General features: G+C 43.8%; 1 long non-coding RNA gene and 2 pseudogenes across 2 annotated transcripts; 1 reads left to right on the top strand and 2 right to left on the bottom strand.

The window, feature by feature from the left end:
* Positions 1-10,368: 10,368 nt before the first annotated feature.
* On the bottom strand, positions 10,369-31,694 carry LOC148393585 (uncharacterized). Of its 2 annotated transcripts, none has more exons than XR_015860276.1 (3): positions 31,168-31,694; positions 14,125-14,204; positions 10,369-11,940 (listed from the first exon to the last, which is right to left on the bottom strand). It is a non-coding gene; the product is annotated as an uncharacterized LOC148393585 (long non-coding RNA). The 2 variants fall into 2 exon arrangements; XR_015860277.1 differs by having other exon boundaries at positions 13,413-14,204.
* Positions 31,695-50,584: 18,890 nt separating this feature from the next.
* LOC148393586 (DNA (cytosine-5)-methyltransferase 3C pseudogene) lies at positions 50,585-53,540 on the bottom strand (annotated as a pseudogene).
* Positions 53,541-56,063: 2,523 nt separating this feature from the next.
* Positions 56,064-64,127, top strand: LOC148393587 (DNA (cytosine-5)-methyltransferase 3C-like; annotated as a pseudogene).
* The last annotated feature ends 7,962 nt before the right edge of the window (positions 64,128-72,089 follow it).

Consider the following 72,089-nt stretch of genomic DNA (forward strand, 5'->3'; position numbering starts at 1 on the left):
GTGACACGTATTTGTCTCACTTCGCCTCAGATATGGTGTGTCAGAACCGTTTTTGATTGGTTGGCTTTTGCCGGTGCAGCGAGCAGGGCTGAATCACCACACAAGCGCAAGGGGTTAAAAAAGTATCTTGCTTGCTTCTGATTTTTCTTCTTAACACGTCTTGACAAAAATGGGGGCAAAAACCTTAAGATGAACATGAAAACCTGAATAAAACTAAAACCTAAACACTAATACAAACTAAGCAACTTGCCCCGAATATTACCCTTTTGGCCCAAATATAAGACGATGTTTTTTGCATTGAAATAAGACTGAAAAAGTGGGGGTCATCTTATATTCGGGCCCTACACATTCACAACGCTAGAGGGCGCCAGATACCTTCAAAGACAAGAAAATAAATGAAGAGATAACAGAAAATGGAGAAACGTAGCGACAATCTGGAGAAAAGCGCGTTGAAGATCGGCCAGGTTAACCGGCAGCTGAGGAGAGGTTATGCCGTAAACTTCCAGATGATAGTGATAAATCACTATCTTCAAACAATTGCCAAGCGGCTGTGAAATATGGTGTCACAGAGTGCAATGTACGGAGATGGAGAGCTATAAAAGATCGCCTAAAAAATGCTCACAGTCAGAGAAAAGCTTTCCGTGGTCCTCAGAGTGGTCGCTTTCAAGAGTTCGACAGGATGCCCATCAGCAGAGCTGTCATTCAGCTCAAGGCCATGGAAATAGCCAAAGAGCTAAACATACCATACAAAAAATGTTCCATATCAAATGCCCTGGACGGCAGTGAGGATGACATGCTATGGGAGGAGCCAGCGGAGCCAGAGGATGGGAGTGAGGACTGACACTGAGCACAGCGAGGCAAAGGATGTTTGTGAGGAGTAATGTTCTGACATGACAGATCTCAGCTACTCTCAAGTTTAAACCAGTTTGCATTATTTTATTGCAATTTTTTAAAATTCAGATTGTAATTCATTTCAGATATACTGTAAATATTTTCAGTATAAAAATTAAATTTGGCGTTCAAAAAAAGTTTTTTTTTTCTCTCTCAAACTTCAGTCTTGAAAAAGGGGGGTCGTCTTTATAATCGGGGCCGTCTTACATTCGGGCCAATACGGTAATTAAATTTGTTACTATTAAAACCATAACTAAAAACAAAATTAACACCAAGTATAATGAAAACTACAAAACTATTATCATCCCGTGGCCAATTCGCTTAATTATCATCGATGCAAAAATTCATGAAGCCTCCTCAAATAGAAGGTGAAAACTTCACGGATCATTACTCATCTCCCCAACACACTCGGAATTCCCAATAGAAACTCTTTGGCAAGTGACTGAGCAGGCAAAAGGGTTCTCGCCAGTGTGGATTCTTGTATGAATTTTTAAGGTTCCCTTCGCTGAAAATCTTTGGCCACAAACTGAGCATGAAAAAGGTTTCTCGCCAGTGTGGATTCTTGTGTGCAATTTTAAACTTCCCCTCTGAGAGAATTTCTGGCCACAAACTGAGCATGAAAAAGGTTTTTCACCAGTGTGGGTTCTTGTGTGCCTTTTGAAGTTTCCTTTCACTGAAAATCGTTGGCCACAAACTGAGCCTGAAAAAGGTTTCTCACCAGTGTGGGTTCTTGTATGAAGTGTTAGAGTTCCCTTCTCGGAAATTTTTGGGCCACAAACTGAGCATAAAAAAGGTTTCTCGCCAGTGCGGATTCTTGTATGAATTTTTAAGTGTCCCTTATGAAAGAATTTTTGGTCACAAACTGAGCATGAAAAACATTTCTTACCAGTGTGGGTTCTTGTATGAATTTTTAAGGTTCCCTTACAACCAAATTTTTGGCCACAAACTGAGGATGAAAAAGGTTTCTCGCCAGTGTGGGTTCTCGTGTGCGTTTTTAAATGTCACCCCTCAGAGAATTTTTGGCCACAAACAGCATGAAATTGGTTTCTCGCTAGTGTGTATTCTTGTGCGTGTTTTTAAATGTCCCCTCTGAGAGAATTTATGGCCACAATGAGCATGAAAAAGGTTTTTCATCAGTGTGGATTCTTGTGTGCGTTTTTAATTGTCCTCTGTGAGAGAATTTTTGGCCACAATCTGAGCAGGAAAAGTTTTTCTTTCTTGTCTGCATTCTCATGTATTGTTTCAAACTACTGCTATGAGCAAAAAAAAATCCACACTGAGAACATTGCCTGTGTTTGTTTTGAGACTCATCATCATCATCAGCAGCAGCAGGAGAATGTGATGACACGTCATCACTATCTGATGGTGGAGCTGCTCGTGATCCTCCATTTCAGGCCTATTGCCTTGACTTCCCACCTGATGAAGACTATGGAGAGGATCATCCTGGGTCACCTGCGTTTACTGGTGGGAGCGCAGCTGGACAACCCTGCAGTTTGCTTACAGGCCTGGTGTTGAGGTTGACGATGCAGTGATTTATTTACTGCACAGATCACTGCTTCACCTGGAGGACATCGGGAGCACTAGGAGGATAACGTTCTTCGATTTCTCCAGGGCTTTTAACACCATCCAGCCGTCTCTGCTCAGGGTGAAGATGGAGAAGGCGGGAGTGGACCAACGCCTGGCTGCATGGACTACAGACTTCCTCACCAACAGGCCGCAGTATGTGAGGTTACATCGCTGTGAGTCTGGTGTGGTGCGCTGCAGCACAGGTGTCCCACAGGGTACGGTGCTCTCTCCTTTCCTTTTCACCCTGTACACTTCTGACTTTCCCCACGACACCGCACACTGCCACATCCAGAAGTCCTCTGACGACACGGCCATTGTTGGATATGTTTCGGACGGGAACGATCTGGAATACAGGACGGTCATCAAGGACTTTGTCAGCCGGTGCGAGTTCAACCAGCTTCAGCTGAACACCTGCAAGACGAAGGAAATGATTGTGAGCTTTGGGAGGACAGCACCCCACTTCACTTCGGTGAACATCCAGGGATCGGACATTGAGGTAGTGGAGAACTAAAAATTCCTGAGTGTTCGCCTTAACAACAAACTGGACTGGACTGATCACACCCACACCCTGTACATGAAGGGCCAGAGTCGCCTCCACCTGCCGAGGAGACTGAGGTCCTTCGGTGTGTGCAGGGCTCTCCTCAGGACCTTCTATGACTCGGTGGTGGCCTCAGCCATCTTCTACGCTGTGGTCTGCTGGGGTGAAGGCAGTACAGACTAGGACAGGGTGAGACTAAATAAGATGGTCAGGAGAGCGAGCTCTGTCCTGGGCTGTCTCCTGGACTCCATTGAGGTTGTGGGTTGTTAGAGATTTGCTCACTCCAACTTATTTTGCAAGAACCACACGGGAGACAAGCAAGTCCTTTTAGACACCTGCAGGTGGAGAGTTCACTCGCTCAAGGAATGAAGTCTGAAACTCTCCCAACTGCAATGACATATTTATTAAGAGAAAGAGTGGGGGCAAGAGTAGACTGAATAGGAAGCCCTTGTCCTCTAGTCTAAACATCTCAGGGGATGTTTTGCCACCTTGTGATAAGGAGGACAAGGTAAGGTATTTATTACCTGTTGCATTCCAACATAATCCTATGATAAAGATAACCTGGAAAACCCTAACATGGGTGAGAGGAGGACGTTAATTAAGCTGAAATCCCAATGATGGATGAGAACGGCAAATGAAAAAAAAAACACTGAAAAGTAGCCGAGGTCTGGGGGCTGCATGCTCCACTGGGGGGGCCTGTGGAGTGGGCTCTTGGGGGGAGGGGGGAACTCCCTGGAAACTCCTGGATTTTGGCAGTATAGCAACCCCAAAACCATTAATTTCATCACTCAATTTCAACAGTTTTATTAAAAAAAATATTCCTGCTTGGTGGGATACCAAGGTGAACATAATACAGTCAAGCCTCTGTTTTCGACCACAATCCGTTCCAGATGGCGGTTCGAGAAGCGAGTCGGTGGAATTCCGAATCTATTTTCCCATTACAAATAATGGAAAAATTTCAATCCGTTCCAAGACGTTAAGCATTTTTTTCATTTGCACATTTTTGTCCGATCGCGCAACTGCAGCGCCCCGCGGAACGCGCAACCGTAGCGCGTCGCCGACCGCGCAACTGCACCGCGCTGGTCGCATTATTGTGACAGAGCCGTCACTGAAATTTAGAAAATATTTTTAAACTCCTGATGTCCGTCCGTCCGTCCGTCCGTCCGTCCGTCCGTCCGTCCGTCCGTCCGTCCGTCCGTCCGTCCGTCCGTCCGTCCATCCATCCATCCATCCATCCATCCATCCATCCATCCATCCATCCATCCATCCATCCATCCATCCATCCATCCATCCATCCATCCATCCATCCATTTTCTGTACCGCTTAGTCTCCACGGGGATTGCGGGTGTGCTGGAACCTATCCCAGCCGTCATCGGGCGCTTTCCAAAATTCAAGTGGATCTAAGTGCGCAGGGAGCTTAATTTTGTCCAATCGCGCAACTGCAGCGCACCGCCGAACGCGCAAACGTAGCACGTCGCCGACCGTGCAACTGCACCGCGCTGATCGCATTATTGTGACAGCCCCGTCGCTGAAATTTAGAAAATATTTTTAAACTCCTGATGTCCGTCCGTCCGTCCGTCCATCCATCCATTTTCTGTACTGCTTAGTCCCCACGGGGGTTGCGGGTGTGCTGGAGCCTATCCGAGCCGTCATCGGGCGCTTTCCAAAATTCCTGTGGATCTAAGTGCGCAGGGAGCTTAATTTTGTCCGATCGCGCAACTGCATCGCACCACCGAACGCGCAAATGTAGCGCGTCGTCGACCGTGCAACTGCACCGCGCTGATCACATTATTGTGACAGCCCCGTCGCTGAAATTTAGGAAATATTTTTAAACTCCTGATGTACTATCCAAAATTGAAGTGGACCTCAGTGCGCAGGGAGCTTAATTTAGTCCGATTGCGCACCCAAAGCGCGCCGGGCGCTCACTGACGCATTGCTTTAAGAGCGTCTTTGTGTTCCGAGTTGTAAGATGACGCTGCTCTCGAGCCATGCCCATCTGAAGCAGTTCCTGATCCCGTTCGACTTGTCTATTTCCCTGGCACGATCCTCGTCTTTTTTCTCTAAAACTTTCGCCATGCTGGCTAAAACTTTTGCTAATTAGACAAATGAGTAGGCAAATGATGTGACGAAAGTAGCGCCAACATGCTGCCGAAAATAAGGCGGCTCTTGTCGCAACACTGCTGCCAGCCGCTCCCCCCATTATAAAAACAAATTTCTCAACGGATCTACACGATTCACGAAAAAGATACTCCTAACGGAAAAAAAACACGGAAATCCGCGGATGATTCTCATCCCTGCATCATGGACAACACCTCTCACCCACTCCATGACTTTGTGCGGTCCCTGGCCAGCTCCTTTAGCAGCAGATACCCACAGTGTAGGAAAAAAAGATTCCGCAGGTCGTTCTTTCCCACTGCTGTCAGACTCTACAACAGTGGTTCCCAAACTTTTTCAGACTAGCGCCCCCTTGGCTCCCCAGTGAATTCCCAAGCCGTTCCACTACGTGTCTGTTGTCATGGTTTCTGTTTGTGTGCTCGCCCCTCCCCTCCTGTGTGCCCATGATTGGTTTGATTATTCTCACCTGCTTCGTGTTACCTGTCGTGTATATAAATCCTGTCTGCCCCTCACGCCCCGTCGGATTGTTGTTGTTTTAATGTATTTTTGTTGCACATCGATTTAGGTCAGTCCTGTTATTGGTTTTGTTTGTTAAGTCATGTCAGTTCGCCGAGTCTGTTAGTTTGTGTTCTCCAATAAACCCTGGTCCATTTGGTCGGCCTGCTCCATTCCATTCCTTGACACTAGACGTCTATTCAACTTCAATACATTTAACCTGAGATCCTTACCTTTGTGTAGTTCCAGGATGTTTTGGAAAATATACAGTGTGTTTTTGGACTTCTAACTTTATTTCAGTAACACAGATGTGTATATATTGGTGCTAACTGCAAATCTAAATAAATGCATTTTTGAAAACATTATCAAACCATCAAAAACAAAATAACGTGCAAATATATTATTATTTAGACAGCGGCAAATAAGGACAAAATTCAAAAAATAAAATATTCAAAATATCGAAAAAAAAAATATTTTGGTTCATGTCCTCATATAGCCCCCACTACCACAACGCGCTGGCGTCTGTTTTAATTTCAGTGCTATAGATTTATACACCGATTCCTCCTTGGCCTCCAGGTATGATACCTAGTCTGCTTCTGCAAACACAGTCCGAGGATAAATGGTGAATTTGCGATATTAATATTAGATGAGGATGCATGAAATTTACTAGGCCGCAGAAAAACAATTCAAGGCATTTTGCGACCACCTTTTGATGTTTGGAAGGGTTTTATACCCATCCTGAATAGGCCTAAAAATAAAAAGCGCTTGAGTTTGTGTGGTTGATTGTGTGACTGGTAGGATAAATTGTCTAAATAGCAGTTCTAGCATTGATCCACGGCAGTAACACAGGCTAGTAATTTGTTGAAAGGTGAATTTAAACCTGCATTGAGGATCCTCAAATAAATAAATAAATAATAATGATAATAATAATATTTTTGAGAAAAATAAATTGTAAAAGCTAAAACTACTAAAATTAAGATGGGAAATAAAAACGGTAAATCTCTAGCTCTTGACGGAGATGAGAAGTACATGGCGAGTAGATTTCTTAATTGTATGCACTATATGCCAAAGTGGAAGAAAAAGTATGGAGTAGAAGGGAAGTTGAAAGTTGAAGTGTGGAAGATAGTGGTTGAAGTTTTGGAGGACAGTGTAGCAGTGTAGCTCAAGGTAGGACTGAAAAAGAAAGAAAAAGAGAGAGTTGAATTGTGCTAGAATGTGGTTGAAAGAAGTGGATATTGCAAGTGTGACAACAATTTTGCAATGGGCCAGACATGCTGAAAAAGTGATCAAAAAAGGCAAAAGTTCAGATGTATTTCATCTAGACAATGATGATGATGATGATGACCTAGGTGAAGATACAACGATCTTCTTCCAAAGTTCCCAAAGGGGCAGAGGAAGAGTCGGATACCAACAAGGTCGCAAGCCACCATTCAAATCAAAACCCCCATCAGATTCAGACAACTGTTGGAACTGTGGGAGACGAGGACACTTTGCACGAGAGTGTCGCTTTGCAAAACAATACCAATCAAAGGGTGGAGGTAGGGGCAGAGGAAAAGCCAAATTTTCAGCATGACTGGATCCCCCCCCCCTCTCCTGTGATCTCACAGAGAAAGAGATAGTGGATATCCATGCAGCATGGGACATTTTGAATGCATTAAAAGAAAAAACATGTTACCTTAAACATTGGAGGAAGTGAAGTAGAGTTTTTGTGTGATACCGAGGCTTGTAAAACAGTAATAGAATTATTAGAGCTCCTGTCTGTTAGAGATTTGCTCACTCCAACTTATTTTGCAAGAACCACACGGGAGACAAGTAAGTCCTTTTAGACACCTGCAGGTGGAGAGTCCATTCGTCGCTGTGCGTGCAGCGATGTTCGAATGGAGGTCTAAACTCTCCCAACTGCAAGGACATATTTATTAAGAGAAATAGAGCGGGGGGAAGAGCAGGCTGAATAGGAAGCCCTTGTGCTCTAGTCAAAACATATCAGGGGGTGTTTTACGACCTTGTGTAGGATGGGACAGCTATCTTATTTATTACCGGTTGCATTCCAACATAATCATACGATAAGGGTAATCTGAAAAACCCTAACACTGTCCATACAAGAAGTATGACAATGCTGTTTGTATGCCCAATGACAAATGACCAGAGATCAAATTGTGTGTGTACACTAAAGTTAAACTTTGCAAATCATGTGGTAAATGAATACAACTTGCTTCTAAAAAGATAAATAAAAAATTAGGATGTGCTGTCCTCATGTGCGTGGGAGGGACCAGCTCATGATCGACCACAGGAAATGGCCAGCCTGTGACAAATCATTGGTGCTGGAACCTACCTTCCGCGCGCGAGAGCTGTGCATGTGTGTGCGTGTATGTTAAACTGATGAACATTGGCTAAAGTTTTAGTATAAAGAAATTTGCTAGACTGTGGTCTATCCAATTTGCACCGCAGAACAGAAACAATTTGGAAAGATAAAAATATGAGAAAAAGAGAGAAAGCCGTTTGCGAGCAAAAACTGATCCACACTAGTGCATGTTAAGTGTCAAGCCCTCATGAGAAATTCGAGAAAAAAAAAAAAAACGACAGAACATGCTTTCAGGAATTGGAAGAAGCAAAATTGTGAATTTAAGACATTGTAATGCTACATTTAATAGGAATAATTGATTGGTTGTGTTCTAAGATTATACAAACTTCTATATGCGAGCTAAATCTGAGCAATTGAGTTCTTTGAATTTAAAAACAAAGAAAAATTCTGAATAATTTGCCAGCAGTTTTTTTTGTGTTGAGTTTTTTTTTGGATTGGTGGATTGTTCTATCAGGAATGTTGAGTTCAAAATGGTATATGAATGTTGTGTCGGGGGCTTGGATTAATTGGGACCAATGTGATAGACAGACTGTGTGTTAGGGTTTTTCAGATTATCCTTATCGTATGATTATGTTGGAATGCAACCGGTAATGAATAAGATAACTTGTCCCATTCTACACAAGGTCGTAAAACACCCCCTGATATGTTTTGACTAGAGCACAAGGGCTTCCTATTCAGTCTACTCTTGCCCCCACTCTTTCTCTTAATAAATATGCCCTTGCAGGAGGGAGAGTTAGACTTCATTCCTTGAACGAGTGAACTCTCCACCTGCAGGTGTCTAAAAGGACTTGCTTGTCTCCCGTGTGGTTCTTGCAAAATAAGTTAGAGTGAGCAAATCTCTAACACTGTGTGTGAGATGCAAATGAGCATTGATGAATAATTGCCTGAATGAAAAGAAAATACAGGTTGAATGGTTGAAGTTGTTGGAGACTACTATGGAAAATTAGTAGAGCGACTTTGAAGAAAGTGTGATTTTGAGTAAGTTGAATGCTAAGAGGAAAAAAAAAAGTTGCTTTTGGATTGACAATTAACTAGAGAAAAAACTGGAGAACCAGTAACACATGCAGAAGATGTGTGAACTGGGAAATTGAGAAGCGTTTTGGAGAGAAAGTCAAATTAAATGATGACAGAATCATATGTAGGAAAGAACACATTCTCCCAAAAGGTTTGTCAAGGTGTGAGGCATGGGCGTTGCCAAGCCTCAGAAGGAGGGGGGTAGTAGGACAGATAGTGAAAGATAGCAAAAATACGACACTTTATGACATATGGATTCTCTAATATATGTGGCGTCATACCATTAAGTTAAATTTTTCTCAAGCTTTTCAAAGTTTTGCTGTAAACAATTGGAAGATTATTGAAAAATGACTAAAGAAGCTATGAGGAAGTGGTGTATGTGTTTGGAAGGGCACGCGCTTATGCGCTTCCCTGACTAATCAACATTTGTTTGACTGATCAAAGGAACCGTTTGCTACAGGATTTAACATCCATTCCCCCAGCCCAAATCCGACCAAGACCAGAGAGTCTCCTTTAAAACAGGAGGCAATAAATGGGATAGCCCCTGTCTTTGGTTCGGAGGAATCATTAGGAAGAGCTGAAACTCTTCCTGCAAACACTCCTATCTGCCCATTTCAAAAAGGGCAATGAAATTGACTATAAGAGTTACAAAAGGCAGATGAAGAACAGTCCTTAGCAGATTACATGATCAGAACGCTTAGACTGACAAAGGTGTCAAATGCAAATTTACTGCCGCCTGATCTTTCATCCTCACAAGTCGACAACCCCATCAAGCCAGGAGACAGGGTCTACATCAAAGTCATCAAAAAAAAGAACTAGGCGAGTCCATGGTGGGAGGGACCATTTCAAGTGTTGCTATCTACATCGACCGCAATAAAGATTTCTCAACGGCCCAGCTGGATTCACCTCAGCCACTGCAAGTTGCAGAGAGTGCTGGACCCCTAATTCGGAGTGGTGGGGAAGGCTAACTACAAAGCTAACTACATCGTTTAGGGTGGGGCGTCTCAATGTTGGTGAAGAATCCATCGATCCCCACTCCGCTAGGCGAGGGGATGTCCCGGTGTCTCTGCCATCCTAGTAGCAACGGGGCTCCATATGCCAGATGGATCCTCTGCTGCGTTGTGGTTGGAGTTTTTAGCAGCATGGGCGATAATTAGAGGTATCAATGTTTTTTATTTATGTCATCACTAACACACACTGAGCGATTATTAGAATATGGGCGATAATTAGAAGAAATACGGTATCCCCTGTTAGAGTTGTGCAGACTCCAACTTATTTTGAAAGAACCAAACAGGAGACAAGTAAGTCCTCTTACGCACCTGCAGGTGGAGAGTCCATTCGTCGCTGTGTGTACAGCAATGATCGAATGCAGTCTGACTCAGGCCTCTTCCAAGAGCATTTTTATTGAGAGCTGGGGTGAGAGTGGGGGTCAGAGGAGACAAATGGGCCGAAGCCCCTGGCCCGCTGATGCAAGCACAGCAGGGGGTCTTTCACGATGTTGTGTGAACAAAACAACTTTAATTGCTTCCTCTGCAGCTAGTCAATCAGTACAAAAGATCTTAGCACTTTGTTCTACTACTTTTGTTAAGACAGGACAAGCGAGTTTAATTATTACAGGTTACATTCCAACATAAGCATAGGATCAAACTAATCTATCAACCCTAACATATCCCTCCTGTTTATCATATGATTATGTTAACCCCGATCAATCAAACACAATTAAGAAAATACAATGACAGCAATAATTGCCAGTGAAGATGAGTTTTTTGTTCCTCAATACTCCAGTCCAAATTTATTGTGTGAGTTAAAAACCTGCGGCCAGATAATTGCAGGAAACGCCTCACACGGTCCCTCTGCTTTAGGCGACCAGAATGTTATCAATAAAAAAAATAATAATAAGAAAAAGAAAAACACAGAAACAATACATCATTGTACCCATCACTTGCAAGGCATTTTCGATGGTCAAATCATCAAGTTTCCGTAAAATAATGCAGAGCTAAACAGCAACTCTGCAATCCACGTTTCGCAGCACATTATAGTCATCAGATCCGTCATGTCCTAGAAGTTGTATGTGCACTTGCGCTACGGTAAAAGACACAACCCTCGTCACAGCAGACTTCAAACATGGGATAACACAGGTCGTAAATAAGCACAACAATACCAGCACAGCAAGCACAGGAGTCACAAGTTTCAACAGCAACTGCCACCAAGCGCCAGAGAATAGCCATGAAAAGAAATCCCATTGATGTGGGATTTTATCCTCCGCCATGGCCTGCTGTAAATTCTTCAGTCCATGGCATCTTTGATGTGCGTGTTGTTATCTCCTGGAATGTATGTGCAACAGGAAGTCCCAATGATGTGGCACACACCATGTTGTGCTGCAGTCATCAAGTCCAGAACCATCCTGTTTTGCAAGACCATCAGCCTGATAGCCTGAATCTCTCTATTTTGTCCATCGTTGACTTGCAGGTTTCACAAAGGATTGAAAACGATAGTTCAGTGTCTCGATGAAGAGAGATTGTTTTCCAACTCCGATCCAAGGAAAAAGCGCATGAACAACTTTGTCTCCAGCGGACCATACTTTATGATCGTCTGGAACATTCGCACCCCAGACAGGGTCATGAGGGTCAAAGGTTGCAACAGCCCTGCGTCGACGTCCTGAAGAGTTGTGTGCTGTCGTCAGCTGATGATGTTGTATCCTGTAGGTGTGGTCCGTCACCCACACTGGTGCACATATTCCTGTCCAGTTGGCGGGCAGCATCGGATAAACCTTGTGACCACAAAGCCACCAGCTATTCTGTATGAAGTATGTTCCGTTTGATGGTGCAGCCATGTTGGTCGGAGAGCCCTCACCACCTGAAATGGCTCTCTTATCCTGACACTCAGCGGTGATGTGTCCAGAAAAGCTGATCACAGGTACCTTCCGCAACACGGACGCCTTTCTGTTGGGCCCGAGTCTCTGGGGAAGGGGGGGTGGATTGTGAAATTCAACAAAAGTATTGAAATACAAATTATTAATTTATTATTATAAATATAATACAAATATATATAATAATAATAAATATAATATTATATAAATGTATTATTATATTAAATGACGTATTGAAATTGAAATTACGTTCCCCTTGTCACCGTGGGATAGTGGGAACGTAATTTCGATCTCTTTGTGTGTCTTGGCATGTGAAGAAATTGACAATAAAGCAGACTTTGACATTCAAATAACAAATAAAATATCACTTTGCAAAGATAGAAAGATCTGCTTAGTTTCCGTGACTCAAGATGCCAAATCTTTCCTAAGACTACTTGACTGCACCTCTTCAGTTTGTGGTTGAACTTTTATTTTTATTTTTTTGGTATGTGAGTGGCAGCCTCCCAGCAGTGTTCTCTGTTTTCCTCTTTATTTTCTTCTTTTCTCCTTTTTCTTTCTTTCTTTCTATTTGTCCATTCGGCGATGCTGGTGCCTTCTACCGCACCTTGGCGTGTGCAGATCGGATCGGATCCGATATTTTTTTCCCCTGGGACCGGGATGGCTGCGCACATCGGTCGGGACCGGTGTGACTCTACGACGGCTTCCTGCTCATCCGGCCGGTGCTGACCGGGTCCCTCGCCTGGGCCTCGCAGCCGCGACCCCTGTGGGGAGTCCGCTCCCTCGTGCTCGTCGGAACCAACGACCTTCGCCGTGCCAGCCCCATGGTGACCATCTCCATGTGCCCCGACTGGGTGCCCTGGACGCTACTCACACGTTTGCCTGTTTTGTGATGTTTTACCGATTCACGACCACGGTCCATTGGGCGCTGATGAACTTGACTGCCCTTACACCTGTTTATGGACCCCGTCCTATTTTGTGTGTTTTGGGGTGTTTTTTGGTATTGAGGGGGGCTGGTTGGCCGCTGTTACTTTCTTTTTTCCTTTTTCTTGTTACTTTGCTTTGATGGCTTTTAACTTTCGCACTTACTGGCTTTCTTTGTGGCGCCATTGTGTGGCAGCCTTGTAAGAGCCTATTGAGTTGCGCTCATGCCATCTGTGTTTTTTATATACCCGCTCTGTGGTATGAATACTGCTGGGGCCTGAATTTCCCCACCACCGGGGATCAATAAATGTTCAATCAATCAATCAATCAATCAATCAATCAATCAATCAATCAATCAATCAATCAATCAATCAATCAATCAATCAATCAATCAATCAATCTGTGTCCTCATCACTTGTATCTGGATACTCTTGATATCCATAATCGTTCTGTCTATGCGGCTCATCATCTTCACTTGCAACGAAAGATAAACTTTCAAATGACTCTTCTAGAAAATGGCAAGATGCATTTGAAAATCCTTCCTTCAGTGTATCACCACAGGCCAGAGATGTGCTTGCCTCCCCCTGTGCACTCACTAAATCATGACTTGCACCAACTTCCCATTGTGTATGGTACAAGACCTGATGTAGAGGTTCAAGGTCTTCCTGTGGCAGTTCATCAGTGTCAAATTTTCCTAAAAAAGCCTCAGTTCGACGTCGTTTCTTCCTCCATTCTTTAACTCTGTCAGAGGACATAATTCTGCTTGTGGAAAGATTACAAGAATAATATAAATTTGTCAAATTATTTAAATTAATCAAGCAGTATAGAAAGTGGATGGAAATAACTAATAACATTTGTTACACTACAAGATAATCAATATTAAATATTCAAGAAAATATCAAAATTAGTAGCAGCTTGACCTGCTGATGTGCAAGCCACAAGTATAAAACATATAAAAAGATTTTAAAAAGTCTAAGAAGTAAGAGTGCAGGCATGCAGGGTAAATTATCGTCAACCATAAAATGTAATATTTAAATGTAGGCTACTCCCAGAGATGGTAACTTTTAAAAAGGGATTGGTTTTTTCAGTTAGCATTCTTGGAACACACAGAACCTCTCCCAAACTGTTCAAAATAAAACAATTTCGCCTCGGAAAGTAAATGTAGGCTACTCCCGGAGATGGTAACTTTTAAAAAGCCATTGTTTTTTACAGATAAAGTAAACAAAGAATCCTGCTACCGTGCGAAGAACGCCCCCCCCAACCACCACCACCCAATTGTTGCTTAAACAACACACTCCCTCTCACTCACTCACAAAAACATTCTTGAAACATAACAGAAAATTAATTACTCACCAAAATGCAGCCCTTCTTTGCCTTACAGAAAAGTTGGTTTGTTCTTTTTCTGGAGCATCTACTGCTGCTACTTGTATTTTCTAAAGGCAAACCGGAAGCGGAAATAAAATGATTACTTTTAACCCGAAACTCGAATTTCTGACCCCTCGTGGGGGGAGGTAAAATATTTGATGGATTTAATTTCGACGTCTATTCAAGCCCTAATTATTAACCTGATATCAGGTGTCGAGTTACATGGTGGATAGGATGGTAAAAGATGGTGCGCGAGTGTGTACTGGATTTGGCCCAGACAAATTGGCTAAGATAAAATTCCAGATTTCAAAGCTTGACATGGAAGACCTGAAGAAGGGGGCCTGAGTAGGGGTTACTTAAAAGTTAGTTCTTCAAAATTGACTATTGTTAAATTGGTAAAGGGGAATTTGTTGGATGAACCAGTAAACCTCCATTCTCGTTACAAATTTCACCAGAAGATGGTGCCAAAGTCAGATTGACCTAACATAGTAAATTAATAGTTTAAAAAGTCATCGATTAGATGAAGATTTGCTCTGAAGCACAGCAACACACAATTTTGGATTGTTATATTATCTTGTTTTGCCATAATATACTTTGAAACTGCTTGAATATTTTAATTTGCTAACTAGGGAAGCCTATGCTTATCGTTAAGTAATGAGAATGAGACATGTTAATCACAGTTAGCGTAAACTGCAATATACTTTATTTTATTCTGCTTTGCAATATTGTATACTTAGTAGCAACTTGAGCAGCATCATAGCACTGATGTTTCATTTACACATGAATGTATTAAGAGGTGAGTAAGGACAAGGGGTTGACATTGATACCATGGGTGGAAGACTGCAGTCCCACGCTTGAGTTTGACCTAGAGGTCACCAGAAATACGTTTTGAAGATGCTTGAGTGTTTTAATCTGCTAACTAGGAGAATCCATGATCATAGTTATGATTATGTGTTAAATTGACTATTGTGAAAGTATGTGTTATTATTGTCACAATGTTTAATCAGTATCAAACATGTATGTAATATTGATGTTCCATTTACACACGAATGTATAAATGTGAGCGAAGACAAGGGGGCGACAAGGGTTAATGGTGATACTAAGTGGTGGAAGACTGAGATGCCACACATGAGCGTGACCTCGGTCACGTTTTTATCGTTGAGGCATAAACACAACGGAACACAAGTCAGAGAAAAAACGTTTGCAAATGTCACGTTGATGAACAGTTGACAAGATTTGGGAATGGGAAACAGGATGAAGAATCCCTGAGAAAATGTCACGTGCTGGTGCCACCTGCGACGGGACCATGCCCCCCTGTCAGTGGAATCACCGTCACCTGCCACGGGTTCATGGACAGCGCTATATCAGCGCCGCCAGCGCAGACTCGAGTGTCAGTCTGTCCCTTGATGCTGCTTCGCTCATCAGTCCCGGAGAAACTGACTCGCTTGACTATTTGAAACCCCCGCAGAATCGTTTGTCCTCTCCAGCCCGATCGCCGCTCCAGCGCCAGCTGTTCCCATCATCCCCTTCCAATAAAGTCCGTCGCTACGCACTTGGCTGTACTGTCCGATCCTTAACAGTACAGACTGACCAACGCTATGCAGCCAGCGAACGACGAAACGGCATTGAGCCGACTGGAGCGAGCCGAGACCGCCATCAGCAGCCTGTCCGCCGACATCCGGAGTCTGATCAAGGTTGGTCAACAACAACAGCTGCAGCAGCAGGAGATGGCCCAAGCCCTCCAGAGACTGTCGGTGGCTGCGTCCCCGGCTGTCACGGCACCCCCGCACCGCCTGTCTGCCGAGGCCAGGAGGCTCGTGGACGTCCCGGAGCCCCGCCTCGGCAACATCGAGAAGTTCAACGGCGATCCCAAGCACGTGAGGGCGTTTGTGACCAACTGTCGCATAATGTTCAGCCTCCAGCCCGTCACGTTTGCGTCAGAATCAGCCAAGGTCGGGTTCGCTCTAACCCACCTCACGGGCGAGGCGCGGCTGTGGGGTCTGGCAGAGTATGAAAGGATGGCCCCGGCATGCGATTCCTTTGACGCCTTCGCGGAGGAATTGCTCTGCCTGTTCGACCTGGGATCCGCCGCCGAAGACGCCGCCGAGGAACTGGCGACGCTGCGTCAAGGTAGCCGATCGGTCGCGGAGTACGCCCTTAAGTTCCAGACGTTGGCCGGCAGCAGCGGATGGAACGCGCCAGCGCTCGTTAGCACATTCCTAAACGGCCTCGCTGAGTATATGAAAGACGAACTGGTGTCTTACGATCGCCCGCGAACCCTGAAGGGCGCGATGGACTTGGCGGCCCGAGTAGACCGGCGGATCCGGACGCGGCGGCGCGATCGGGAGAGGAGGTCCCCGCGGAATCCGCGTGGTCACATTCCTCCGTCTGCTGGGGACCCGTCAACCACACCACCCGCCGAGCCCATGGATCTGGGAGGGGCTCGGGTTCCCTCGGAGGAGCACCGTCGACGCCTCTCACTGGGCTTGTGTTTATACTGTGGGGAAGGGGGTCATCGGGTGGCGGGGTGCCCGTTAAAAGGCCGGAGCTCACGCGGCGTCGGGGGATCCGCGTGAGCTCGACCAGCACCGGCTCTCCCAGTCCCAGCACGCTCACGCTACAGGCACGTGTCCAGCTTGCGGCGGGCGACCAGAACGTGGCTGCCTTGGTGGATTCCGGCGCGGAGGGGAACATCATGGACATTAGCCTGGCGCGTCAGTGGGGTGTCGGCTTCCTCCCTCTGAGCCCGTCCATTCCCGCGCGTGCCATTGATGGCCGTCTGATTGGCGAGGTGGCTTTCGTGACGGAACCGGTTAAGGTACTGCTCTCCGGCAATCACCACGAGACCATCCAGTTTTTTCTTCTTTCCCTCCCAGGACAGCAGCTCATACTGGGGCACCCTTGGTTGCGGCAGCACAACCTGGTGCTGGACTGGGAGGTGGGGGTTGTTCGGCAGTGGAGCGAACGCTGCCATCGAGTGTGCCTGAAGGCGGCCACCACCCCACTCGGCGGAACCCCGCCCAGGTACAGTCCCGACATCTCCAATGTCCCAGCATTTTATCACGAACTCAAGGAGGTTTTTAGTAAAGCCAGGGCCGCTTCTCTTCCTCCACACCGGTCCTACGATTGCGCCATCGACCTGTTGCCCGGCACCTTCCCTCCCAAGGGACGCGTCTACTCCCTGTCCGCTCCTGAGCGCCGGGCTATGGAGGAATACATCCGGGAGTCCCTGACAGCCGGTATCATACGGCCGTCCTCTTCGCCTGCGGGAGCGGGGTTTTTCTTCGTGAAGAAGAAGGAGGGCACGCTCCGCCCGTGTATCGACTTCTGGGGAATAAACGAGATCACTGTAAAGAACCGATACCCTCTGCCTCTTCTTTCTTCCGCCTTTGAGAGCCTTCAGGGTGCCACCATCTTCACAAAGCTGGATCTTCGCAACGCCTACCACCTGATCCGCATCCGGGAGGGAGACGAGTGGAAGACGGCTTTCAACACCCCGAGCGGACACTACGAGTACTTGGTGGTTCCGTTTGGGCTCACCAACGCCCCAGCAGTTTTCCAGTCCCTGATAAACGACGTGTTACGAGACATGCTGGACAAATTCGTGTTCGTTTATTTGGACGACATCCTCATCTTCTCCCGCTCGCTTCCTGAGCACATCAAGCATGTTCGGGCGGTGCTGCGACGCCTCCTAGAGAATTCGCTCTACGTGAAGGCAGAGAAGTGCGAGTTCCACGCCTCCTCTGTCAAATCCCTCAGCTACGTGGTGCGTGAGGGATCCATCGAAATGGACCCTGGGAAGGTGGAGGCGGTCACGTCATGGCCTGTTCCCGAGACACGCAAGCGGCTGCAACAATTCTTAGGTTTCGCGAACTTTTATCGCCGTTTTATCCGTGGATACAGCACGGCGGCCGCGCCACTCACCGCCCTTACCAGCCCCGCCTCCCCATACAAATGGACAGAACGGGCGGAACAGGCATTTCAGGAGCTTAAGAGGAGGTTCACATCCGCTCCCATCCTCAGAGTTCCCGATCCCGACAGACAGTTCGTGGTCGAAGTGGACGCCTCGAATGTGGGTGTCGGGGCGGTGTTGTCTCAACGTAGCCGCCAAGACGATCGTCTCCACCCGTGCGCCTTCTTCTCTTGCCGTTTGTCAGCCTCAGAACGGAACTATGACATCGGTAATCGGGAGCTCCTCGCCGTCAAGTTGGCTTTGAAGGAGTGGCGGCATTGGCTGGAGGGCGCCACCACTCCGTTCATTGTCTGGACCGACCACCGCAACTTGGAGTATCTGAGATCTGCAGCGCAACAGTGCCGCACGCTACGCAGAAGGGGGTAGCGAGTTCAAGGTCCTAACAGCCCGGAGAAAGAAGCTGTTGGCGAGTCTGGTGGTGCGGGAGCGCAGGCTCCTGCACCTCTTCCCAGAGGGCAGAAGGTCAAACAAAGAGTGAGCCGGGTGACTCACATCTCTCGCAATCGAGGTTGCCTTGCGGGCGAGATGGGAGGTGTAAATGTCCTTCTGGGAGGGGAGCGACGCACCAATAATCTTACCAGCCGTATTCACTATGCGCTGCAGGGCCTTCAAGTTCTGTTCAGTGCAGTTACCACCCCAGACAGCGATGCAACTGGTGAGGACGCTCTCAATGGTGCCACGGTAGAATGTAGACAGGACTGCCTGAGGAGCACATGCACGCCTGAGCTTCCGCAGGAAGTACAGGCGGCGCTGAGCTTTCTTTGCCAGTGACGAGGTGTTTTCGGACCAGGAGAGGTCCTCACTGATATGCACCCCCAGGAACTTGGTGCAGCTCACCCTCTCCACCACAGCACCGTCGATGATCAGCGGCAGGTGGTTTGTGTGACCCTTCCGGAAGTCGACAAAGATTTCCTTGGTCTTGTTGACTGTTAGATAAATTGTATATATATATGTTATCATGCGTTCCCTAATGAGTACTTATTAATAAGATTATTGCGCAGAATGCTTGCTGTTTTGCCTTGCAGACGTCCACCAGTCCACAACAAGTCAAACGATGCTGTCTGGAGCTTCCTGACCTTCTACACCTCTGGGAATCCAAGAAAGTTGCTGATAGCTCAATCCATTTTGTTGATGTCTGCACATGGCATTTTGTCCTTGCACTCCTTTCTCATGGCGTCCTGTCTGTGACTACTTGTTTCACATAGCATTTTGTCATGACGTCTTGTCTGTGACTACTTGTTTCACATAGCATTTTGTCCTTGCACTCTTTTGTTTCTCATGACCTCTTGTGAGTACTTGTTTCACATAGCATTTTGTCCTTGCGCTCTTTTTTGTTTCTCATGAGACTAAGCCATGCTTTCCCCCCCACCTGTCAGGGGCTAGTCTCACATTGTGGGTAGGGCATTCCAAATAAAAAGAGCGAGGGGTGTGACAGATCTTTAGTGTCGTCGGACTGCTGTAAGTCTGGATGCACTCCTCGCGAGAAAAGACTCAACATTCTGCCTCACTGGTTTTGTCTGCTGATCCTTTTGCTGATTTTGAACCTGACAGATTTTTGGGGGCTCGTCCGGGATCTCAATAGTTCCAACTGACTTTTCGACGCAGGACAAGTCCTTGGCCAAGGCATATAGAGAAACCCTTTTCACGGGGCTGTCTCGATCAGTCGGTTGGACGCCGGGGTGGTTGACGAGAACATCCGGGGGAAAGGCCCAGCAGACTGTGAGTATGAATGTTGATTCTGTTAAAAGGAATGAAAGTGCAGTGGCAAGAGGTCACTTGAAACCTTGACAATTCTAGACCCTATCAAGTGCATTTAGAAACAGTTAAATTCTGCATGGGATGATGGAGTCCCCTGACGTAAACGTCAGTTAAATTCCACGGGAGGGTGGACTCCTCTGTTTTCTAAAGAAGTACAGGTATTTTGGAGCAGTTAAATCCCGCTGAGGTGTCGTGGGGCCTCCTAATTAATCTTCCTAATGTGTTAGTTTTCTGCTGCCATCTGTGGTGGTTTTTCCTTAACCCTTGTTTAGCTGGTTTGGCTTCTTTATCCATGAAAAGATAGGTTTTATATCTACTTTGAGAAAAAGGTAAAAATAAGTTTTCCTTACACAATAGGAAGGCTAAGGACTTTGTTAAAATCCACGGGAGGGCGGGCTCCCCTGCTTGCCTGTGAGACGATAAGAATGCGCATTGTGTGTGTGTATGGTTTGACTGAGGGTGATCTCATTTGAGCTCTCCTTTATGTAAACAGTGGTTTTGTGAGAGCAGAGGAAAGGAGACTTACCACTCATTGAATATTTTACCACTGTCCTGTGAATTAAATTGGCTTTAGGACACTGTAGGTGCCATCCAAATTGCCAACTCCGAAAATTAAACAAATGAACCATGGGAAAATCAAAATAGCAAACAAAAGTCGCTACCCCAACATGAATTCAAATGCAAAGATTGGAATTTAATGGAAGGGGTCGACACCGAAAATATAAAATATCTTGACAAATGCATATTTTGGACAGAGGTGGGAGGTTGCATTATGTGACGTGGCGGCGGCGAGGCTCTCCGCACTTCAGTTGCTCCCCCCACCCTTGTTATCAGCTGGGAAGATTGTCATGTCTATGTTGTGGGCCCGTGTGTTTGTTTCTGTGTATGTTTGTCTTTGTGTATCAGTTCATTATAAAGGTTGGAATTGCGTTAAGTTGGTGCACGAAAACGGTGTGATAGACAATGGTTTATCAGATTTGCATTTTTAAATGTAAAAATTAGAAATTATAGAATAATATGAGAGTTGTGGGCAGAAACTCATCCGACGAGGAGAGTGCCCAACCCTCATAAAAATGTGAGAGTAAGAGAAAACACACATTGTAGAACTGGATAAAATTAGGTTAATGATTAGAAATCAATGGTGTTATTATTATTCTCTAATCCCCTGCATTGCAAATGTCTTCTTGATGCTGATAGGTTAACAGGCTAGGACTTTAGTGAGGAGATAGTTTATCAATTGATGGGGGTTAGTAATCGTCCAAATTCTAGTCACATGTTTTGTGGGACCACAGCAACAACATTATATTTAATTTGCATGCCATTATTTAGTATGATATGACAGTGTCTAGCTAAGTGGACTGTTCTATCAAAAAATGTGAGAGTGAAGGAGGAGGTTTGATTTGTAATCTGACATTTGGGTCCCATTTTGAAGAGTCTCTGCAGGAGCATAGATTGTTTTTGTTTGTTTTTGAAGATATGTTTAACAGTTTGTCTCGGTGCAGTAAGGACATAGCAATTTTGCAAGGCTTAAAATTAAAAATTAAAAAGCAAAATTACATTCTCATTTTCCCAGATGAGAGGAAAGTTGAAAGATAAGGAAGACGAAGAAAAGATAAAAAAGAACTTGCTGTTGCACAGACAGGAAGATGATGACAGTGTCGGCGCGAGCTCGCTTAAGAATCGCAGCTAAGAATGTGATGAATGAAGATGAGAAAAATGATCAAATTACAAAGACAAATATTGTGGCATGGCAAAGCGAACCATCCTTTCCGTCTTTGTACCCAAATTAAACAACTCATTGCTTCCTATAATTTTAGAGGTGATGAAGTACAACAGGTTTTCATGGCATCCTTAACCAAACATTGGGCAAGCGTTAAAGGCACCTGGAGTCCTTTTGATCTCCAGGGCCGTCCATTGGAATATAATGGGGTGCCATTACAAATACGAATTGACCAACTATTGGGCAGGATAAAAATAAAATTCCAACGTAGAGCAAATTACACAGACATTGGCCGAACTAAACAAAAACAAGATGAGTTGTTTGAAGACTTTAGACACAGACCTAAAAGGGTGTTCAACTGATGTCTATGATCAACAACTTAAAAATGCTCTACATGCAAATTTGCGACCAGTATTATGTCGACAACGAATACATTCGACAAATTTTTTCCCTATAAAATGGTGCCGTTTGGGTTTGAAGTACATAGTCGCTTCAAAAGAGGAAAAGCAGGATTTAAGATACGCGAAGGCTATCCCTTGTGCCAGGGGTGTCAAACTCATTTGTTCGCAGGCCGCGGTGTAGTCATGGCTTCTTTTGGAGGGCCGGTATGATTGTCATACCCGAGTAGATGTGTGAGCGCCTCATATTGTGGGAGCTGCAAAACAAGCTGACGAGTAACTCGCTTTCCAATCAGACAGATACAAACTGGTCTAATATTTAAACTTACAACATTACTAAAAGGGAAGATAATTTGCAATTTGAGTATTGACACATGTATATGAAGCACAATTTGACACCTGTGCCTTATACAAAGGTAAAGTAGGATTAGGAATTGCTTGCAATATAATTACAAATTAGTTAACACCTATGAGATTGATTGGTTGATTGATTGATTGATTAATCGGTTGGTTGATTGAGTGAGTGAGTGAGTGAGTGAGTGAGTGAGTGAGTGAGTGAGTGAGTGAGTGAGTGAGTGAGTGAGTGAGTGAGTGAGTGAGTGAGTGAGTGAGGTGGAGAATGTTGCAAGACTTGCAAGCTGTAAACAATGCTGTTATTCAGAGAGCACCTTGTGTCCCTGACCCGCATACCTTGTTGAATTCATTGACACCTGATGCGAAAAGCTTCACAGTGATTGACATTAGCAATGCTTTTTCTCTGTCCCTATTGCAAAAGAGAGTCAGTTTTGGTTTGCATTTACATATGCTGGCTCAAGGTACACCTTTACAAGGTTACCACAAGGGTACTGTGAAAGCCCGACAATTTACTCACAGGTGATGGCAGCCAGCATGGCTAAATTTGTCCCGCCAATGGGAAGTCAAATCTTGCTCTATGTTGATGACATTTCAATAGCATCTCCTGATTTTGCCTCTTGCCAGAAAGACACGCTTGCAGTGCTGCATCACTTGGCAAGTGAAGGCCACAAGGTCAGCAAGAACAAGCTTCAACTGTGGTCCACTGAAATTAAGTATCTAGGCCACAATCTAAGTTCCCAAGGTCGATCCATAATTGAAAGCAGAAAAGCCTCTATTTTACAAGCTCCTAAGCCACTAACAAAGAAGCAAATGATGTCTTTTCTGGGTCTCACAAGTTATTGTAGAAGCTGGATACTTGATTATGCCCAGATTGTTGCTCCTCTGTCCAAATTGATGTATGTGGAAGACATCTCAATGTCCACTCACTTAAAATGGACTCCTGAAGCTGAGGAGGCTTTTGTTTTGATCAAACAGGCTTTGGTCTCCAGCTCCACTCTAGCCTTACCCAACTATGATAAGGTATTTGTCCAAACTGTTGACTGCAAAGGTCATTACATGACCTCTGTTTTGCTCCAATCACATGGCTCAAAATTGCGTCCTATTGCTTTTTATTCCTCTAAACTGGACAGTGTTGCATGCGCTCTCCCACCATGTGTGGGGGCTGTGGTGGCGGCCTCCATGGGTGTGGGGATGCAGTGCTGGTGTTGTGTTGTTTCATCCTTTAACATTGAAAGTTCCTCATGCTGTCTCGGCTCTTCTGCTACAGACTATATGACTTTTCTGTCGCCTGCGCGTCATCTTTCTTGCATGGCTACGTTGCTGTCTCAGCCGCATCTGACCGTTGAAAGATGCACGACACTCAGTCCTGCCACTCTCATTCCCCGACGATGGCGAATTCCATGATTGTGTCGATGCTGCCCAACAGATTGCAAAGGCTCGGCCTGATTTGGAAGATACGCCTCTGCCAGATGGTCATGTGGTTTTTGTTGATGGGTCTTCTAAGAAAAATGAATCTGGTGTGACCCTTACTGGGTATGCCATTGTTACTGCCGACGAGGTTTTGGAGGCTGCCAAACTGCCATCCAGTATGTCGGCACAGGCCGCTGAGCTCATTGCTTTGACTGGGGCCTGCAAATTGTTTGCAAACAAGTTCGTCACTATCTGGACTGATAGTCAGTATGCTTTTGCTACAGTGCACATTTTTGCTCAGCAGTGGAGCAACCGTGGCATGATAACTTCTACAGGAAAGCCCGTCTCCCGTTCCGCAATACTAACTCAACTTTTGGATGCTGTCCAGCTACCTTTAAAGGTAGCGGTTTGCAAGTGTGCTGCTCACACTGCGAGCTCTGATCCTGTTTCTCTCGGTAATGCTTTTGCTGACAAATCCGCTAAGGCCGCTGCAGAAGGCCTGCTTCATATCCTCTCGTCTCTCACAGCTCATGATTCGATGTCACACATCTCCCCTGATGTGTTGCTTGACATGCAGTCTCAGAGCCCCTCCCGGGAACGACTCTCTTGGGAAGAGCGGGGTGCAACTAAAAACACTGATGGTCTTTTTGTGTGACCTTTGGGCAAACCTGTCTTGCCTCGTAACTTGTTCAAATGGGCTGCTGTTTCGGGTCATGGGGTCGCCCATGTCTCGGCGGGAGGTATGGTGAAACAAGTCGAGGCTATTTATACAACATATGGCTTTGCCGCTTTTTCACAACGATTTTGCAGAGCGTGTTTGATCTGTGCTAAACATAACCCACAAGGCAATTTAAGGCCTCAGAGAGGGAAATTCCCGACTCCATTGTATAGGTTTCAGACAATACATATGGATTATATTCAATTACATAAAAGTGAAGGGAAAGAATATTGTTTGGTCATAATAGACGCATTTTCTAAATGGGTTGAAACATTTCCTACCAAACATGCTGATGCACTCACGGTGGCAAAGGCCTTATGCAAAGACATCCTTCCCAGATACGGTATTCCAGAAAAAAATTACAGCGACAATGGTCCACATTTTGTAAATCAATTCCACATAAATCTAAAGAACCATTGTTCCTATCGTCCACAATCAGCTGTTGAGAGGTTTAATGCGACTATAAAAAACAGATTAAAGAAATGTATGGAAGAAACAAAACGACCGTGGACTCAGTGTTTAGACCTGGTCAAAATGTACATAAATATTACAAGTACAACAGGGCTAACTCCCTATGAAACTATGTTTGGAAGACCTTACAGGCTTCCTCAGTTCAAGAACACATGGGAGATCCCCGAGGAAGCCACGTTAGCCGATTACATGAGAAAAATGTTGGAACGTCAAGCAAGAGAATCAAACCAATAACACTGATGATGAACCCATTTCTCCGCAGGAAGACCCCAAAGTGGTACCGGGAGACTGGGTTTTGATCAAGAGTATCAAGAGGAAGAATTGGCATTCACCCAAGTGGGAAGGTCCCTTTTTGGTGCTACTCACGACACCTAATGCTTTGAAAATAGCTGAACGCAACACGTAGATTCATTTATCTCATTGTAAAAAGGTGATCTCCGCAGACCCAACCTAAGTACGGAAGGTGAGCAAAGTCTGGTAATAGTGCCTGATCCTGGTGCCAAGATCCAGGGTTGACACGAAAGCTAGCAGAAGCCAATTTCCAAGACACCAACCCGAAGCTCAGGGTGTTGACTCTGAGGAGATCCAAAACATGAGCATTAGAGAGTCATTTGGTGAGTGCTTTAATCGGGCTGTAGCCTGCGCAAAGTCTACCATGTGCTTTTGGTTGCTTTTGCTGGTTTGTGTTACCATTATATTTTTTCGGGGGTTATTTTATTTGTATGGATAGAGTACCATGAGCCTTGAACATTCTTCTCTCAGGCAACTACCAACGCTAATTCTAATCAGTATGGCTCATGGGGAAAAATTGCTAGACATAGGGGCAACACTAAATCCCCTTTTGATCATGTTGTTTGTATTCCAGAAACCGTCCGCGTTCCAACTTGCGTACCATGGCTTTTGTCTTGGACTTACAATAACTCATTAATGTTTACTGTGGCTCCTAATACATCTTCTTCTATTATTTTACCTGTGAAAAGTTTGGAAGGGTTTCATAATGGTCACCCCACTACTGGGGATAAATGGCTCGGATATTGGTGGTACTTAACTGGCCACCCGGTTAGCACCGACTGGGGCACCCTTGTCACCACACAAATGCGAGAATATTGGCCCTCTGGTTCCAGTGAAGAGGCTGTGTTCTTTGCTAAACGAGTGACTTTAAAGAATCAGGGCACAAGCCTCCTTTTAACTCTTACACTCCCTGATGGTCGAATTCGTCCTCCAAATGCCACCTTGTTTAACACTTCTTGTTGGGGTTTTCAACTGTGGGCCTGGTCCTCTGGAATCGATCCTCACTTTACTATTGCTATTTGCATTAATAAAACAATGTCGATCGCAGACCGTCCCGTTACAAATAATTACACCCTGTCAGCAGGAGCAAAAATCACAAGTGTGCTCCTCACTGATGTAGACAGCTATTTTGTAGCTTCCACAGGAATAAGCGGTCAAACCAACAACTGGCTTCTTATGGCTGAGCAGGCCGCGAAGATGGCTAACACCAGTTGCATTGCATGCATGGGTCCCAGACCTCTTTTGAAAATCATACCTGCAAATATAGTTCCTAAGTGTGCTGTTGTTTTAATGTTAAACTCATCCATTTCACCCACTCATGATTGTTTTAAATGGGATAAGGTTTACCCTGTTGCCTCTATGACAAAGTGTATACCCCTTTTTTCGTCTGATGTAGCTGAGGGTAATTTTACATGCATTAGGTTACCTGGTACCGGTGAGAAGCTCGGCGCCCTACCTGCTCCATGGTGTGGGTCCGTGTCCAATGTCACTGCCCCTTTTTTGCCCATTGCTCGTAGTGATATTTGGTTTTGGTGTAATAGTAACAAACTTTATGATAGGTTGCCTTTCAACAGCTCGGGAATTTGCGCTTTGGTAACCCTGTTGCTACCTGTTCGTTTGATACCAATGTCATCTTATGATCTAAGATCTTTTACTAGGTCCGTGGTGCCCGGGTTCTGGCCGCGAACAAAACGAAACGCCGAATGACGGGGCGTTGCTAATCCAACTTACATAGACGCCATTGGTGTTCCTAGAGGAGTACCGGATGAGTATAAACTCGTGAATCAGATAGCAGCTGGTTTTGAATCCGCCCTGTGTTGGTGGTGTACTCTTAACAAAAATGTTGACAGGATTAACTACGTCCATTACAACTTGCAGAGGCTTGGAAACTGGTCCGAGGCGGGTTTCAAGGCGGTCCACTCCCAACTGGCCGCTACTTCCCTCATGGCTTTCCAGAATCGAATGGCCCTTGACATGCTACTCTCAAAAGAGGGCTGTGTCTGCGCCATGTTCGGTGAGCAATGTTGCACGTTTATTCCAAATAATACTGCAGCCGGCGGAAGCCTGTCCCAGGCCCTTGAGGGCCTGCGGACCTTGAACGGGAAGATGAAGGAGCACAGTGGGGTGAACACGGAGGTTTGGACCGACTGGTTGAACGTGTTCGGAAAGTACCGCACCCTGGTTTCCTCTGCCCTGGTCTCCATTGCCGTTTTCACTGCCATTTTGACCTTGTGTGGATGTTGTTGCATCCCTTGTCTCCGATCCCTAATTAACAGGCTAATTACAACTGCTATCTCTCCACCAGCTGAGGCTTTCCCGTTACTCCAAAGAGATGACCTTTCGATCGACGGGGGTTCCTTCTCTAGTGACGACCCGGTCAGCGAATCTATTGTGGTAAACCTGTCCGATTTGTTTTCTGACCCGGGCTTTGCCGATTAAGACTCAGCAGGAGGTTGTTGTCCCTGCACCACGTGGTCAGAAGGTCAACTTCCGACCTGTACCGAGTCTCGTCGCCCTTCGTGATGAGACCCACCAGAGTCGTGTCGTCAGCAAACTTCACTATGCGGTTGTCGCTGTAGGTCGCAGTGCAATCATGAGTCAGCAGGGTGAAGAGCAATGGACTGAGCACGCAGCCCTGGGGGGCCCCCGTGCTCAGCGTGATGCTGGCGGAGATTTTGTCGCCCACACGCACCACCTGAGGCCTCTGACAGAGGAAGTCCAGTAGCCAGTTGCAGAGGGAGGTACTGAGGCCCAGCTCGTCGAGTTTGCAGATGAGTCGCTGCGGCACAATGGTGTTGAAGGCAGAGCTGAAGTCCACAAACAGCAACCTCACATATGAGTCCTTTCTCTCCAGGTGAGTGAGGGCCGAGTGGAGGGCAGAGCAGATGGCATCCTCAGAGGACCGCTTGGCACGGTGCGCGAACTGGAAAGGGTCAATGGTGGGGGGGAGAACGGATTTGATGTGCTCCATGACAAGCCGCTCAAAGCACTTCATGATGATGGGCATCAGTGCCACGGGGTGGTAGTCATTGAAGCAGGACGGTACAGGTTTCTTCGGCACAGGAACGATGGTGGCAGCCTTGAAACACGAGGGGACGATGCCCTGCTGCAGGGAAACGTTAAAGATGTCCGTGAAGACACCCGACAGCTCCCCAGCGCAGTCCTTCAGCGCTCGACCCGGGATGTTGTCAGGGCCCGCCGCCTTACGGGTGTCAATTGCGGCAAGCGCCCTCCTCACACCGTCGGCAGAGAGGCGCAGGGGCTGCTCGTGTGTGTGGGGGGGGAGTGGTCTTCAGCGGGCAAGTACTGTTCTGGGCGTTGAAGCGAGCAAAGAAGCGGTTCAGATCGTTCAGCAGACGGACGTCGCCCTCACAGCTCCTCGGCGCGGGCTTGTAGTCCGTGATGGTCTGAATGCCCCGCCAAAGGCTACGTGCGTCCTTGCTGTCCTTGAAGTGGGTGGAGACCTTGCACGAGAACGCCTTCTTCGCTTCTTTGATGCCTCGGGACAGGTCGGCCCTCGCTGTCCTCAAGCCAGCCTCATCCCCCGCTCTGAAAGCCTTGTCCCTGGCCCTCCTGTCTGAGGACAGCCCCTGTCAGCCACGGCTTCCAGTTCGCGCGAGTGACGACGGATTTCGAGCAAGTCACATCATCGATGCACTTCGTGATGTAAGAGGCAACAGAGTCAGTATACTCCTCTATGTCCGTCCGATCGTTGTAGGTGGCTGCCTGCTTAAACAAGTCCCAGTCAGTGGTGTCGAAGCAGTCACAAAGTGCATCGGAGGCACCCTCAGGCCACACCCGAACCCGCCTCCGAACCGGCCTGGATGCCTTTAACCAATTGTCTGTATGCAGGCAAAAGCAAAACGGTGAGATGGTCAGAAAGCCCAAGATGGGGGAGGGGGGTGGCTTTGAAAGCTCCCTTTTGCGCAGAGTAGACTAGGTCCAGGAAGCTGTCTCCACATGTCGGAAAAGTAACATGCTGGTGAAGCCTCGGGAAAACAGACTTCAGGTTGGCATGATTGAAGTCTCCAGCGAAGATGGTGAAACCGTCAGGGTGCGCTGTCTGCTGTTCACTGACAGCCTGGTACAGTTCACCAAGCGCCGCGATCCTGTCGCCTTCGATGTTGGAAGGCGGGATGTATACCGCGACTAGCAGAATCGCGGTAAATTCCCTCGGCAGGTAAAAAGGACGGCACTTGATGATCACAAACTCCGCAAGTGGCGAGCAGTGCTTACATACCACCACTGAATCCCGGCACCATTCTTCTCGGATGTAGACGCATATTCCACCTCCTCGCGACTTTCCCCTCGTACAATGGCACGGTCCGCCCGATAGCACGCTAGCCGCTCCAGATGCACGGCAGAATCCGGAATGTTGTCAGTCAACCAGGTCTCGGTGAACACGAGCACACAGCAGTTCCGCACCGTCCGGTTCGTAGACCTCAGCAGGCGAACGTAATCCATTTTGTTGTCCAGCGATCGAACATTCGCCAGAAGAATGGAGGGCACCGCCGGGCGCGCTGGGTTGGCCGCCAGCCTGGCCCGGACGCCTCCGCGCTTGCCCCTCTTCTGCCTCCTCGCACACCGTTTCCGACGGCTCCCAACCGGGGGAGGAATAGCGGGCGAGGTCGGCGACGTTTCAGGACGTAGCAGTCCGAGCGCCTTTAATGTCGCCGCTTCAAAGTCCAGAACGCCACAAAACCCACTTCTGCAGATGTCGAGCAGAACCTGCCTGCTGTACTTGTAGCACGATAAAGCACGACGAGACAAACACATAAGACTGTCGGACGAACACTCATTAGACGAACAAATCACCGTACTGACGGGACAGAGAGTGGCCGCTGCGTGTGCACGCGCCGCCATCTTGAAAAAAAAAAAAAAACTGTACTTGCTACTTGTGCTTTTTGCCTGTCAGCCTGTGCTTTGTGCCTGTCAGCCTATGCTTTTTACCTGTTGCCGACCGCTTCCGTCAAACTGACCGACCAGATCCGATCGCCGCCTGCCCCGACTACTTGCTCGTCCTTGACCACGCTCCCATCGCCGCTTGCCCCGACTACTTTTTTTTTGCTCGTCCTTGACCACGCTCTGATCGCCGCCTGCCCACCCCGACCACGTCTACGCGCTGCGCTCTTATGCTCAGCCACACCATTCAGACCGGCTCCAGCTTTCCACTTCCGCTTTCCCCTTTTCAATAAAGGTTTGTGCTGCATTTGGTCGCCCCGTCCCCGTTCGTGACTTGGTTATGTGTGGTTTGCCTGTTTGAAACGAATGAAATCAATTCAATTCAATTCAAATTTCAGATTGTTCTTGGATTTAATATTTCATATTTGATGCATTTAATTTTGTCGTCTATTTTAGATCTATATTCAGACGTAATTAAGACGTCTATAAAATAACCTAATATAGACGTCTATTTTAGGTGATTTCATAGACGTAATTTAAACGTCTCTGAAATAACATAATATAGACGTCTATTTTAGGTTATTTTATAGACGTAATTTAGACGTCTATGAAATAACCTAATATAGACGTCTATTTTAGGTCTATATATAGACGTAATTTAGACATTATAAAATAACCTAAAATAGACGTCTATATCAGGTTACAAAAATAACCAATTCACATGTACAGATCAATATGCTTGTTAAACACAAATCCAAACAACTTCTGTACATTATTTATACAACTTACAGCTGGTTCAGACGTCTATTTGAGGTCTATACTGTAACCAATTTTAGACGTCTAAATTAGGTGTATATGAGACCAGACGTCTAATAGACTGACAGGATCAGTCCCCCGCCCGGGCCAAGGAGATGCTAAGCTAGGCTAAGTTCCCCAACAACACCGCAACAAAGCACAACAATAATACGACAGAATAGCTTCGCATCACACAAAAAAAGTATTATTATAATAAACAATATGAAATAACAGTTCCTACCTGTTGAGTTGTTCTTTTTGTGAGAGTTGATGTTCACTTCCATCTAATGGAGGAGACATTATTCCGGACCGACTCGTCCCAAGTGACCGGGCAAATTTCATCCCTGGCCTAGCAACTAAAAATTCCCATGAGCCTCAGCAAAGTGTAATGGCAGCCCCCTGTAGACAATCGCGCGTCTACTACTATCACCCCTAGAAATGATAAGAACCGACCAAAGTTCGAGTTATCGTGGTCATCCTATTCACTTATATTTCACCCGCATAAGTGGCTGCGAAGTTGCTCGAAATATCTCCAGAACAGCACATTCGAACGAAATGGCTTCGCGTGTACATCTGTCACAAGCATCAGCAACCCGTGATGGCGTCTACGTCATCACGTCAATCTCATCCGTCTAAAAAGACATCCTGTACCGATAGAAATCCACCCAAAGTTACTAGGATATCTTTAAAAATTATCCTGATGCCAAGCCCGACGCAATGTGGCTTAAAAACACGGTATAAGTATTATGTCACGCATGACGGCCTCGGGTGGACTACATTACCCATGAATCAGTGCAACTAGCACGAGCAACCCGTAATGGCGTCCGGACGCGTAGCCTCGCGTCACCTTTCTTCCGTCTAAAAAGACATTTTGAACCAATAAAATTCGCCCAAAGTTGCTAAGATGTCTTAAAAATGATTGCAGTGAAAATATTTCCACAATGTGGCCTAAAAACATCGTACAAATATTAAATCGAACAAAACAGCTTCGTATGGACTTCATTACCCACAAGCCAGCGCGGTGTGGCCATGTGCTTTTGTTTACACTAACCCTCGCTCTTTTTTCGTCTAAAAAAAACGATCAGAGCCGCATCCCAGTCGAGCAATTCGCTACAGATACGGCTCTTGTGTCGAGCCTGCTTAGCTGTATGTGTATTCCCCATAAATGTCAAAATCTTAATTTAAACAAAGAAATATTGTGCGCGCACCCCTTGCTCTGCGCTCTGTCAAATCACCCAAATTATTTGAGGGTCCAGTCTAGGATTAATCTAAGGCTAAATTTAGGGTTAAATTTAGGATTAGGTTAAAGTTAATGTTAAAATTAGGGTTAGGCGTAAGAGAAGCGTTAAATTTAATATACGGTTAGGGATAAAATTAGGGTTAGGAGTAAGGCAAGGGTTAAATTTAGGATTAGGTTAAAGTTAGGGTTAAAATTAGCGTTAGGAGTAAGGGTTAGGGTTAGGCCCTAACCCTAACCGTTAGGGCCATAAAATCAAGAAAAATGTAGTGGGCCTGCCCTCCAGATTACGACTACTAATCCCTGCCCACTACCAATAGATTTCTTTCCCTGCGCCATTTTAATTTTTGGCTAAGATTAAGAGGATATAGTAGATCGAATAAAGAATGGAATTGATTGCAGGCTGAGAAAGGAACAAGCAGGTTGCAGGACAGGTAGAGGAACAACACAGCAAGTCTTCATATTGAGAAACACAATTGAACAGTTAAATGAGTGGTAAGCAACACTTTACTTAAACTTCATAGACTTTTGAAAAAGCCTTCGACTCTGAACATCATGAAAGCCTGTGGATCATCATGAAGAAGTATGGAACTCCGAAGAAGATTGTGAGAATGGCTAGACTATTTTATGCAGACTTCCAGTGTGCCGTAGAAGACCAAGGGGAAGTGTGTAAAGGGTTCTACAAACCGGATTCGGTTGAAGTTGTGGAAATTGTGTACAATGTAAATAAAACCAAAATACATGATTTGATTTGACTTCATTAATTCATGCTTGCAGTAGAGCCAAAAAAAGGCCCCACTGAAAAAAAACAGCAGAAATTTACAATAACAACAACAAGAAATTTAAATATTAAATATTAAAAAAAAAGCATTACATGTTTTTCAAGGCAGTGGGGCATGGATACAGTTCTGGGCATGGGCATGGAAAAAGTGTCAGTTCTGGTGGCCATGCTATTTTGCTTGTTTAAAACAATGTCTAAATAATATCATTATATAGCCTGACTGCAGTATACAAGGGGGAGTTTCTCAGCCTGTTGGTCTTGGCCCTGGGTTCAGGTTCAGTCAGCTTTTGTTGGTTCCTCAAACTCCTGGCAGTGCAGCTGCCTCGTGTCGGAGGTAACAGGTCAAGCAGAGGGTGTTGCTGATCATGCATGTCTCTGACCAGCTTCACTGCAGCCTCCTCCCTCCTGGTCTGAAGTGATGGTAAGGGTTGTGAGAAGTTGCCTGCTATCCTTCTGATGATTTTGTAGGCGCGTGTCTGGACTTGCTCAAGCTCTGCTTGTTGTCTTTCAGAGCAGCCCACCAAGAGCACTGAACTGTACTCCAGACACCTAATGAGAGTGGTGTAGATAGTGATAAGGTAATCTGCAGGTAGCCCGTGTCTCCCCATCACTGTGAGATAGTGCAACCGCTTGGAGGCAGTTTTTATTGCGTTTTCAATGTGTACATCTCCAGTCAAGTTTTGGTCGAGATGGTATCCTAGATACTTTGTAGTTTCCACAACAGGTACCTCCTGGCACCCCAGCATCAGTAGGGGAGGTTGTGGTGGGTTTCGTGCAAAACATATGCAGAGCTCAACCGACTTTTTCCCATTGAGTGTCATTTTATGCTTTGCTGCCCATTCGTTCAGCCTTTGTGCCTCCAGGCACATTGATGAGTCTGACATGATGCTGGATATGGGGATCGCTCTTGACAGCCCAATGTCATCTGCCTATCCAACATCAAGAGTGTCCTCAAAGAAAGCATCCCGGGTGGCCATATAAAGGAGGTAGACATATAGGGAAACTACACCCCCTTGTGGCACCCCAGATGTGACTTCAATCCATGGGCTATAAACCCCACTTGCCACCACTCTTTGTCTCCTCCCTGTTATATTGCTGTGTAGCCAGGCTGCCAGAGATGGGCACAGTTTTAGGTCCAGTATGTTTTGCATCAGGATCCCGTGGGCGATTTTATCGAAGGAGTTGGATATGTCTGCCAACAGTACTCTCACCATTGTTGGTTTGGAGTCAGTTTTAGTGAGCCAGGTGTGCATTGCCCTGACTAAGGCCATTGTAGTACTGTGCTTGGGCAGATATGCATATTGGTTTTTACACATGTCAAGCACTGTGGGGATTAATTTTTTCAACACAAATCTTTCTATTATTTTCCCTACACAAGAGGTTAGTGAGATGGGACGTCAGTCTGATATTGAGCCAGGGTCTTGGCCTTTGGGTATGGGACAGACGTATGACTCTTTCCATATATCAGGGACACCCCTGCAGTTGGCCAGATGTGTAATGACCAGGGCCAGGTCCTCTGCCAGTTCTTCAAAGCGTATGTAAAGGCACCTTTAACATGTTTTAAAAACCACTCAGAATGTCCGATTATATTCACCTGTATCCAAATAATATTATAGAATTTGAAATAAAATTGCATTCGTGAGCCAAACGCAGTCAATTTGTGTGTATATCTCGATCTTTCCTGCCCCTGTCATGAACCGCGCCATTCTGGATCACAGGGTACCGTGACGTAGATGATAGGACTCCCCCCATTGTTTGCCGATTGATAGCGTGAAGATCCATACAATTTCCTGGTGTTTTGTCTCCAATACTTCACATAAGCATAATAGAGACAACGGAGCCCCCCCCAGTTCACCCCCCCCCCCCTCGAAAGTGTCAAGACAGAGCCATGCAATTGCCAAAAGGGAGATTCTTGGGGTATGAAAATGTTACCATTATGTTATTTGAAAAATATAAAAGTTTAGGCTTATAACTATAGGTGTAACTTCGGTAGTAACATACAAAATAAGAATTAGCACACCAAAGTAATAAACGTTCATGGGTTCTCCCAGTCCTAAAAATTAATTTTCCTACTGTTTCCTACCCTATAAGAAAATATGTTCCCGAATATATTATTAAAAGAAATTTTCTTTGCAACTTTCTTAGAATTTATTAAATTGAACACCCAAAACAATATCAGTATATAGCCATTGATTTACTCCTGATCCGGCTGTACCTTCCGTGCCTTCGTTTGGCGATGCTTCAGTTGCTGGGGTACTTCTCACTGGTTCAAATTGGTAGCCTTGTACCCCAAGAAAGAAATCATACTCTTCTTCATTTTTGTCAGAAGGTGAAGAATCATCTGAGGGAGATTCGTCAGACGACATCGCTTCCACTTCTGTATCTGCCTTACATGGGCTAAGTAACTCGGCAACGCTCGGCCTCCTATAATCTACGCCAGTGGTTCTCAAAAAAATTTTCAGTGATGTACCCCCTTTGAAATATTTTTTCAGCCAAGTACCCCCTGACCAGCGCAACACATTTCTGGTTGAAAAGAAAGAGGTACAGTATTGTCCCATCAGTGTTTGATTTATTAAAGTTAAACAACTTTTAGCAATGTGCCTGACAGACACATTTATGTTTCAAACACTGCATATAGAAACAAAAACGATAAACAGTAAACAGTGACCACCAAGAAGGCATAAACCCTTTCAAAACTCAAATACTGTATGCAGAACACTGCTAATTTATATTAATCTTTCTTGTAATAATCTCTTGCAAGGAAATAAAAATATACATAACTAAGAATGTGTTCACAAAAATAAATTAACTTAATTATAAATAAATACTATCTTGTTTACAAAATAAATTGATAACTTCATAATAAATAAAGATTTGCTCATAAAAAAATAATCAACTTTACCTCTTTTGGGATAAAAAAAGAAACTTTTTTTTCTCTTAAAATTGAATTGTTGCATTGAACATTTGATTTTCATTTGACAACCATTGAACAGTCTTGAAGCTTGAATGAGTCTTTTGCACTCATACTACATTTTAGTGAGAAACATGGGCTTGTACCTCAGTTTGTCATCCTTGGTGGCAGGGAGGCAACTGCTGTGATCAAGTTCTTCTCCGGGCTCAGTTTCTTTGCTTTGTTTTGATCACAGTCATTGCAGAGAAGGAGGTCTCACATAAATATGTGGAGGCAAAGAGCAGCAGCCGCTCCAAAGCTTTCTGTCCCAGCTCAGGGTGCACCCAAAACTGTGTGAGAGTGGATGCGCCAAACTTCATCTGCAGGCCACGGTCAGATGCCACTTCCATCAGTTTTTCCTGGTGAGTGACAGGAAGCTTGCTTCTCTTTGCTTCAGACAAGAAAAATGGGTTTCTCACCCAATCCAGCCGTGCAGATTTCTCCTCCATGTCAGCAAATTAGCAATGAAAGCCCTTTATCAAGTTAGCCAAATGTCCCACTATGACTAACTTCACTGGAGCTGTCTCCACATCTTCATTGGAGAGAAAAGCATCCACCTGAGGAAAGTAGGTGAAATCCTCCTGACCACATGCCCTTTTCCACAGCTGTTTTCTTCAGGAAACCACCCACCTTGTCATACAGGTTCAGGATGCTGGTGTCCTTGTCCTGCAGAGACATATTCAGTTCATTCAGTTTGCTGAATATATCTGCCAGATAGCAAAGCTTTGCAAGCCAGTCCGTGTTCTCGAACAAGGTGGCATTGGGAGATCCGTGCTCTGTCAGAAAGGTGTGCACATCAGCTCGTAACTCCAACAGCCTGTTGAGTATCTTCCCTCGAGAGAGCCAGCGCACTTCTGTATGCAGGAGGAGTTGTGTGTGTTCAGCTCCCATGTTTTCACACAGGCGGCGGAACAAACGTGCATTAAGTGGCCTTGACTTGATGAAGTTGATCACTTTGATGCTGTCGTTCAAAACATCATGCAACACGGGGCTCATTTTCTTGGACGCTAACGCTTCCCTGTAAATCACAGTGAGTCCACTTAATGTCGGGATTTTCCTTTTTAATCCGCGCAATGAGCCCTTTCGCACTGCCCGTCATTAATGCAGCTGCATCTGTACAGACGCTGCTGTAGGATTTCCAGCTGATACCATTTTCAGAGAAAAATGCGTGAACGACATTAAAAACGTCCTCTCCGGTTGTTCTCCCCTCCAGACTTTTGCAGTAAAGTATGTGTTCACAAATGTCGTCAGTCTCAATGTATCTCACAAAAGCAACAAGCTGTCCATTTCCACTGACATCTGTGGATTCATCCAGCTGGAGTGAAAAAGAGTCGCCAAGTTTTCCCACAACTTGTTCGACAATGTCTGCACCCATTTTGTCTATTCTGCGGCAAACGGTGTCATTAGACAAAGGCACAGTTTTTAATGTATCCACGGATTTTTTTGTCTAGCATAATTTCGGCCAATACAACAGCGGCGGGGAGCAGCAGCTCTTCAGCTATGGTGAACGTTTTTTTTGGGGTTTAGCTACGAGCAAAGAAACTGCATAAGAAGCTTCCAGGGCTTTGGCTGATGTTGTGGAGGCTTTTCGCATTGTGTCTTGGGATGACTTGAAGTCAGAAAGTTTCCTCCTGATGAACTCCGGTGGCTTGCCAACATGGCATCCGTGTTTTGTGGTGAGATGCCGCTGGAGATGCGCCGGCTTCATGCTAGCGTTGGCTAATTTCTCCCCGCAAAAAAAGCACAGCGTTTTGGGTGGGTTACAACTTGTGGACGTAAATCCCATCAAACAATAGTCTTCCATGTACTGTCTCCTTGTTACAGTGCGTCGTCAAGGCAACCGCAGGTGACTGCTATTGGTTTGTGGAGAGTCTGTTTTTTAAGGACTAAAATTGAATACTGAATATAAAACATACATTACTAAAATTGAATACTGAATATAAAACATACATTTGTATTTCATCAAACTTTTTAGAACTAATTCTCAAGACAATCAGGCTTGCTGTTTTTTAGTTTTTTTTTTAATACCGGTATATATTTTTTTTAAATCTCACGTACCCCCTGGAATACCTCCTTGTACCCCCAGGGGTACACGTACCCCCATTTGAGAATAAGAATAAAATACATTTTGATTCCAACATAAGGAGGAGAAAGACTCACAGATAAAACTGATGTTTTCAGGGAGGACGCGAGGAGTCAACGGTGGTTCCTAACTACAAGATGAGCGATCAAACAGGAAAACGAGAGGGAAGTCTGTCCGCCGCCCATCTATCTCCTGCACATAGTATGAGATTTGAGACATGATGTGCCATCTGTCACACCTTAGCCCCAGTTGTTCCACTAAGTGTCGGTTGTCTTGGTTTCTGTCTGTGTGCTCGCCCCTCCCTTCCTGTGTGCCCATGATGAGTTTGATTATTCCCACCTGCCTCTTGTTACCTGTCGTGTATATAAGTCCTGTCTGCCCCTCACTCCCTGTCGGATCATTGTTGTGTGTTCAAGTCATGATGTCTTTTTGGTTCCTGTTCCTGTCATTGGTAATGTCACCCTGTCTTTTTGTTTCATGTCTTTTGGTCCCTAACCCTAACCCTAACCCTGGTCTCGTTGCTAGGTTTTGTTAAGTCATGTCAGTTGCCGAGTCTGTTAGTTTACGTTCTTCAATAAACCCTGGTCCAAGCTGCACTTGGTCGCCCTGCTCCATTTCCATATTATTCTAAGCCACATTGAACTTTGACACTGGAATGACAATGGCAACTGAGACAAATGTCAGAAAAAATGAACTGTTGAACCGATATGAGGCATATTCAATGAGGTCAACAGGCAAGGCCAATTTAGCATAATGCTAACGTTAGCACAAGTCAGTTGGGCAGTGGCAGCAGGAGGACTTAAAGTTAACAGAACAGTTCATAGGACCATCTGTGTCACTCGAAATTATTAAATTCATGAACATCTTCATCCTCTGTGTCACGTGTGTTCGCGTCGTGCTGGAAGTGACGTCATGCAGCCTGATAACTGTGAATTTGGTCACAGCCGGTGTCCCCTTTTTGCAAGATCAGTTCTCTTGCTAGCAATGAGGCTTCAACACCTACCGCTAATCAAAAATTCAAACACACTACTATCAAACAAGGTTAGCAGATGTAGCTGTCTGTCAGACCATAGTGGGAATTTAACTCACACCCTCTGATTTACAATTCTAGTGCTCTTATTACTAAGCTACGCGGCCTTGCTTGGAAAAACGGTGTTAACATTTTAGAAGATGACCTAAAAGAAACTCTTGAAAATGTAGTCAAACCAGGACTCTAGGCCAGAGATTTTCAACCAGTGTGCACACATTTGTGTGCCATGAGAAACTATAAAATTTCCCTTAACATCCCAAAAGACAACTCATCACACAACTGCTGGTCACCAGTACTATGGACAAGATACGTGTAATTACACCCTCAACTATTATAAATTCAGCTTGCACAGCAAATGTTAAGTATATTATCAGGACACGGTGAGAATTTAACTCACCACCCCTTGTTTACTAGACCAGTAGCCTAAGTACTGAGCTACAAGGCCTGTTCTATGGCAGTGAAGGAATGGGGTCGAAATACAAAAAGTCCTGCCTAGCTACAAAAACAGATATGCTCAAACCTCATTGAATAAAGTACATAAGCAGAAAAGTATATTCACATATTAAATCAATAAAAGAAACACTTTAAGCATATAACTATACCTACACACCAAATCAATAAAGACATAACTAGACATTTTTGATAAGTGGTAATGAGAAATGATAATGAGGTTTTTATGACTTTATGATCTGATATACGTATATTTCTGAGCAATTTGAAATAACAAATGTCTTTTGATATTGCCTAAATAGCTTAATGACCCTTAAGGAACTTTGTAATGCATGCCTGATGTTTTTCTCTAAATCATGGACACGGCCAGAGTCGTCTTGACCGTTCAGTACTTGATTGTATCCTATGTTTTGACTAATGCTAGATGCCAGTTTTTGATTACTACTGAACGCTCTGCACAGAGGGAAATATTTTGCCTAACAAAGAAAAGATACGGTTGGAAGCATGATTAAACTAAGAATATAATGACGTAAGCAAAGACATGACGTATCAAAAGAACAAACTTTACATAGTCAGGGAACAGCAATAGATTAATGATGTCACAGCCAAAAGCTAACATAATTTCGTACAAAATGACAAAATTGAAAGAATGAGGTACGACAGTGTACGTCCAAGATTGGAGAAGAATGTTCACAGGAAGGTCACGTGGGGATAAAACCAGCAGGTGCCAGAGGGAGCCAGCCAAGGACTCGGCCAAAGATGATCGCCAAGGTCGAAAGATGGGATGGAAGACAACAGCCCCCACGCACACACACACACCGAATCGCCCATAACCAGCACCCACTCCCATGGCGAACTTGCCCCACCCCAAAGACTCATCACCCATCAATCTCGGCCCACAATGTGCAACTTAATATAAGCTGATCAAAGAACCTTGAACATTGCCTTTTCTGAATGGAGACTTTCCGCTCTTTAAAGGCCCAGCGCTGTATTGTACTTTCCTGAAGACAGAGCTTTCTGAACAAGAATTGTGATTGAACTCAGCCAACCTGTGTCAGTCTAATTTGTGCTTCAGTGTCTTAGCATTTTCCTAAATCTGAAGAAATCAAACGACCACGCAGTGAGTAAATTGGATAACAGGTGATTGGCAATGGCTTTTGCCGTGAGGCGCAGATAACGCGCTCCCTAAATTGTGGACAAAATCCAACAAGTTACTAATAAACTATCAACTATTCATGTACAATATTGCAAAATTTAATCAGGATGTGTCATAAACGTTTAACTCCCATGCTACTATTCTGCGAGCAAGCAAAGCTAGATAGCTTGGCCAAGTTTGGGAACCAGTTAGTGTGCTCGAACCTCATAGCTGGTTGACGCGCTGGTCTTGGAAAGCAGGATCGAGTCCTGATTTTTATTCTCCTATATGTACAAGTTTGAATGTGACAACAGCCAGGAATAGCCTTGCCTAACGGGCAAAAGGACAAGGTGTGTCCTTTCATCAAAGAAGATGTGGCCAAAGATTCTCTCAGAAGGGACATTTAAAAACACATGCAAGAACACACACAGGTGAGAAACCTTTTTCCTGCTCAGTTTGTGGCCAAAGTTTCTCTCTGTACAGTCACTTAAAAATAAACACAAGAACACACACAGGTGAGAAACCTTTTTTCTGCTCAGTTTGTGGACAAAATTTCTCTCAGAACAGTCACTTAAAAATAAAAACAAGAACACACACTGGTGAGAAACCTTCTTCCTGCTCAGTTCCTGGCCCATGATTGTTAGGGTTGACAAATTATCTTGATCGTACGATTATGTTGGAATGTAGACTATATTGATTAACCAGTTGCTGAGGAGAACAAACTTCTTCTGTTTGTTCCCACAACATCGTAAACAAAGTGCTAAGACTGCTGCACTGGTTGACCAGCTGCAGAGGAAGCAAGTTGTTCTGTTTCCCCCCAACATCATAAAACACCCCCTGCTCTGATTTGACCAGATGTCGGGGGTTCACCAAACCTGTCCACTCTCAAACCCCCCCCCCCCCCACCCTGTTTTCTCTCAATAAATATGCCCTTACAAGAGGTCTAAGTCAGACTGCCTTCAAGCATCACTTTACAACACAGTGTGCAGATGTCTTTCTCTGCTTGCAGGCGTAACATGGCCAAAATGTCTCACGTGTGGTTCTTGCAAAGAAATTAGCGTGAGCAACACTCTAACAAATATTCTCTCAGAACGGTGACTTAAAAACACACACAAAATCCCACACTGGTGAGAACCCTTTTTCCTGCTTCAATTTGTGGCCAAAGAATCTCTCAGGAGGTACACTCAAAAACACATGCAAGAACACACACAGGTGAAAAACCTTGTCCTTGTTCAGTTTGTGGCCAACGATTCTCAGAGAATGGAAGCTTAAAAAGACACAAAATAACCCACACTGGTGAGAAAAACCTTTTTCCTGCTCAGTTTGTGGTCAAAGATTCTCAGAGAAGGGACAGTTCAAAACACAGAAGAACACACACAAGTGAGAAGCTTTTTTCCTGTTCAATTTGTGGCCAAATATTCTCTCAGAAGGTAAACTTAAAATCACATGCAAGAACACACACAGGTGAAAAACCTTTTTTCTGCTCACTTTATGGCCAAAGATTCTCTCTGAAGAGAAACTTCAAAATCCACTATTAGTTGGACCCCACAAGCGGTGTCCAAATATGCAAGGCCTGGAAGTGTTCTATCTGACTTGGCCCACAATAGCCCGAACAAGATGTCTCCCAGGTCTCTTAGCTGGCTCGTATCTTTGTTTGTTAGCCTTGGAAACTCCCCTATCTTTTTTAGCAGTGCGTCCTCAATTGCTTCTGAGGAACCATGACACTCTTCAAGCTGTTCCCAAATCATCTTTACACCTCCAGCAGGTACTGCATGAATCCTTTACGCCTGCTATGCAGATCTTGGACCTAGCCACCTTGTTAGTAGGTCTAACTTCTCTTTTTCTGATAAATATAAGTCTTATAGCCCAGGGGTCCCCAACCCCCGGTCCGCGAACCGGTACCGGTCTGTGGGTCACTTGGTACTGGGCTGCCAAGCCGCACAGAAAAAAAAAAAATATATATTTTTTTTTAATCGACGATCAATTAATTTAGGTCAAGATGCTCGTCCTGGTCACCTAGCATGTTTCCCCAGACGAGCCCGCAAAGCTAGCAAAAATGAGTAAAAATTTAGTTTGAAAAATATAAAAGAATTGGCGAATCTCTCCAAATTACATCCGTCGGTTCAGGTCAAGACGCTCGTCTCGGTCACGTGTCATGTCACCTCAGTCGAGCCCGCGAAGCAAGCAAATATGAGCAAGAAACAGAGATGTTTGGAAAGCTTCTTCGGAAAGGGAAAAAAGCCCAATGAGAAGACGGAAGAAGAAGAGGCTACGACTTCTAAGAAAAGGAAAGCTGCATTTAAAAGAACATTTCTGGAGTCCTACTTAAAATATGAATTTATCGCCACAGGTGACTCTGACACGCCAAGCCCACTCTGCATAATATGTGGCGACAGGCTAGCTAACGAGGCAATGAAGCCTTCAAAACTGCTTCGGCACATGGAGACCAAGTATCCTGCATTAAAAGACAAACCTTAACCACTTCGGGTGTCATTGTCTCCGATTACGCCTAGATGGGACCGGCTTGTTTCCGAGAAACAAGCTCAGTGCTCCCATTAATTCAACGTAATGGTGAGTTTTATTTTTATGTCATTTATACTTGTTTTTATGCCAGTAGTATCATTTTATTTCATCGTATTTATGTATGTATTATAAATGCGTTATTTATTTATATAAATGTATTATTTATTTATAGAAAGACCGGTCCGCGAAAATATTTGACACGTAACCGGTCCGTGGCGCAAAAAAAGGTTGGGGACCACTGTTATAGCCAATAAAGCCAATAAATGATGCTTTCCATGCCCAATAATTTTCCGGTTTGTCATCAAATTCCAGTAAACCAGCGCTGACGAGTTCTTTGCGGATGAAGTATTTGGCAAAGTCCTGTGCTCCGTTTGCTTTGACTGAGTTTCTGTTTGCAGGTTGGAAAGCTTGGGCTAATGGTTTGAAGGCATAGGTGTTGGTTGGACCTTTGTTTACTTCTGGTTCTTGTTTAATGTCTTCCATTCTTGGTGGCGACACATGTGACGTTGTAGTTGAGGGTTTGAGCAACTTGTATTGTTGTTCCACCTATGCACTTGTACCTCGTACTGTATTGGAAGTCTCTGGCTTGACGAGCGGTTTCATGCTCAGCTCCCCGCTTTTACGTTGTACTTCTTCGTACGCTGTAACCTCAGCTTCTGCGGGAGCTACTTCTTTTTTACATTTCGAAATGTGAAGACAGGCGTCCAATTCGGCCTTTTGTCTCATGAGGTTGGCTTCCTTCTCGGTCAAGGCAAGCTGGGACTAAGCTGATTTGGAGTCGGCTCTTGTAGGTGAGTAATTCGATGATGCTTGTGAGCACCTGCTAGACGAAGGCAGCTGTTTGTGGCACAATGGCTGTCCTCCAGGATACAGTTGGTCTGTGGCTGCGTCGGCGACTGGCGGTCCGAGTCGATCTCCAGCACAAAGACCGCTTCATCTTCGATCCACTGTTCATAAACCTTCAGGTGGTTCTTTCCTGAGCGTAGACTCATGTGTGACATGAGCCTGCTGATTATACTTGTCTTTTCACTGTACTGTCCTTACGCCATGTGACTGGGTGCTGCTAGACAGCCAGCGAATCAATACAGAAAAACTTCACTCTCAAGGCTTGCTTTTCTTGATCACAAAGTTTTCCTTCCATCAAGGATATGGCAACGCAAAGGGAACACATGTCAACACTTACACACAATTGCTTCAGTTTGCTTGCTTTATTTCTGGTTTCAGTTGTATGAGTGAGATGAGATGGAATTAAATGCACTGAAATTGAATGGAGCGAAACAAAACGGCAACTGTAACAAAGAGAAGAAAAATGCATAGAGTATTAACTTCTAAACATGACAGACTTGCTCATAGCACGAAGTCTACGAAAGCCGCTTGCGCAATACACACGAGATAAACATGAAGTGAACATGAGGTAGATTCACACACACCGGCAGCTGGCGAAGACACACATTTCACACTAAAATTGCTATATGAAGCTTGCTTTAGTAATATTTACTTTTGACTCGCAGCCCTGCGTGAAGAATCGCTGTTGTGATGCCACTTCAGCTTGGAGCTGCTTCACTTTATCAGCACGGTCACTCTCTATTAGCTTGTCGTATGTGTTAGCATGTTTAGTCTGATAGTGTCACTTTAGGTTGAAATCCTTCAACAAATTATCTTACAAATTACAAATGAACACAATTGCCTTGATTTTCAGTTAGGAAGTATCAAAATTCCCATTTCTCTTGAAAGCGACGGTGTCACGCCTCGTCCCTGGTCATTTTATTATATGTGGGTTGTCATGGTTTCTGTCCGTCTGTGTACTCGCCCCTCCCTTCCTGTGTCAACTCACAATCAATGTACTAATCACAGTCACCTGCCTCTCATTAGCTGTCTAAGTCCTGTCTGCGTGTTACTCCCCTGTCGGATCGTTGATGTCGTTCATGTTTCTTGTTTCTTTTGGTTCCTGTCTTTGCCTGTTCTGTTTTGGTTAGCCAGTCTGTCGGTCGGTCCGTTGAGTTATGTCAGTTTGCCGGTTCTGTTAGTTTGTTCCCCTTACCCTCTCTTCCAACTACCTTTTCTCTTCAATTAACCCTGGTCCAAGCTTCATTTGGTTGCCCTGCTCTATTCCGATCCGTGACAGACGGCCCTCAATGTCAATTTTCCTCGTTTTCTTTGTAGTCGCCATGGCAGAAATGAGCGGAGAGGGGTGATGCTGCCACCTTTTGGTAATAGGAGGAATCACAGTTTCAAGTTTCATGATTTTTTTTTTTTTATTCAGTTGGACAGTGCAGGGGGGCCATACATAATATATTATTAGACCGAAGCTGTGGGCCGTATGAAATCTGAGGCCAATGTATGACGTCATGGAAAAAAACTGGTACGTGACCAAGCAGGCATAGTACCCACGAACTGGACTGGTATAAAAGGTTCGTTCGGACAAAGAGCATCGCTCTCTCTCGTCCGGTGGGCTTTCCCCCTCAGGGGTATGGCCCCTGCGGCTACTGGCGTGGGTCGAGAACGCCGATTAGACAAAGATAGATTTCATTCTTTCTGAGATTAACCCAAGGTCCGTTAAAATGAATTTATACTATTGAAGGAATGGGGTCGAAATACAAAAAGTCCTACCTAGCTACAAAAACAGATATGCTCAAACCTCATTGAATAAAGTACATAAGCAGAAAAGTATATTCACATATTAAATCAATAAAAGAAACACTTTAAGCTTATAATTATACCTACACACCAAATCAATAAAGAAGACATAACTAGACATTTTTGATAAATGGTAATGAGAAAGGTTTTTATAACTTTATGATCTGATATATATTTCTGAGCACTTTGAAATAACAAATGACTTTTGATATATTGCCTAAATAGCTTAATGACCCTTAAGGAACTGTGTAATGCATGCCTGATGTTTTTTCTCTAAATCATGGACACGGCCAGAGTCGTCTTGACCGTTCAGTACTTGATTGTATCTTATGTTTTGACTAATGCTAGACACCAGTTTTTGATTACTACTGAACGCTCTGCACAGAGGGAAATATTTTGCCTAACAAAGAAAAGATACGGTTGGAAGCATGATTAAACTAAGAAGAAGCAAAGACATGAAGTATCAAAAGAACAGCAATAGATTAATGATGTCACAGCCAAAAGGTAACATAATTTCGTACAAAATGACAAAATTGAAAGAATGAGGTACGGCAGTGTATGTCCAAGATTGGAGAAGAATGTTCACAGGAAGGTCACGTGGGGATAAAACCAGCAGGTGCCAGAGGGAGCCAGCCAAGGACTCGGCCAAAGATGAGCGCCAAGGCCGAAAGACGGGATGGAAGACAACAGCCCCCCCCCACACACACACCGAATCGCCCATAACCAGCACCCACTCCCGTGGCGAACTTGCCCCACCCCAAAGACTCATCACCCATCAAACTCGGCCCACACTGGCATGTGCTGCTGATATAAGCTAACCAAAGAACCTTGAACGTTTCCTTTTCTGAATGGAGACTTTCCGCTCTTGAAGGGCCCAGCGCTGTATTGTACTTTCCTGAAAACAGAGCTGTCTGAACAAGAATTGTGATTGAACTCAACCAACCTGTGTAACTCTAATTTGTGCTTCAGTGTCTTAGCATTTTCCTAAATCTGAAGAAATCAAACTAGCACGCAGTGAGTACATTGGATAACAGGTGATTGGCAATGGCTTTTGGTCCGTTCTACTCGGTCGCTCAAGCAGCGAGCCGACCAACTTGTTTATTCGAAAGAGAATCGAATTAATAAAAGTGTGACAATAATAGCATTTAAGAAGAAAATTAATGCACTTTACATTATTAATTCTAACTTCTTATATGTAGATCTAGCACTTAATTGTCGGAGTGCTTCACCCCACTCGATTACTTTAAAAAGAATAATAACTTTCTTAAAACGAATCAAAATGTCTTACTCTATTTAGATTTGCCCAGTAATTAATTTGGAAGGCAAGTCTATTTTTCGATTGTGTCCTGTTTAACTTTTGACGCGGCCCGACAGAATTAGGAACTGGGCCGCGCCCGACGGACAATCAAAATACTTTTATCCTTCACCAACTAAAATAATCAAATTTAACCACTGTCGTTATTTTATTTAGAGGAAGTAACTTTTCAAACGAATTAACATTTAACCAAATTCACTCTTCCCTTAAATATTTACGAAAGTTATTTAATTCTCTAACATGTTCGGAGTTACTTTTTACGCGGCCCGTGAAAAGGGGAAACGGGCCTGCGCCCTTCAAATAATTAAATTACTTTCAGTTCTACACCAAACCAATAATCCGATTTAAACACTTCCGTTAATTTATTCAGGCGAAGCAAACTTTCAAACGGATTAAAATTCACTCGTGTCTCAAATAATTACGAAAGTTATTTAATTCTCTAAAATTGTCTGATGTTACTTTTATTTATTACGGTCCTATGTTATACCATAATAACCCCCCGCACATTAATCTAATTGTCAAATCAACCCCAAACAATCAATTGCACATTCAGTACAGATGAACGAAGTAGATGAATATACAAAACACATTTATTGAAGAAACATGAAATAGAATTACAAATCTCAATTACTCCAGAAACCGAACAATTTCACTCACTGATACCCGTGTTAATAAAATCATTCAATCCCAGAACAATTCGATTGCAAAACACAGTTCATGAAAGAGGGAAAAAGTAGATACCAGCTGGGTGCTATTTTTGGTGGAAGCAAAGTCGAGTGATCAATTCGAAAGTTATTTAATTCTCTAAAATTGTCTGATGTTACTTTTATTTATTACGGTCCTATGTTATACCATAATAACCCCCCGCACATTAATCTAATTGTCAAATCAACCCCAAACAATCGATTGCACATTCAGTACAGATCAGCGCACAACGAAGTAGATGAATATACAAAACACATTTATTGAAGAAACATGAAATAGAATTACAAATCTCAATTACTCCAGAAACCGAACAATTTCACTCACTGATACCCGTGTTAATAAAATCATTCAATCCCAGAACAATTCGATTGCAAAACACAGTTCATGAAAGAGGGAAAAAGTAGATACCAGCTGGGTGCTATTTTTGGTGGAAGCAAAGTCAAGTGATCAATTCGATCTTACTTCTAAAATCCAAATCAGAGAAACAGGCTGGCCTCGAGGGGACCGGCGACCCGATGGCTATTCCCCCCCTCGCTAAAATACAGAAAAGTTGTTCCCTTCACCTAGTTCCTCATGCAAAGTTGTCCAGTCCAATTCTTTGGAGTAAATGCAAGTTAATTCACCAGCGATCCTGCGTCTCACACAAAGATCCCGGGACTTTGGAAAAAATCTTGAAACTCCCTCGGGCTTCTTCACGTATGAGCGCTCTTTGGGGGGAAAAAGCCCCGTAGCTGCCCCTGCAGGACTTTTTATAGACTTGTCTGATACCTATATCCTCTCTATAGGGTAAGACCGCCTAGTTTCCCACGCCCTTATAGGATTTGGTCAGTTTTTTTCCCCACGCTCCTATAGGGTAAGACTTGGTCAGTTTTCCCACGCTCGTACACCTGCTGCCTTTCAGCAGCTGTTTCCGCCCTGACCACGCATTACTTTCCACCAAATGTACAGCTAGCCCCTGGTAAAACCTTTCACTTCCTCTTTTCTTCACTTCCTGTTTCATGAGAATAACTTTTTAAAGTTACGCTTCAATTAACTCTGAAATAAAAATCCAAACCTTTGATCTATTGCTTTAAACAATTTATGTCACGCCACTATTCTCATGGTGACGGGTCCCTTGATCGAATTGACTAACAATATTGCTTTAAGCTGTTACAGAATACATTTTTAGCCAAGCAAAGAAATCAAAAAGTAAAAATCACATTTGTGCTTCTCCAAACAATTTGTGTCACGCCACTATTCTCATAGTGACGGGTCCCTTGATCGAATTGACTAACAATATTGCTTTAAGCTGTTACAGAATACATTTTTAGCCAAGCAAAGAAATCAAAAAGTAAAAATCACATTTGTGCTTCTCCAAACAATTTATGTCACTATTCTCATAGTGATGGGTCCCTTGATCGAATTGACTTACAATATTGCTTTAAGCTGTTACAGAATACATTTTTAGCCAAGCAAAGAAATCAAAAAGTAAAAATCACATTTGTGCGTCCATGCGTGACTCACAATCCGACACCGTGTTCCTGTTTTATTTCTATTTTAACTAGCTTAGCTTATTTTGGCCCCTTTTTGGTCTCATGTTTCGGTCTGGCGCCATCTTTTGGACAAATTTGGAATTTCAGCTCTGCCAATTTATTCCTGTGAACAATCCATATTTTACCATTTGCACCATCTCTTCCCCCAATGTTACATGACATTATTTTAGCAAGATAATGCCAAGCCACATTCTACACGTGTTACAACAGCATGGCTTCGAAGTAAAAGAGTCCAGGTTCTCCCCTGGCCCGCTTGCAGTCCAGACCTGTCTCCCATTGAAAATGTGTGGCGCATTATGAAACGTAAAATACGACAGGGAAGACCCCGGACTGTTGAACAACTGAAGCGGTTCATCAAGCAAGAATGGGAAAGAATTCCGAATGACAAGCTAAGAGAATTAGTCTCCTCTCTTCCAAAACGTTTATTGAGTGTTATTAAAAGGGATGGTGATGTAACGAAGTGGTAATCATGCCCTTTCCCAACTTCTACTGCATGTGTTGCAGCCATGAAATTCTAAGTTAATTATTATTTGAAAAATAAAAAAGTTTATGAGTTTGAGGATTAAATATGTTGTCTTTGAAGTGTATCCAATTGAATATAGGTTGAAATTTATTTTCAAATCATTGTATTTTGATTTTATTTACATTTTGCACAATTTCTCAACTTCAACCGAATCCGGTTTGTACATCCATTTATCTTTTTTCTTTAGTAGGGTTGCAAGGGGCAGGCTCACTGAATCAGTGGGCAGCCAATTGCAAGGCACTTATTGAAAAATCAAAACCCACATTCACATTCTAACCCAAGGCCAATTTACACACGTTCTTTGAATTGTGGGAGGACACCAACATACAGTGGCAAGCATTTGGTTTTCCGGGAAGAGCTCTCACACTCGTGCATGGGAGTACTGTATTTTCTGGACTATAAGCCGCCACTTTTTGCACAAGCTTTGAACCCTGCATTTTGTATGATTTGTAAATATGTATGGAGATTAAACATTAAAACACCCCGAGCTTATTGTCCCGTGCTGCTAATATATAAACAAAACCATACTTTCCCCTAATTTTATCTGGCGTGGCTTTTATTCGGCTGCGGTTTTTAGTCCAGAAACGGTATTCATGCATCTGCGGCCTTACGGACTTGGCTGGTGTGATTCACATTCGAATTAATCCTTGAGTGGCGCTATCAGGTTGCAAATGACGGCGATGCTCCAGGAATTCCCCAGGACCCTCTGGCGCTGCAGGCGGCCCATATTGTTCACATCCGTATACTGTTTGGGGAAGCCAAAAATCTGCTCCATTTCACTACACCACAGTTGCCGTTCATGATGACCGGAAGTCTCAATTTCCCTTGAATCATGGAGTTTGTCTTTGTTGTGATGGTTCGCACCTTGTCCAGCTTTACTCCACGGCCAACTTCTAAACAATCCTGAAGATTCACTTTTTGATCCAGGGATGCGCCCACCGACCTATTCTTGCCTGGAAGGTTTCCTCAGAAGTAGCGAGCTCAATGTGCGGGGCTGACAGTCACACAGGATTGACAGTCACAAACAGGATTGCACTTCAGGAATCTGCAGATGTCCGTATTGCCTCTGCTGGACATGAACACCACATTTTCAAAGAGCCAGAAGAAAGGCCGGTCGTCATCCTCCTTCGACTTCAGCAGCGTCAAAATGTGGTAGAATTCAAGGAAGAGCCTTCCGGTGCCCTCAAACAATCCTTTCCGTAGGAGATTGACCATGGAGAGGTCTTTGCAAGGACTTCCTCCAATCAGCAGGTCAAAAGGGCCCCATTCAGCAAGGTGTTTCCTTGTGATGGTGCAGACGTCACTGACGTATTCAATCTTGCCAGCGTGCTTGATCATACCCACCACAATGGAATCCTCACAAATCTCTGACGCAATGTAGCGTTCCACCTTGAAGCCAAGGTCCTTGAGCACCAGGTATCTTGTTGCGATACCGTCAAAGAGTGACAGAACCTTCAAGGGCTTGTGTCTATCTGCAGCGATGGCCGGGTAATATGTATGAGGCTCAAACTCCATGGTGCTGTTGGCAAAGAAGTCTTGGACCTTGACGCTCCAGTCTGGCCTGAGTTTGAGCTTACCCTCACTGTGCGTTGGCTGGCAAATGTAGCAGCTCCACGGACCAATATCTTTCAGCTCACAAAAGGTTACCTCTCCCACCAGGATCTCCACGCACTCCTTACAGAAACATGACCTCTGACCCGCCACAGTACGACTGGTGGCCATCTTCATCGTAGCGATGTAGTGTTTCTGTGAAGTTTCTCTTGCATTTGAAACAAAGACCACCTTCAAAGAATGGGTGCTGCAACAACCACATCAGGCAAGCCAAACAATCTTCGATTTTTGTGCCTTTGTCTCGAAGCCTCTCAATTAAAGTGTCCCTTGTGAAAGTGTAGTTGCAGGGGCTTGCTCGACTCTTAAAAGCATGTTTCCTTTTCACAGGCAGCTGGTAGTCAGTGTTAGCAGAGTTATTTAAATAAAATAAGTAATACTGTGGAGACAGAGAAAATGACAGCCGTCACACAACTCACTTTGGTTTGCCAGTGCCCAATTAACACATTGGTAACACCTGGATTTTATAAAGAACATTTGTCAAACAGAAATAGTAAAAGCAGTACTTCCTGTGTAGAATCCTTCAAAATAAAACTCTCAATATACAGAGCACATATACTAACAACCCCACTTGCTCTTATATTGGTAAATACATGCAAACTAGAAATACAATGATTTTTCTCAAAGTAATGCATACACATTTCATAAACATAAATACCTCAAAATTCATCATATGATAGAAACACATTCCATAAACAGATTTCTACTCTCCAAACACAAATGCCACAAAATTCATCAATTTAGACTTTGTTGGAGATTTTGTCATGATATCAGCCACCATATGTTCTGTTGAACAGTAGTCCAGCATTACTTTGCCATCGTTAACAGTTGATCTTACAAAATGGTACTTTATGTCAACATGTTTACATCGTTGTCTTTGTACAGGATTTTTAGCTAAGGCTATGGCTCCTTGATTGTCTTCATAAACCTTTGGCTGCTTCTAATGACCCATCAATACCATCTAACAGTTGGACTAAATACAGACATTCTTGTACAGTTGAAGCCAAGGCCATGTATTCAGCTTCACACGTTGAAAGAGCTACTGTTGCTTGTCTTTTGGTTTTCCATGAAATTAAGGGACCAAATTGGCTCAAGCTAACACAATAACCTGACGTACTACATCTGTCAGTATCATGTTCAGCCCAGTTTGCATCACTGAATGCTTCCAACCCAAGTGGTTCACCATCACTCTTTTTGTAACACAACATCTTTTCCTTTGTGCCCTCAGTACATGTTTTACTGTAGCCCATTGTTCTATAGTTGGTTTGGAAAGGTATTGGGAAAGTTTTCTCACTACAAAGCTTAGATCTGGTCTGGTACATGTTGATAAATAGATTAAGCTGCCAACGGCCTCTATATTTCTTCAGATCACTCAGGGTTTCTGCGTTTTCAGAATAGTTAAGCTTAGGTTCACATGGTGTTGCTCGTGGCTTACAATCTTGCATATCAAATCTGTCAAGTATTTTGTCAACATATCTTTTCTGTGACATTACAGTGATCAGTTTGATGAAAATCAATACTCAGAAAGTTGTTCAGTTTACCTAAGTCTTTCATTTTGAATTTAGCTGTGAGCATTTCTTTTACATTCTTCATCACATTGTCATCACTGGCAACAATAATCAGGTCATCGACCCATATCACAATGACCACTTTTTGATTTTCTGTTTCTTTAGTGTACACAGCTGGATTCTGAAAAAACACATTGTCACACAAGAAATCATGTAACATTTCGTTCCAGTTTCTACCTGATTGTTTAAGCCAGACAGTGATTTTCCCAGTTTACACACCAACATTTCACCTTTGTCAGATGTGACTTCATAACCTTCTGGTTGTGTAATATAAATCTCAAACTCAATTGGAGCATGAAGGTAAGTGGTTTTGACATCCATCTGATGTAAAATCAGGTTTTCTTGTGCCGCTTTTTGCATTAACACTCGTACACTTGTCAGATTGGCGGTGGGTGAAAAAGTCTCATCATAAGCTACACCCTGCTTTTAACTGTATCTTTTGGCTCCATAACGTGCCTTAAATTTGTTGGACCCGTCTGCATTGGTTTTAAGAGCATAAACCTATCTACCCCCCACTGCTTTCTTACCCTCTGGCATTGTAGTCTCGGTAAATGTGTTGTTGTCATTAAGTGATTCCATTTCTTCACTCATGGCACTAGACCAGCCATGTCCAAAGTCCGGCCCACGGGCCAATTCCGGCCCCCGGTCAGATTTCACACGGCCCGCAGCTATGGACTTATAATGTATTATTTATGGCCCACCTGCACTGTCAAATCGAAAACAAAAAATCATGAAACGTGAAACTATAATTCATCCTATTACCAAAAGTTGTCAGCACCACCCCTCTCCGCTCATTTCTGCCATGGCGACTGCAAAGAAAACGAGTCAAGTTGACATTGAAGGCCGTCGCTTTCAAGAGAAATGGGAATTACAATACTTCTTCACTGAAAATCAAGGCAATTGTGTTTGTCTAATTTGTAAAGAGACAGTTGTCTTGTTTAAGGATTTCAACCTAAAGAGACACTAGAGCAGTGGTTCTTAACCTGGGTTCGATTGAACCGTAGGGGTTCGGTGAGTCGGCTTCAGGGATTCGGCAGAGCTGGTATGTCATTGCCCCGCCCCGGCCCCGTCCCCCCGTCCGCGGATGGTCGAACACACCGGTAGCAACCCCCCCGCCGCCCGCGGAGGGCCGAACACACCGGTAGTCCCCCTGTCCGCGGATGGCTGAACACACCGGTAGTAATTTGAAAAGTGGACTCATCAGACCCCAAAACACTTTTTCATTGTTCATCAGTCCATTTTACATGAACTCGGGGCCAGAGAACCCGGCGGCCTTTCTGGATGTTGTTCATAAATGCCTTGCGTTGCAAAATTCGTCCCCTGCTGAGCCATCGGATTTCTGTGTGTAGTAGCAGGTCACCATATTCAGATGACAGCTCCTCCAAAAGTACCGTAATTGCCGGACTATAAACCGCACCGGATTATAAGCCGCACCAGCTAAAATTCAGGGATATTTCAGTTTTTTTCTTACATAAGCCGCACCGGACTATAACACGCACGTGCACACGAGTTTTTTTTTACAAAGAAAGACAGTACATAGAAAGCCTTTTTAACGTTTTAATAACATACTTGAACATGTCTTTCTAAACATTGCCTGTGACGCAGCAGTAGTACCGCAGCAACGCGGAAGTGTGCACGCGAGTTATTAGCAAAGAATGACTGGACACAGAAAGTTATTTTAAAGCTTTAATAACATACCTTAACATTTCTTTCCAAACACTGCCTGTGACGCGGCAGTAATACCGCAGCAACACGGAAGTAACACAGCACTAATAGGGTTTGATTAAATAAAACATACCGGTAAAAGTCACTGAGACGCAGCGGTAACACAGCAGCAACACGGTAGCACAGCACTAACAGGGCTGGTTAAAAAAAAACATACCAGTACAAGTAAAAAAAGAGCCGTCTTCATCTTCCTCCTGTGCACTGAAACCATCCAAGTCTTCCTCCTTAGTGTCCGATTGGAATAGCGTTAGATATCCTTCGCCTCACACTTTCTCAGTCTCTCTTTCGTCGTCGCTTTTATGCATTTCTTCGAGTGTGATGCGGGTCTGTTCATGCTAATCTTATTCATGCACGAAGCGCTAAATTACATTAAACTAGCGAGTGACACGTATAGCTTAAAAGCGGCATCATATGGATTTCTTTTGTCCCCAATAATGACGTTTGTGTATAAAAGCTTCCTTTCAGTAATGTCCGTCTTGATCTCGTTCTGTCTCTTCTTTGTGTGAGTGCGAGTGTGGGTGTGTGCGTGATGCGCGAGACGATCAAAACACAAACTAGCACGTCTTTTTCGGCACATTATCTCTTCTTCGTCTGTCTCGCTCTTGCTTGCTGCTAGAGCGCCCCCTGGAGGCCGGAGGCCGTAAAAACCCATAAGTACGCCGTGCCGCCATTTAAGCCTCAGGGTTCAAAGTAACCTTCTGAATAAAATGCATTAAAAGTTCACATTCATTACAACTTGTTTTTGGTGAGCAAAATGTCAGAAGAATTGAATTTAAATGCTGATTGATTGGGTTTTAATACAATGCAGATGGTCCAAACAGCGCCACTGCTTTGTGTAATCTCTGAGTCACATGGCAGAGTAAGAGAAAGGGTTTAGAGCACAGGTGTCAAACTCAAGGCCCGGGGGCCAGATACGGCCCGACTCAGTCTGACTGTTAGTATATGTGCTCTGTATATTGAGAGTTTTATTTTGAAGGATGCTACACAGAAAGTACTGCTTTTACTATTTCTGTTTGACAAATGTTCTTAATAAAATCCAAGTGTTACCAATGTGTTAATTCGGCACTGGCAAACCAAAGTGAGTTGTGTGACGGTCCTCATTTTCTCTGTCTTCACAGTATGACTTATTTTATTTAAATAACTCTGCTAACAGGTTATGGGCCCAGGATATGAAGTGGCCGTCTATGTGATAACTTTGTAGAGAGGCAACGCGCGTGAGTGTTGACGTGCGACATGATGACCACGTAAGCTGAGTCAAGCCGCTGCTGGTCCCGGCTGGTTTTCGACGGTGCCAAGAAGAATTATGAACTGTGGGAGATGAAGTTCTTGGGGCACATGTTGTTGCAAGGACTGAAAGATACCATCCTCAAAGAGCCCAACTGGAGTCCGGGCGACTTGAAGGAGGAAGAAGACGACGAGACTAAGAACGCCAAGGCTTATGCGGAGCTGATTCAGTTCCTGGACGACAAAAGTTTGTCACTCGTCATGCGATAAGCAGCTGATAATGTTCGCAAAGTGCTTAAAATGTTGAGAGACTATTATGCAGGCAGAGGTAAGCCTCGGATCATTTGCTGACAACTTTAAAGAAGGCCAGTGGAGAAAGCGCGACTGAGTATGTCATCCGTGCAGAAACGGCGATCACAGCTTTGAGAAATGCTGGAGAGGCACTGAGTGATGGTCTGTTGGTGGCGATGGTTTTAAAAGGACTACCTGAAACATTCAAACCATTCGCAGTTCACATCTCACAGAGTGAGGACCCAGTGAGTTTTGCAGACTTTAAAAGCAAACTCAGAAGTTTTGAGGGCACTGAAAAGATGCGTGGGGCAGCGACATCAGACAACGTCATGAGGGCACAAGTGCGGCCGGCAAGGAAGCGCACTCCAGCAGGTGTTAGTGACCGACGGGGAGATGGTACCAAGGATGTGGTGTGTTTCCGATGCGGCGTGAAAGGGCACGTAGCCAGGGTGTGCCACCGCAAGCAGTGGTGCAACCACTGTCAAAGTTAATCCCACTACTTCAAGACCTGCAGAAGAAGACCGCAATGCCGAGTCGAGGACAGTTTCGGCGGCGACGGCAGCAGCGAGTTCACGTTCGGGGTGAGCGAACGGGTGATGCAGCGGTTCAGCAACGACCCCATGCCAAGCAGATGGGCCTGATGGTCGACACAGGGGTGACTTCCCACATCATCACGGACATTACGCGGTTCAACAAGCTCGACAATGGATTCCGGTCAGAGACTCACTTCATGGAGCTGGCTGATGGGACTAAATGCAGTGATGTTGCAGAGCGCAGGGGAGATGCGGAGGTGGTGCTGATTGACAGCAGGGGGCAATGCCGTAAAGCTACCCTGTCACAGGCGTTGTACATCCCCACCTATCCACAGGACATCTTCTCCGTGCAAGCTGCGACCACCGGAGGGGCCACTGTTATCTTCAAGAGAGGTAAAAACGTCCTCAAGTGCAGTGATGGCATGAACTTCAACATATGTATGTATAACAGACTTTATTATTTGAACACTGTAGATGATGATGATGTTGGTGACCAGTGCAATGTATGTCACGATTTAAAAGCATGGCACGAAACCCTTGGCCACTGTAATTATGATAATATCCTAAGGTTGGAAAGTGTGGTTAAAGGAATGAAAATCAAAGGGAAAACTGACAAGTCTGTCTTACAATGTAACATATGTACAGAGGGTAAATTTGTTCAAACTAGGAACAGGGAGCCAGATGCTAGAGCCAGATGTTTTTTTGAATTGGTTCATACTGATCTTGCAGGGCCAATAGATCAAATTTCTATAGATGGTCATAAATATGCTGTGTCCTTCACTGATGACTATACTGGTGCTGTTTTTGTTTATTTTTTAAAGCAAAAGAGCGATGGTGTACAAGCTTCTGAGAAATGTTTTGCTGATACATCCCATTATGGGAAGGTAAGACGAATCAGGTCTGACAATGCTTTAGAGTTTATGGGTAGAAAAGTACCAGACATTGCTCAGAAAAAATGGCATCAAACACGAAAGGTCTGCTCCATACTCACCAACCAGTCACACAGGAGTTAAGACGTTACCCTTCTAGAGTGAGGAGTAAGCCAGACTACTTTGGTGATCGTGTAACTGAGGCATTGGTGTCTAATGTATCTTTCTCATTTAGTAAAGCTGTAACCTCACCTTATCTGCATCACCGGCGAAGAAAGCTCAGCGCCGCCTGTACTTCCTGCGGAAACTCAGGCGAGCAAGTGCTCCTTCGGCCATCATGACCACATTCTACCGTGGCACCATTGAGAGCATTCTCTCCAGTTGTATCGCTGTGTGGGGTGGTAGCTGCACTGAATACAACATGAAGGCCCTGTAGCGCATAGTGACCACAGCTGGTAAGATTATTGGTGCTTCACTCCCCTCCCTTGTTTGATCTTCTGCCCTCTGGGAAGAGGTACAGAAGCCTGCGCTCCCGCACCACCAGACTCACCAACAGCTTCATACTCCAGGCTGTTAGGATCCTGAACTCTCCACCCTCGGCTGCATAACGTCCTGTACTTTTGCGCTATATTCTGACTGTCTGCTGTAAGCACACTCTCTCCATTTTTGCTCCTCTTATTTATTATGTTATTTGTTTATTTATTATTTATTCATCACTCTTATTTCATTGTTTGTGGCTTCTTGGTTTTACTTTTCGTGTTGTTTACTTGTATGTATGTATATTGTGTACTATGTCTTGTCACCGTGGGATAGTGGGAAACGTAATTTTGATCTCTTTGTATGTCTTAGCATGTGAAGAAATTGACAATAAAGCAGACTTTGACTTTTGACTTTGATATTTAATGTTCAAACTGATAAACTTAATGTTTTTTTGCCAAATAATAATTAATTTTGAATTTTATGGCTGCAACACTTCTAGTAGAAGTTGGGAAAGGTGGCAAAAAAATACAGAGAAAGCTGAGAAAAGCTCATCAAACACCGATTTGGAACATCCCACATGTGATCAGGCTAATTGGGTACCATGATTGGGTATAAAAGGAGCCTCCCCAAACATGCTCAGTCATTCACAAGCAAGGATGGGGCGAGGTTCACCACTTAGTCCACAACTGCGTGAGAAAATAGTTGAACAGTTTAAGAACAACATTTCTCAAAGCAAAATTATAAGGAATTTAACGTTTTCAACATCTACGGTCCATAATATCATCAAAAGGTTCAAAGAATGTGGTGAAATCACTGCATGTAAGCGCCACGGCCGGAAACCAAGACTGAATGACCGTGACCTTCGATCCGTCAGACGGCACTGCCTTAAAAAACGACATGAGTGCGTAAAGGATATCACCAAATGGGCTCAGGAAAACTTCAGAAAACCACTGTTGGATTTTGTCCACAATTTAGGGAGCGCGCTATCTGCGCCTCACGGCAAAAGCCATTGCCAATCACCTGTTATCCAATTTACTCACTGCGTGCTCGTTTGATTTCTTCAGATTTAGGAAAATGCTTAGACACTGAAGCACAAATTAGACTTACACAGGTTGGTTGAGTTCAATCACAATTCTTGTTCAGACAGCTCTGTTTTCAGGAAAGTACAATACAGCACTGGGCCCTTCAAGAGCGGAAAGTCTCCATTCATAAAAGGCAACGTTTAAGGTTCTTTGGTTAGCTTATATCAGCTGCACATGCCAGTGTGGGCCGAGTTTGATGGGTGATGAGTCTTTGGGGTGGGGCAAGTTCGCCATGGGAGTGGGTGCTGGTTATGGGCGATTCAGTGTGTGTGGGGGCTGTTGTCTTCCATCCCGTCTTTCGGCCTTGGCGATCATCTTTGGCTGAGTCCTTGGCTGGCTCCCTCTGGCACCTGCTGGTTTTATCTCCACGTGACCTTCCTGTGAACATTCTTCTCCAATCTTGGACATACACTGTCGTACCTCATTCTTTCAATTTTGTCATTTTGTACGAAATTATGTTAGCTTTTGGCTGTGACATCATTAATCTATTGCTGTTCTTTTGATACTTCATGTCTTTGCTTATTCTTAGTTTAATCATGCTTCCAACCGTATCTTTTCTTTGTTAGGCAAAATATTTCCCTTTGTGCAGAGCGTTCAGTAGTAATCAAAAACTGGCGTCTAGCATTAGTCAAAACATAAGATACAATCAAGTACTGAACGGTCAAGACGACTCTGGCCGTGTCCATAATTTAGAGAAAAGAACATCAGGCATGCATTACACAGTTCCTTAAGGGTCATTAAGCTATTTAGGCAATATATCAAAAGTCATTTGTTATTTCAAAGTGCTCAGAAATATATATCAGATCATAAAGTTATAAAAACCTTTCTCATTACCATTTATCAAAAATGTCTAGTTATGTCTTCTTTATTGATTTGGTGTGTAGGTATAATTATAAGCTTAAAGTGTTTCTTTTATTGATTTAATATGTGAATATACTTTTCTGCTTATGTACTTTATTCAATGAGGTTTGAGCATATCTGTTTTTATAGCTAGGTAGGACTTTTTGTATTTCGGCCCCATTCCTTCACTACTGTCAGTAAATACAGTTCATCACTACATCAGTAAGTGCGGGTTAAAACTCTACCATGCAAAGAAAAAGGCATTTATGAACAACATCCAGAAAGGCCGCCGGGTTCTCTGGCCCCGAGTTCATGTAAAATGGACTGATGAACAATGAAAAAGTGTTTTGGGGTCTGATGAGTCCACTTTTCAAATTACTACCGGTGTGTTCGGCCATCCGCGGACAGGGGGACTACTGGTGTGTTCGGCCCTCCGCGGGCGGCGGGGGGGTTGCTACCGGTGTGTTCGGCCATCCGCGGACGGTGGGACGGGGCCGGGGCGGGGCAATAACATACCAGCTCTGCCGAATCCCTGAAGCCGACTCACCGAACCCCTACGGTTCAATCGAACCCAGGTTAAGAACCACTGCTCTAGTGTCTCTTTAGGTTGAAAGCCTTAAACAAGACAACTGTCTCTTTACAAATTAGACAAACACAATTGCCTTGATTTTCAGTGAAGAAGTATTGTAATTCCCATTTCTCTTGAAAGCGACGGCCTTCAATGTCAACTTGACTCGTTTTCTTTGCAGTCGCCATGGCAGAAATGAGCGGAGAGGGGTGGTGCTGCCAACTTTTGGTAATAGGATGAATTATAGTTCCAAGTTTCATGATTTTTTGTTTTCGATTTGACAGTGCAGGTGGGCCATAAATAATACATTATAAATCCATAGCTGCGGGCCGTGTGAAATCTGACCAGGGGCCGGAATTGGCCCGTGGGCCGGACTTTGGACATGGCTGGTCTAGTGCCATGAGTGAAGAAATGGAATCACTTAATGACAACAACACATTTACCGAGACTACAATGCCAGAGGGTAAGAAAGCAGTGGGGGGTAGATAGGTTTATGCTCTTAAAACCAATGCAGACGGGTCCAACAAATTTAACAGAGGCTGTGATTTACCGAAGTCAAATTCCTTGTTTGGCACGCTCAAACATGGCGAATAAAAAACTCTTGAACTCTTGAATCTTGAATCTCTTGAATCTTAAGGCACGTTATGGAGCCAAAAGATACAGTTAAAAGCAGGGTGTAGCTTATGATGAGACTTTTTCACCCACCGCCAATCTGACAAGTGTACGAGTGTTAATGCAAAAAGTGGCACAAGAAAACCTGATTTTACATCAGATGGATGTCAAAACCACTTACCTTCATGCTCCAATTGAGTTTGAGATTTATATTACACAACCAGAAGGTTATGAAGTCACATCTGACAAAGGTGAAATGTTGGTGTGTAAACTGGGAAAATCACTGTCTGGCTTAAACAATCAGGTAGAAACTGGAACGAAATGTTACATGATTTCTTGTGTGACAATGTGTTTTTTCAGAATCCAGCTGTGTACACTAAAGAAACAGAAAATCAAAAAGTGGTCATTGTGATATGGGTCGATGACCTGATTATTGTTGCCAGTGATGACAATGTGATGAAGAATGTAAAAGAAATGCTCACAGCTAAATTCAAAATGAAAGACTTAGGTAAACTGAACAACTTTCTGAGTATTGATTTTCATCAAACTGATCACTGTAATGTCACAGAAAAGATATGTTGACAAAATACTTGACAGATTTGATATGCAAGATTGTAAGCCACGAGCAACACCATGTGAACCTAAGCTTAACTATTCTGAAAACGCAGAAACCCTGAGTGATCTGAAGAAATATAGAGGCCGTTGGCAGCTTAATCTATTTATCAACATGTACCAGACCAGATCTAAGCTTTGTAGTGAGAAAACTTTCCCAATACCTTTCCAAACCAACTATAGAACAATGGGCTACAGTAAAACATGTACTGAGGGCACAAAGGAAAAGATGTTGTGTTACAAAAAGAGTGATGGTGAACCACTTGGGTTGGAAGCATTCAGTGATGCAAACTGGGCTGAACATGATACTGACAGATGTAGTACGTCAGGTTATTGTGTTAGCTTGAGCCAATTTGGTCCCTTAATTTCATGGAAAACCAAAAGACAAGCAACAGTAGCTCTTTCAACGTGTGAAGCTGAATACATGGCCTTGGCTTCAACTGTACAAGAATGTCTGTATTTAGTCCAACTGTTAGATGGTATTGATGGGTCATTAGAAGCAGCCAAAGGTTTATGAAGACAATCAAGGAGCCATAGCCTTAGCTAAAAATCCTGTACAAAGACAACGATGTAAACATGTTGACATAAAGTACCATTTTGTAAGATCAACTGTTAACGATGGCAAAGTAATGCTGGACTACTGTTCAACAGAACATATGGTGGCTGATATCATGACAAAATCTCCAACAAAGTCTAAATTGATGAATTTTGTGGCATTTGTGTTTGGAGAGTAGAAATCTGTTTATGGAATGTGTTTCTATCATATGATGAATTTTGAGGTATTTATGTTTATGAAATGTGTATGCATTACCTTGAGAAAAATCATTGTATTTCTAGTTTGCATGTATTTACCAATATAAGAGCAAGTGGGGTTGTTAGTATATGTGCTCTGTATATTGAGAGTTTTATTTTGAAGGATTCTACACAGGAAGTACTGCTTTTACTATTTCTGTTTGACAAATGTTCTTTATAAAATCCAGGTGTTACCAATGTGTTAATTGGGCACTGGCAAACCAAAGTGAGTTGTGTGACGGCTGTCATTTTCTCTGTCTCCACAGTATTACTTATTTTATTTAAATAACTCTGCTAACACTGACTACCAGCTGCCTGTGAAAAGGAAACATGCTTTTAAGAGTCGAGCAAGCCCCTGCAACTACACTTTCACAAGGGACACTTTAATTGAGAGGCTTCGAGACAAAGGCACAAAAATCGAAGATTGTTTGGCTTGCCTGATGTGGTTGTTGCAGCACCCATTCTTTGAAGGTGGTCTTTGTTTCAAATGCAAGAGAAACTTCACAGAAACACTACATCGCTACGATGAAGATGGCCACCAGTCGTACTGTGGCGGGTCAGAGGTCATGTTTCTGTAAGGAGTGCGTGGAGATCCTGGTGGGAGAGGTAACCTTTTGTGAGCTGAAAGATATTGGTCCGTGGAGCTGCTACATTTGCCAGCCAACGCACAGTGAGGGTAAGCTCAAACTCAGGCCAGACTGGAGCGTCAAGGTCCAAGACTTCTTTGCCAACAGCACCATGGAGTTTGAGCCTCATACATATTACCCGGCCATCGCTGCAGATAGACACAAGCCCTTGAAGGTTCTGTCACTCTTTGACGGTATCGCAACAAGATACCTGGTGCTCAAGGACCTTGGCTTCAAGGTGGAACGCTACATTGCGTCAGAGATTTGTGAGGATTCCATTGTGGTGGGTATGATCAAGCACGCTGGCAAGATTGAATACGTCAGTGACGTCTGCACCATCACAAGGAAACACCTTGCTGAATGGGGCCCTTTTGACCTGCTGATTGGAGGAAGTCCTTGCAAAGACCTCTCCATGGTCAATCTCCTACGGAAAGGATTGTTTGAGGGCACCGGAAGGCTCTTCCTTGAATTCTACCACATTTTGACGCTGCTGAAGTCGAAGGAGGATGACGACCGGCCTTTCTTCTGGCTCTTTGAAAATGTGGTGTTCATGTCCAGCAGAGGCAATACGGACATCTGCAGATTCCTGAAGTGCAATCCTGTTTGTGACTGTCAATCCTGTGTGACTGTCAGCCCCGCACATTGAGCTCGCTACTTCTGAGGAAACCTTCCAGGCAAGAATAGGTCGGTGGGCGCATCCCTGGATCAAAAAGTGAATCTTCAGGATTGTTTAGAAGTTGGCCGTGGAGTAAAGCTGGACAAGGTGCGAACCATCACAACAAAGACAAACTCCATGATTCAAGGGAAATTGAGACTTCCGGTCATCATGAACGGCAACTGTGGTGTAGTGAAATGGAGCAGATTTTTGGCTTCCCCAAACAGTATACGGATGTGAACAATATGGGCCGCCTGCAGCGCCAGAGGGTCCTGGGGAATTCCTGGAGCATCGCCGTCATTTGCAACCTGATAGCGCCACTCAAGGATTAATTCGAATGTGAATCACACCAGCCAAGTCCGTAAGGCCGCAGATGCATGAATACCGTTTCTGGACTAAAAACCGCAGCCGAATAAAAGCCACGCCAGATAAAATTAGGGGAAAGTATGGTTTTGTTTATATATTAGCAGCACGGGACAATAAGCTCGGGGTGTTTTAATGTTTAATCTCCATACATATTTACAAATCATACAAAATGCAGGGTTCAAAGCTTGTGCAAAAAGTGGCGGCTTATAGTCCAGAAAATACAGTACTCCCATGCACGAGTGTGAGAGCTCTTCCCGGAAAACCAAATGCTTGCCACTGTATGTTGGTGTCCTCCCACAATTCAAAGAACGTGTGTAAATTGGCCTTGGGTTAGAATGTGAATGTGGGTTTTGATTTTTCAATAAGTGCCTTGCAATTGGCTGCCCACTGATTCAGTGAGCCTGCCCCTTGCAACCCTACTAAAGAAAAAAGATAAATGGATGTACAAACCGGATTCGGTTGAAGTTGAGAAATTGTGCAAAATGTAAATAAAATCAAAATACAATGATTTGAAAATAAATTTCAACCTATATTCAATTGGATACACTTCAAAGACAACATATTTAATCCTCAAACTCATAAACTTTTTTATTTTTCAAATAATAATTAACTTAGAATTTCATGGCTGCAACACATGCAGTAGAAGTTGGGAAAGGGCATGATTACCACTTCGTTACATCACCATCCCTTTTAATAACACTCAATAAACGTTTTGGAAGAGAGGAGACTAATTCTCTTAGCTTGTCATTCGGAATTCTTTCCCATTCTTGCTTGATGAACCGCTTCAGTTGTTCAACAGTCCGGGGTCTTCCCTGTCGTATTTTACGTTTCATAATGCGCCACACATTTTCAATGGGAGACAGGTCTGGACTGCAAGCGGGCCAGGGGAGAACCTGGACTCTTTTACTTCGAAGCCATGCTGTTGTAACACGTGTAGAATGTGGCTTGGCATTATCTTGCTAAAATAATGTCATGTAACATTGGGGGAAGAGATGGTGCAAATGGTAAAATATGGATTGTTCACAGGAATAAATTGGCAGAGCTGAAATTCCAAATTTGTCCAAAAGATGGCGCCAGACCGAAACATGAGACCAAAAAGGGGCCAAAATAAGCTAAGCTAGTTAAAATAGAAATAAAACAGGAACACGGTGTCGGATTGTGAGTCACGCATGGACGCACAAATGTGATTTTTACTTTTTGATTTCTTTGCTTGGCTAAAAATGTATTCTGTAACAGCTTAAAGCAATATTGTAAGTCAATTCGATCAAGGGACCCATCACTATGAGAATAGTGACATAAATTGTTTGGAGAAGCACAAATGTGATTTTTACTTTTTGATTTCTTTGCTTGGCTAAAAATGTATTCTGTAACAGCTTAAAGCAATATTGTTAGTCAATTCGATCAAGGGACCCGTCACTATGAGAATAGTGGCGTGACACAAATTGTTTGGAGAAGCACAAATGTGATTTTTACTTTTTGATTTCTTTGCTTGGCTAAAAATGTATTCTGTAACAGCTTAAAGCAATATTGTTAGTCAATTCGATCAAGGGACCCGTCACCATGAGAATAGTGGCGTGACATAAATTGTTTAAAGCAATAGATCAAAGGTTTGGATTTTTATTTCAGAGTTAATTGAAGCGTAACTTTAAAAAGTTATTCTCATGAAACAGGAAGTGAAGAAAAGAGGAAGTGAAAGGTTTTACCAGGGGCTAGCTGTACATTTGGTGGAAAGTAATGCGTGGTCAGGGCGGAAACAGCTGCTGAAAGGCAGCAGGTGTACGAGCGTGGGAAAACTGACCAAGTCTTACCCTATAGGAGCGTGGGGAAAAAAACTGACCAAATCCTATAAGGGCGTGGGAAACTAGGCGGTCTTACCCTATAGAGAGGATATAGGTATCAGACAAGTCTATAAAAAGTCCTGCAGGGGCAGCTACGGGGCTTTTTCCCCCCAAAGAGCGCTCATACGTGAAGAAGCCCGAGGGAGTTTCAAGATTTTTTCCAAAGTCCCGGGATCTTTGTGTGAGACGCAGGATCGCTGGTGAATTAACTTGCATTTACTCCAAAGAATTGGACTGGACAACTTTGCATGAGGAACTAGGTGAAGGGAACAACTTTTCTGTATTTTAGCGAGGGGGGGAATAGCCATCGGGTCGCCGGTCCCCTCGAGGCCAGCCTGTTTCTCTGATTTGGATTTTAGAAGTAAGATCGAATTGATCACTTGACTTTGCTTCCACCAAAAATAGCACCCAGCTGGTATCTACTTTTTCCCTCTTTCATGAACTGTTTTGCAATCGAATTGTTCTGGGATTGAATGATTTTATTAACACGGGTATCAGTGAGTGAAATTGTTCGGTTTCTGGAGTAATTGAGATTTGTAATTCTATTTCATGTTTCTTCAATAAATGTGTTTTGTATATTCATCTACTTCGTTGTGCGCTGATCTGTACTGAATGTGCAATCGATTGTTTGGGGTTGATTTGACAATTAGATTAATGTGCGGGGGGTTATTATGGTATAACATAGGACCGTAATAAATAAAAGTAACATCAGACAATTTTAGAGAATTAAATAACTTTCGTAATTATTTGAGACACGAGTGAATTTTAATCCGTTTGAAAGTTTGCTTCGCCTGAATAAATTAACGGAAGTGTTTAAACCGGATTATTGGTTTGGTGTAGAACTGAAAGTAATTGAATTATTTGAAGGGCGCAGGCCCGTTTCCCCTTTTGACGGGCCGCGTAATAAGTAACTCCGAACATGTTAGAGAATTAAATAACTTTCGTAAATATTTAAGGGAAGAGTGAATTTCGTTAAATGTTAATTCGTTTGAAAAGTTACTTCCTCTAAATAAAATAACGACGGTGGTTAAATTAGATTATTTGAGTTGGTGAAGGATAAAAGTATTTCCATTGTCCGTCGGGCGCGGCCCAGTTCCTAATTCTGTCGGGCCGCGTCAAAAGTTAAACAGGACACGATCGAAAAATAGACTTGCCTTCCAAATTAATTACTGGGCAAATCTAAATAGAGTAAGACATTTTGATTCGTTTTAAGAAAGTTATTATTCTTTTTAAAGTAATCGAGTGGGGTGAAGCACTCCGACAGTTAAGTGCTAGATCTACATATAAGAAGTTAGAATTAATAATGTAAAGTGCATTAATTTTCTTCTTAAATGCTATTATTGTCACACTTTTATTAATTCGATTCTCTTTCGAATAAACAAGTTGGTCGGCTCGCTGCTTGAGCGACGGAGTAGAACGGACCCATATCAACATTTACTTCGGCAAAACTAGTGCTAGGGTGCGCTATACAAACGAATCCCTGAGGTCTTAACAAAGACATCTAAAAATATCCGTAACATAATAAGAACTTCAAACAGTAGCGGGGAGCCATCAATACGATGCGGCCACTTCGAAGTCTTGCCTCGAATTGAGTTACTCGGCTCGAGCTTCGGGTGACTTGAGAGGGATTGGCGTCGTACAGAAATTAGATTGATTCCGGTGGAGTTAATTTAAATCGGGTGGTTAGATTACGGACGAATCTCCGAACCCGGCTAAGACAAACCCGTTACCGGGAAGCCGGGGGCACCTTATTGAAAGAGGTGCTTTTGACAATAAGCAGCGCCGTCCATGACTCCATCACTTGGACGGCAGCATATGTTGCTCCAAAATCTGTATGTACTTTTCAGCATTTATGTTGCCTTCACAGAAATGTAAGTCACCTATGCCATGGGAACTAATGCACCCCCATACCATCCCAGATATTGGCTTTTGAACTTTGCGTTGATAACAGTCTGGATGGTTCACTTCCTCTTTGGTCTCGAGGACACAACGTTCAGTATTTTCAAAAACAATTTGATAGTGATGAACTGTATTTACTGACAGCGGTTTTCTGAAGATTTCCTGAGTCAATTTGGTGATATCCTTTACATACTGTTGGATTTTGCCCACAATTTAGGGAGCGCGTTATCTGCGCCTCACGGCAAAAGCCTTTGCCAATCACCTGTTATTCAATTTACTCACTGCGTGCTCGTTTGATTTCTTCAGACTTAGGAAAATGCAAAGAAACTGAAGCAGAAATTAGACTTACACAGGTTGGTTGAGTTCAATCACAATTCTTGTTCAAAAAGCTCTGTTTTCAGGAAAGTACAATACAGCGCTGGGCCCTTCAAGAGCGGAAAGTCTCCATTCAGAAAAGGCAAAGTCCAAGGTTAGATCAGTTTTATATTCAGTAGCACATTGTGGGCTGGGATTGATGGGCGATGAGTCTTCGGGGTGGGGCAAGTTCGAAGGAGAGTCTGCTTCCATGGGAGTGGTGCTGGTTATGGGCGATTCGGTGTGTAGGTGGGGGCTGTTGTCTTCCATCCCGTCTCTCGGCCTTGGCGATCATCTTTGGCCGAGTTCTCGGGTGGCTCTTTCTGGCACCAGCTGGTTTTATCTCCACGTGGCCTTCCTGTGCACATTCTCCTCCAATCTCGGACATACACTATCGTACCGCATTCTTCCAATTGTGTCGTCTTGTGCGAATTTATGTTAGCTTTTGGTTGTGACATCATTAATCTATTGCTCTTACCTGGCTATGTAAAGTTTGTGCTTTTGATACTTCATGTCTTGGTTTACGTCATTATATTCTTAGTTTAATCATGTTTCCAACCGTATCTTTTCTTTGTTAGGCCAAGATATTTCCCTCTGTGCAGAACGTTCAGTAGTAATCAAAAAGATGGCGTCTCGCATTAGGCAACATATGGCGTTTAGTCAAAACACAAGTTATAAAACACAAGATATAATCAAATACTGAACGGTCACGACGACTCTGGCCGTGTCCATGATTTAGAGAAAAAACATCAGGCATGCATCACACAGTTCTCTAAAGGTCATTCAGCTATTTGGGCAATATATCAAAAGACATTTATTATGCAGTGCACAGAAATACATATTGAATCATGAAGTTGTAGCAACTTCTGTTATTATCGTATTATCAAAGAATGTCTAGTTATGTCGTCTTTATTGGTTGATTACGTGAATATACTTGTCTGCTTATATACTTTATCCAAAGAGATGTGAGCCTATCTGTTATCGTGGCTATGCGGGTTTTTTGTCTTTCGACCCTATCCCTTCAATACTCATGTCGCTTTTTAAGGCAGTTCCGTCTGAGGGATCGAAGGTCACGGACATTCAGTCTTAGTTTCCGGCCGTGGCGCTTACGTGCAATGATTTCACCAGATTCTCTCAATGTTTTGATGATATTATGGACCGCAGATGTTGAAAACCCTAAATTCCTTGCCATTTTGCTTTGAAAAATGTTGTTCTTAAACTGTTCAACTATTTTCTCACGCAGTTGTGGACAAAGTTGTAAACCTCGCCCCATCCTTGCTTGCGAATGACTGAGCATGTTTGGGGAGGCTCCTTTTTATACCCAATCACGGTACCCAATTAGCCTGATCACATGTGGGATGTTCCAAATATGTGTTTGATGAGCTTTTCTCAGCTTTCTCAGGATTTTTGCCACCTTTCCCAACTTCTACTGGAAGTGCTGCAGCCATGAAATTCAAAGTTAATTATTATTTGGCAAAAAACAATTTAGTTTATCAGTTTGAACATTAAATATGTTGTCTTTGTAGTGTATTCAATTGTTTATGGGTTGAGAAGGATTTTCAAATTGTTGTATTTTGGTTTTATTTACATTTTACACAATTTCCCAATTTCAACTGGATCCGGTTTGTACTTTTTGAAAAAAAAAAAAAAAAATTATGTCACAACTTATGGTTACTTTGGTTAAAGGGAAGTGTGTACCGTAATTTCTGGACTTTAAGCCACTACTTTTGCCTCAAGTTTTGAACCCTGTGGCTTGTTGTCCAGTGCGGCCTAACTATGGCTTTTTCATGATTTTTGTGATGATTAATACACTTATAAGCTTGTAAAAGGTTATGGACCGCTGTTGTGCGGCACCGCTTTGCTGGGCGGAGGGATATGTGAGATGGTCACTGGGGAGAAGAGTGGTGTATTGGCAGGCAAATAGTGCCGTAAAATTGACACAAAAATGAGACAGAACGAGATCAAGACGGACATTAAAGAACGGAAGGTTTTATACACATACCCTCATGGGGGATAAGAGAAATGCATATGATGCCGCTTTTAAGTTAAAGGTATTCAATTTGGCTCTTAACATGCAATGTAGAGGTTTCTTCCGGTCACTAGGGGGCAGTGGGCTATTGATGACATCTTGTCACCCTTTTCTTTCTTTATTTCGTGGTCACGTCTACTCTGGAGCTATACATGCAGCTCGCTAAATCAGTGTAACTTAGTACTTTGTGCATGATTAAATTAACCATGAACAGACCCTCATCATGGAAAATGCTAGAAGAAATGCATAAAAGTGACAACGGAAGAAAGACTGAGAAAGTGTGTGGCGAAGTATATGACGCTATTCCAATCAGACACTGAGGAGGAAGACTTTGATGGTTTCAGTGCACAGGAGGAAGATGAAGACGGCTCTCAGTGACTTTTACTGGTATGTTTTTTTAACCAGCCCTGTTAGTGCTGTGCTACCATGTTGCTGCTTTGTTACCGCCGCGTCTCAGTGACTTTTAGCGGTATGTGTTTTTATCTAGCCCTATTAATGCTGTGTTACTTCCGTGTTGCTGCTGTGTTTCCGCCTCATCACAGACATTGTTTGGAAAGAAAAGTCAAGGTGTGTTATTAAAACTTTGGAAACTCTTACTGTTTACCGTCTTTCTTTGTAAATAACTCGTGGGCACAATGGGGGTTATTGTACAGTGTGGCTTATGTATGAAGAAAAAAAAAAATCCCCTAATTTTTGTTCGTGAGGCTTATAATCAGCCTCTTATAGTCCAGAAATTACGTTATGTACTTTTGACACCAATACTTTGTGAATGTTCAAATTTGAAACGTCTTGAAACGGAATTGTGGGAGATATGTGTTTCATTTTTTTTAATTCATACTTACTATTCATACTGTTAAGTGTTGATCGCAATTTGGAGTCAGATCAATAACTAAAATCCGTAACCTAACAAAAGGCATACGCTTTTGAATCCATCCAATCGTAAAGATAACTGATTATTTATCCTTGTTATATACCATATTTATTCCAATTATCGCCCATATTCCAATAATTGCCCAGTGTGTGTTAGCGATGACATAAATAAAAAACATTGATACCTCTAATTATCGCCCATGCTGCTAAAAACTTCCCCCAAAACTTACGTTTTCCTCCGCGACCGCATGCCGACGTCATTGCGCAAGTTTAAATATGACTGATTTGACAGTACGTCGAATGTCCCTTTTAAATTGGTTTTCTCCATAAACTATGATGCAATTACACTCGTCACTGCGCTACAATATCCTCACACAATTACGTTATCGGGGCGTGCGCTCGAACAAGACGATCGCGATAACATGACGTGGGCAACATGTGATGTGCGACTGTAACGTGTCGCATCGATGGAGCGTTAATTAGACTTACACAGGTTGGTTGAGTTCAATCACAAATCTTGTTCAGACAGCTGTTTTCAGGAAAGTACAATACAGCACTGGGCCCTTCAAGAGCGGAAAGTCTCCATTCAGAAAAGGCAACGTTCAAGGTTCTTTGGTTAGCTTATATCAGCTGCACATGCCAGTGTGGGCCGAGTTTGATGGGTGATGAGTCTTTGGGGTGGGGCAAGTTCGCCATGGGAGTGGGTGCTGGTTATGGGCGATTCAGTGTGTGTGGGGGCTGTTGTCTTCCATCCCGTCTTTCGGCCTTGGCGATCAGAACTTCTCGTAGGAACAATGAAACTGAAATTAAAGTGTAAGAAG

The sequence above is a fragment of the Syngnathus floridae genome, chromosome 9, assembly GCF_059516105.1.
Source record: "Syngnathus floridae isolate MCC-2025c chromosome 9, RoL_Sflo_1.0, whole genome shotgun sequence".
Classification (NCBI taxonomy): Eukaryota; Metazoa; Chordata; class Actinopteri; order Syngnathiformes; family Syngnathidae; genus Syngnathus; species Syngnathus floridae.